Consider the following 55,917-nt stretch of genomic DNA (forward strand, 5'->3'; position numbering starts at 1 on the left):
AACAGCAACTAGGGAAAACCATCGAAGTATACGTGGATGATATGGTGGTGAAGAGTAAGACAGTACCTTCACACATGACAGATCTGGGCGACACCTTCCAGATGCTAAAGAAGTATAAGTTGCGCCTTAACGCCTCCAAGTGTTCTTTTGGCGTGGGATCCGGAAAGTTCTTGGGATATATGATTACTCATAGGGGCATAGAGGTAAACCCAGTGCAGGTTAAGGCTATTCAGAATTTGCAGCCGCCTAGTAACCCAAAAGAGATTCAGAAATTGACTGGAATGATTGCTGCGTTGAATAGATTTATTTCTCGGTCAGCTGACCGGTGTCATCCTTTCTTTCAGTTGTTGCACAAGTGGAAAGGGTTTCAATGGACCGAGGCCTGCGAGTTAGCTTTCCAACAGCTTAAGCAATATCTTTCTCGGCCACCTATTTTATCTCGCCCTGAGGTGGACGAGGTATTATTCGCTTATCTGGCCGTGGCTATTCACGCGGTGAGCTTAGTCCTTATAAGGAACGAAAGCGGAGTACAGAGACCGATCTACTACGTTAGTAAATCCTTGAATGAGGCCGAGGTGCGCTATCTGCCCTTGGAAAAAGCACTTCTGGCTGTAGTCCACGCCACGCGCAAACTTCCTCATTATTTCCAATCTCATACTGTGGTTGTTTTGACCCAGTTGCCTCTTAAGGCTGTGTTGCGTAGTGCTGATTATTCTGGCAGGGTGGCAAAATGGGGAACCATTTTGGGAGCCTTTGATGTTAAATACAAGCCTCGCACATCGGTAAAGGGACAGGTCCTCGCTGATTTGGTGGCAGAGTTTACTGAACCATTGTTAGAAGAAACTTCAAAAGAAGCACACATGAAAAATCAGTCGGTGTGATCACAGACGTATCGCCCTTGGTTTGGAGAGTTTATGTGGATGGGGCTGCTAATCAAAGAGGGTCTGGTGTTGGACTTGTTCTAATGTCCCCTGAAGGAATTGTTTTCGAAAAATCTTTGAGATTGGTCTTCTCGGCTACTAATAATGAGGCCGAGTATGAAGCAGTCTTGGTAGGCATGCAAATGGTACATAAGATGGGTGGCAAGGAAATCCACGTGTTCTCGGACTCTCAGTTAGTGGTCGGCCAGGTCATGGGAACCATGGAGGCTAGAGACCCCAGAATGCAGGAATATTTGGCCCAGGTCAAACGCCAGCAGGCTGAATTTGACTCCTTTGCCTTAGCTCACGTTTCTAGGAGTGGAAACACTCATGCAGATTCCTTGGCTACGTTGGCAACATCCTCGGCTCAAGGTTTACCAAGGGTTATCCTCGTTCAGGATTTGGTAGAACCTTCTCTTGTAACTGCTAACGCACCTCGCATCCATCTAATAAGGCCTGGTCCTAGTTGGATGGATTCGATCATATCTTTTCTTAAAAATGACATTCTTCCCGAAGCCAAGGTTGAAGCAGAAAAGGTACGTCGAAAGGCGCCGCGTTTCTGGTTGTCCGAGGACCAGAAGCTATACAAACGATCCTTTTCAGGACCGTACTTGTTGTGTGTACACCCTGAGTCAACAGAAGCATTACTGGAGGAATTGCATGAGGGAATTTGTGGGAGCCACACTGGGGGAAGGTCCTTAGCCCATAGAGCCCTGACTCAGGGTTATTGGTGGCCCAATATGCAGAGGGAGGCTCAAGACTATGCCAGAAAGTGTGATCAATGTCAGAGGTTCGCCCCTAATATCCACCAACCTGGAGGGGTTCTTAACCCTCTCTCCAGCCCTTGGCCTTTCGCACAATGGGGCTTGGACATTGTAGGGCCATTTCCGAGAGCTGCTGGCAACAAAAGATGGCTGCTCGTGGGAACAGACTACTTCACTAAATGGGTTGAAGCTGAGCCCTTAGCCAATATACGAGATGTTGATTCCAAGAAATTTATATGGAAAAATATTGTCACTAGATTCGGAATACCACACACACTCATCTCTGATAATGGTGTCCAGTTCGATAGTAGGGCTTTTAGGAAGTATTGTGGTGACATGGGTATCATAAACAGATATTCCACCCCAGTTTACCCTCAAGGAAATGGACAAGCCGAGGCAGTTAACAAGGTCATAGTTAACGGGCTCAAGAAGAGGTTGGACGATGCGAAAGGCAGATGGGTAGAAGAGCTCCCTCATGTCCTGTGGACATATCGGACCACACTGCGCAGGTCCACTGGAGAAACGCCATTCTCTATGACGTATGGTGCCGAGGCGGTGATACCATTGGAATCTGGTTTTCCTACTCTAAAGACAAGTTCTTTTAGCCCAGAGAATAACAAGGGACTTCTAGAGAAAGATCTTGATTTACTTGAGGAACGACGTGAGGCAGCTATGGTCCAAATGGCTTATTATCAGCAGAAGCTAAAACGAGGATATGATGCCCATGTGAAGCTAAGACCACTTGCACCTGGTGATCTTGTATTAAGGAAAGTTGTAGGCACTTCTAAGAACCCAGCTTGGGGTAAGCTGGGACCTAACTGGGAAGGCCCCTATCGCATTGTTTCAGTAGCAGGCATAGGGTCATATAGGCTAGCTGATCTAGACGAACGAATTGTACCACGTCCATGGAATGTAAATAATCTTAGAAGGTATTATTATTAATGAAATGAGCTTTTGTCAGTTTGTATTTCAAAGTTATGAGTAGCTCTGACGCTCGCAGTTATCATTTTTTAAGAATCAAACAGAAACTTGGTTAAGTGCAATCCTCGGACCACAAACCTTGTGGAAATTGATGTCTTGTCATTTGTTAAACAGAACCTTAGTTATGTCGGGTCTTCGGACCTCCTACTTTGGGAAAATTAACATTTGAAGTTACAATTTTAAGAATCAAACAGAAACTTGGTTAAGTGCAGTCCTCGGACCACAAACCTTGTGGAAATTGATGTCTTGTCATTTGTTAAACAGAACCTTAGTTATGCCGGGTCTTCGGACCTCCTACTTTGGGAAAATTAACATTTGAAGTTACAATTTTAAGAATCAAACAGAAACTTGGTTAAGTGCAGTCCTCGGACCACAAACCTTGTGAAAATTGATGTCTTGTCATTTGTTAAACAGAACCTTAGTTATGTCGGGTCTTCGGACCTCCTACTTTGGGAAAATTAACATTTGAAGTTACAATTTTAAGAATCAAACAGAAACTTGGTTAAGTGCAGTCCTCGGACCACAAATCTTGTGGAAATTGACGTCTTGTCATTTGTTAAACAGAACCTCAGTTATGTTGGGTCTTCGGACCTCCTGCTTTGGGAAATTTTACATTTGAAGTTATAACCTTTAAGAATCAAACGGAGAATTGGTTAAGTCTTATCTTCTGACCACAACTTTTATCAAAGTCATTCCCGTATTATGTCTGGATGTTAATGCGTTACTGTTTATTAACTCGGATCTTACATCTTACTAGAAACAGAGCTATGCATTACAAGGGTTTAATCGTTATATGAGGCCCTCTCTTCTTCTTAATCGAGGCATTGTTCAAATATATTAACCATGTCACCTTTTATTGAATCTTTAATAATATACGCATGATTATGTGGAAGTTATGATTGTGCAATCCTTGGAGTTAGATTTGTGTACTCTGAGAAACTTTTGCTATGACTTAATGGGAAGCTTTTGTAATAAGTACAAAAAGAATAAAGTAAAAATAGATATAACCCAAGTGAAAAGCAAACGAAATTGTTCTTCATTAATCTGTTAAATGTACATTACATATATAATTCAAAAATGGAAAAAGAGAAGCCCTAAGCTAAAGTCCTAAGCTTTTGGAGGAGGATCTTGCTGAGAGGTACTGGTGCCCTCGGTCTTTCTCAACTCCAGCTCAAAGGGAGTCAAGACTTGCTTTCCCTTATCTGCTGTCTTTGTTGAAAGGACGTTGGGTTCCGCTGTCTGGCTCAAGTCCTTCTCTGCATCCCCTCCTCCTTCCTTCTCTTTGTGGGAACCAGAAGGTTCTGTAGGATCAGGAATCTGCTGTGGGACCACCGGAGGAAGAGCAGGAAGAGTTGTCTCGGGGGTAGGAGTTGCAGCAGGAGCCTCTTCAATCTCCTGTATTTCCAGAGGAAGCCAAACGTTCTCGGACTTCCTCAGATCCGAAGATGGAGGAACTCCTGCTACGTTTAAAGCTTCCCCCCATACTTTTTGACAGTATTCCCGGCATAAAGCCGCGAATTCCTCTGTCAGCTGCTCCTCTGTGGTTGCTACCCCTTCATCGAAACTTGCCTGCTTGGCAGCTTGAAGAGAGAGTTGGAAGGAGCTGGCTTCTTCCTTCATCAGCGCCAGTTGCTTTTTCAGATCCGAGCACTCCCTTTGAGCTTGGGAGAGCTCTTCATCTCTTTCACGAAGGAGCTTGCGCTGTCCTTCTATCTGGGTCTTCATGGTCTTCAAGTTTGACTCGACCCCATTTTTCTCTCTCCTCAGATCAGCCACCTCCGAGGTCAACTTCTCATTCTCAGCAAGGGCTGTGCCTAAGGACTTCTCAGTTTCCATCCTGATTTCGAGCTCAGTTCTGGCTATTTTCCGAGTGTCTTCAATAAACTTCTCAGCTACGAAGACCTCCTGAATAGCCTGTAATAAAGTATGATGGAGTTAGGAACAGTAAAAAACAAACTTACTTATAAATATTGTTAAAAGGAGAAACACTTACCAGCGCTAAGTCTCTTTTTAGGGAGAGGAATAGTTGTGGCTGGCCCATTTTTTCCAAGGTCTCCATGTCCTTGGGCAGCAGGAGAGGGCGTTCCAGGACCTCGGCCAGGTGGTGGGCATGGCCTTGTTGAACCGCCCTTATACTGGACTGGCAGGAGATGGGTGCGCCGTCCAGTCTTAGATCGGGGGACCAGGTGGTCGGTGCTCGGCGCACTTCAGCCTCGTCCCTGAATTCCCCGATTTCAACCGAGCGGGCCCTACCCTTGCCCTTGTCCACCTTCTGCTGCTGGGCCGGGGGGAGTTGTTGTCGTGATTTCTTGGGGTCTTTAAAACCTATTAAGTATTACAATTAAAATAAAAATTTATTAATTGGTTAAAAATTGCTAAAAAAAAGACAAATAATAGTCATTTAATGATAAAAAAAATATAATCAAATAAACCAATCAAGTCTTCCAAGCAATTATGAAGTAACGAAAATTGAGAAGTGGGTTGGGAAGACAAAGTAAAGGATTAGAAAGAGGAGTTTAACAGATTGCTTGGAAAACCGTGAATCACTGTATCAGATTGCTTGAAAATTGTGATTTTAGTGGGGAATGAGTTAGCTTTTTTTAACATTGCTAAGTGTATGGTTTTCAACCATACATGTGGACAGTACCCTTCTTAGAATTGAAGCAAAGACTTAAACGCACACCAGAAAAAGAAGAAGAAGGAAATCAAACAAAGAAAGATGAAGGAGATAAACTAAGGAAATATGGAATGCAAAAAGAGAAGAGAGGAAGGACTGAAACTGAGAAAAGAGTCAAAGACTCATCTGTGGGCTCAAGGTGGGTTGCATATTAGTTCAGTTGTAGATTTACTGGTGGTGTAATTTTTTGAGTATGAAGAAGAAGAATGCACAGAAACATAGCCATCTCTGCCATCAACGCCAAGGTAAGCAAGAGGGAATGGTTTTTTTTTTTCTTTTCTTTTAAATGAGGAATGAGCAAAATTTTGAATTTTTTAAGGTATAAATGCATTTTTAGTCCCTACATTTTAACGTTTTTTTATTTTAGTTCCTACATTTTAATTTTACCAATTTTAGTCCCTAATTCAATTAACGCGTTCTATTTTGGTCTTTTCCGTCAGTCAACCGACGAAAATAGCTGAGGTGGCAGCCGGAGGAATTAAAATATTATGTCACATCACCTGTGACACGTCAACATATAAATTTCAAAAATTAATTTATTATTTTTAACTAAACAATAAAATTAAAAACTAAATTAAAAACTAAAATTCAATTAAAACAGAATTTAAAAAATCATCTTAAACTCAAACTCAATTCTCTCACCTCAAACTCAAATACAAGTAAAGAAAAAGAAGCTAAAAACGGAAGAAATCAAACCCAAAAAATACCCAAACCTAGAAAATCAAACCCATAACAAATACCCAAACCTAGAAAATCAAACCCAAAAATCAAATACCCAAACCCAAAAAATGAAACCAGAAAAAAAAAAAAATCAAATCCAGATTAAGTGAAGTTCTTGGTGAGGCTTAGATCTTCAACGGCACAACTCTCGCTGTCATCGGAGGCAGCTCAGTCGCCACCCTCGCAGCCGTACTCTCCCTCATAGACCCCGAGAGACGGAGACGACAAGGAGGCGATGAGGGAGTACTTCAACAACTCTGGGTTCTAGAGGTGGAAGAAGATTTACGGTGAGACCGACGATGTGAACAGGGTTCCAAAAGACATTAGGCTTGGCCATTCCAAAACAGTCAAGAATGCCATTACTATGTTGACTGATGACGACTCGCTTCATGGGGTTACTGTTTGTGACGCTGGTTGTGGAACTGGGTCTCTGTCTATTCCGCTTGCTAAGGAGGGAGCCATTGTCACTTCGTCCTTTCTCGCCGAATAGCAAGTCGCTGCTCGCTTGGGGGTTTGGGGATATTTTTCAACCTGTTCTAAGAGCAAGTCATGGATTATTTTTGGGTTTGCTAGTTTGTTATTGTGTTCTTTGTTTGTTGGATCTGAGAGCAAGGTAAAAATTTTCTTGAGATGTGTTTTTCTGGGTTGAGATTTTTTTTATTTTTTGTTTGGGTTGGTTGTGTTGTATTTTTAGATTGATTTGGTACTTTGGGGTTTTGGGATTTGATGATTTTGCTAGGTTTGAGAAAAATGTGCCTTTGAGATTTATGATTTTTTTTTTGAGTTGAAATTTTTTGGGTTTTTTGTGTGTTTGTTTCCAAAGAAAATTTTTGGGTTTTTTGTGTGTTTGTTTCCAAAGAAAATTTTTGGGTTTTAAAATTTTTGGGTTGGTGTTCTTGTTCAAGAAATTTCTGGGTTTGATGATCTCTGAGGTGTTGAATTTGGGTTTTTTCTTCTTGTTATCATTTATGTTCTAGTAATCTGGGTTTAAGTTCTTGGGTTGCTGGGTTTGTGTTCTTGTGATGGGATTGAGTTCTTATTGAGTTCTTGGTTGCTGGGTTTGATTTGGGAAGAATATGAAGAAAAAGTTATAAAATGAAGAACAATTTGAAGAACATGAAGAACAATCTTAATTTATGTGAATTTTAGTTTTTAATTCAGTTTTATTTTTATTATTTAGTTAAAATTAATAAATTAATTTTTGAAATTTAAATGCTGATGTGTCACAGGTGATGTAGCATTTTTATAATATTTTAATTCCTCCGGCTGCCACCTCAGCTATTTTCGTCGGTTGACTGACGGAAAGGACCAAAATGGAACGCATTAATTGAATTAGGGACTAAAAGTGGTAAAATTAAAATGTAGGGACTAAAATGAAAAAACGTCAAAATGTAAGGACTAAAAGTGCATTTACGCATTTTTTTTTTATAGATAATTGTAAAAAACTATGTGTTTATCATAAGTTGATGAATATCCAGTTAATTTAAGTTATTGATATTTAAAATCTATTACTAATCATTAATAGAATTTTAACTTTAAAAAGAAAATAAAACTAACCGGATGAGGAGGGGGGGGGGGGCAAAAGAATATCTACTTGAATTTCTTTCTTAAAATATTGTGATAACTTGTATAGAAGTCCATATATTTCAACTTTTTTCAAAAAATATTTGGGGGGCCAGGGCCCTTTCAGCCCCGATGTGGCTGTGCCATTGGATATACAACTATTATTACATAGTGTTTACAAATTCATGCAACACAATTACAATTAAAAAAAAATAAAATAGTTATTTATTAAGTGATTGAAGTCTACCAATCACATTAATTGTCACATCAATTTGTATATTTTACACAATAAATTTTTTAAGTATCTTTAGCATGTTCCATAAATATATGATTATAAGTGGTTAAAAAATGATTGTGTACTATTTTTCATACCTCCAAAAAAATATCTAAAATATTAGATTAATAGAAACTTAACCCAATTGAAAACCATAAGTATTTTTGAAAAAAAAAAATTTTTGAAACTTCAATTTTTGTAAACTAGCTAATATGTTACATGGTAGATTACTAGATTGTTAATGTTAGCAACCTAGTCTCTCACATAATCATGTACCAAACAATCTCCAAGGACGCCATTATAAACTTTTTAAGCTTCACTATATTGTATGTGAATGTCTTTTTGCCATATCTTGTTGTGTCCCCATATATATAATGATCATTCACGTTATTCCAATAGAATAATACTTATTATCTAGAGCGTAAATCTAATATAACAGCCAAGAATATTGTAGTTCAATTTTTTGGCACTTGATAGTGTTTCCAATAATGACATTCACAATTCAAATCCCCCTTCCCCAATTAAAACATAGAAAATGTGTATTAATAGAGATATTTTGAATCAAAAGATCTCATCACATAATACCAGCAACTTTTGCCAAAGCAACTCCCTATTGATACACATCCTCTTTGTTTTTTCTTTTAAAATCTCTTCAATTCATGCAGTAGCAGCTCAAGGCCTAGCCTAACCTAAGGCCCCTGTTAATTTTTCTTAAAAAAAAAAAACAATGTTCAACTCTTTTTTTTTTTTTGAGAGATAAAACAATGTTCAACTCACATTATAAAAAAGCACTACTCCATTATAAAAAGACCCAAAATTATAAAGTAATACTATGTTATGTATATACAACTTTTATCACATAAAGTTTACAAACTGGTGTGTCACTAATAAAAAAGATTAAATTTTATTTATTAAGCAGTTAAAGTTGTATGCTTTACACAATAAATTTTTAAGTATCTTTACAATGTTCCATAAATACATGACTATAAATGGTTAAAAAAGGATTGTGCACTATTTTTCTTACCTCTAAAAAGATCTCTAAATTATTTGGAAAGAAATATTTTGAAACTTTAGGTTATGTTTGGTAACAATTTTGTTTTCTATTTTCAAAAACTTGTTTTTGGGAATATAAAGAAAAAACAATTTTCTTGTAAACCAATATTTTACATGGTAGATTGTTAAAGTTAGAAACCTAGTCTCCCACATGGCCATATACCAAATAATCTCTATCTCTAATATAACATCAATATAAAAACTTATAAAGATAATATATATATATATATATATATATATATATATATATATATATATTTAATTAGAAATGAAGCTAAAAATCCAATAAACAAATTAGAGAAGGAGAAGTTGGGGAGGTTGTTTTAGTGATCAAGGAATAAGCCACTCTCAACTTACTAAGCTTCGCTATATTGTATCATGTACCAAGTAATTCCCCTCTTTCTACGTTGTAAGAAAGGTGGTCAAGATGAGTGACTTTTAGGTGAACAAATTAAGGTTGTTTGACGGTTGTGAAAAGCATAAATGGTGATGTGGAAGGCATTTTATGCTTAAGTAGGTGAAAAGAGGATGACAAATGCTACCATTGGAGAAGCCACTATAAATATTGTATCACTATCATGTACCAAGGTTTGGATTAGCAGTATATGCCAGTAATTCCCCTCTTTCCGCATTGTAGAAACATGAGCGACTCTCGTAATAATTTCCTACACTCATGACTTGTGTTTAATGGTGAATTTAAAAGTTTAATGTGAACAAGGTTTGGTGTCTCATGTCAAAGGCTATATTTCTAGTCTAAGTATTCTTTTTTGTTGAATCCACAGGACTAGCTCGGCAAACTGTGATCAATTCAATTATTCACTTTGTAAGAAACTCTTAGTTTTTCTTGAGTGTGTTTTAAGCTCCATTCTAGACCAAAGATTCAAGACCAAGAAAAACAGAAATTTATGTGATATCGAAACCACTTGACAGTGACTCAATCGATAGAGAATCACTAATCTCAACCAATTGATGCAAAAGTCTTGACTTATCAAAATTTGTAAATAACAGAATCCAAGTATTCAGCCTAGGTATTAGTCGTTTTCAAGCCAAGGTATAAAAGCAACCCTAGGGCACATATTTGAAGACTTTGTAGAGCTGTGCGGCGTACACAATCATAGGAGATATTCAGGTACTCTCTAAGGCATCAACTGGAGATCCAAATTCATGATTTTGAAGATCTGTTGGAGTTAATTTTCAAATGGGTACTTGGAAGTCATGAGTGAGTGTTCACGTTCAACAAAGTTCACTTGTAGAAAAGTCGGTTAATCCAGAACTACATGTGGTCACGTTAGTAAATAACACAATATAGTAATAAAGTTAACTCTATTGTATATATTTCAAATTTACACAGAGGTGCTATTTTCCTTATGGTTGTTAGTTAAGGCCCTGACAGTGGTTTTTACTTTGGAATGTTATTCCATTTTTTTCCCTAGGTAACCAAATTGTGTATTCATGTATTTATTTATTTTTGCAATGCTGTGTATGATAATATCTATCAAGTCTAGAACATAATTAGAACAATTAACTATTCGGCTAAAAATACTAGGATGGAATACAGAGGTGCTAAAGCGGGAAGACAATGACAAATGCAATAACGGAATTGGGTGTTTGTCCTTACTCCTACAAACACTTTTGTTGCAACCTCACAAAAAAAAAAAGAAAAAAAAAAAAAAGAATTGAACGTTCTTCTATCTTGGGACAATGAGACTTCAGTTAGTCCACTACAAGTCTACAACAAAGGCATCTGCCCTGACCTATACATTAAAAGATCATCTCCATTTGAAAACAGTGCTACATCATCCCAACCAAGTTTTACATAGAGATATGAGTCTTCAGACTAAACTACAGCATCATATTGGTGTTAATCTTACCCAACATCTTCTTTTAAAAAATAAAACCAATCACAAACCCAGCTACTAGCAAAACTTTTAAGCAGAAACCATGAATGATGGAATGTGGTACACTCCAGTTATAACAGATAACTCTCTTCTCTATGATTTCCTTTGAACATTATTCTAAACTTGGCATCCTTTCCCATTCTCTTCACTTTGATTTCCTCTGTTTTGACCTCTCCATGAATTCTTGAGTTTCTCTGAGACCATCTGTGATAGACATTATCACACCAAACCACTCTGCACAAGAAACTTCTAAGGCTCTTTCCTTTGATACTCAGATACCCACATGAATACCTATTGGACCAAAGCACCTGTCTATCATATATCATGATAACATACACACATCTGCCTACGTATCCTATGTACTTTCTGAGAAGTGTACTCAGTTGAATTTCATCAGAAAATGTCACAAAACCAAACCCCCTATGACACATTTTTCTTTCAACCTGAAGCAAAATGCATCGTGATATTAGTTATGCCAATAACGTATGGGCAAAACCCAAAAAGGATCTAATAATTACTAATATGTATTATAACACAGAAAATGCAATTACAGCACAAAATGAGCTTACATGATGTGCAAATAAAAAAACCATGCAATCAATTACAATTTGTTCCAAGAAAAGCCTTCTAAGCAATTACTAATTTTCAATTCTCATCCCAGGAAGGATGAGTTTGGCAGAACATCTCATCTGTTTCCAATTGGTGTTAAGTGTTCATCATGTGTTCATTTTACCTCTTGTTGTCATATCTCAAACATCTTAATTTCAGCCATTACTAGTGTTGCACAATATTGAATTTTTTGCTATATAGATAAGGCGGTAAAAGTATCGCTCTGCAAGCAAGCCCATTTTAAAACCATGAACAAACCCAAGCTGGTTCAACAATACATTTATCACATGCTTCTTAGCCATGGCTATGAAGCATTTAAAAAATTGTTATCAAGAAAAAAGATGCAGTAATATTTTCATCAGCTAACCATCCACACATTCTCAATCAAACTAGATAAAAATTAGCTACTTTTACCTGGGCAATATACACATCCAAAACATAGCCAAACTGACTGAAATACAACTGCACATTATCAATAGTAGCTTCAATCGGAATACATCTTGTGAAAAGCCTCTTTCACCACTTAGCAGCTAAACTTGTCAAAGGCTTAACAGCACAGTCATCAGCAAAAGCAGAACCAACCACCGTTTCTGCAGTCATCGGCATGTCCTCTTTATGTCCAGAAGATAATAGTCAATTAACAGGCATCAGACCAGTTACATGAGCATGATCTGCAGGAGAGGCAGAGTCAACAATAATATGCACATCCCCCAACCCCAAAATTAAAAAAAAAAAATTGAAAGGTTGAGAGCCAATATACTAGCATAACATTGTAAATATTTTCTAATGTACAACAAGCAAAGCCATAATGACTGTAAGCAGAACTATTTGATGTCCTGCAAATGGAGAACCAAACCAAACCAAAAAATAAGGAATAATTTGGGCTTATTTAAATCTTGAGGATACATTTTCCTGTGCAGGTTGACATGCAGAGAATAGTATGAATCATGCACGAGATCTTTCAACAAAATTTCAAATTGGTACATTGTCCCATAAAAGTGTGTGAACACTAGCATTGGGCCCAATATTACAAAGATCATATACACAAGCAGTATGCTTCTCCCAGTTGTTACTTCCTATAACCACTTAAAATGATGTGAAGGGCTGGCAATCACATATTCTAATTTAAATTTATTTTCTATCATTGTCAATCTAATTCAGCTATAATCTACAAACAACAATGGTCTTGAACCTCTTAATCTTTCTATTACGATGTTTATCCAAAAGAATAGAAAATATATACATTTTTGGCAATGTTAATCTATCAATTATTGAAGAGTGAAGACACATTTTGCAGTAAAATTTCCCTTTTTTTATAAAATTCTTGAACCAGCTTGTTCTACATCAACTTCACATCTTCAATAATCAACTTGTTGGGCTATGTGGAGCCTGTTTTGTGTTCAATCCAGTTTGTGATCCAATCTGAATTGGATGCATTACGGTTTTAAGTGAGATTTTCTGTGAGCCTTAATTCATGGAGCAGAGGCCTAGACCAACAAGATCATTATTGGCTTGTTTTGGACCCATTGTTTGGGGTATATATTTTTCGCTTCTAAATTATGGGAACCTACATCATTTTACTGTGGTACCTCTGTATTTTTCGCCTTGACATAATGAAAATCACAGCAACTTTGTGAATGTAGATATATTGCCAAACCACATACATCTTTTTGTGATGTGGTTGTTCTTTTTTTCTCTATTTTCACATCTCACAGGTTATGGGAATTAGGTTAAATTTCAACACAACATCTGCATCCTACCAATAATTAATTGGTAAGGTAGGGTGCCTGAGTCAATTTGACTAGCAAAAAGACCACATATGATCAAAAATTATCTTTTGACGTCCTTAACAAAAGTGCACAGATCTAAAATCAATTCAAACAAAAAATCACAGATCATGTAGGAAAGTTTTCAACTATGGAAAATTTGATTGACAGGAAAATTAAAAAATATATATATATATATATATATTTTTTTTTTTTTTAAGTGAGGAAATGCTAATATGAGTGAAAGGATGGCAAAGTCATTGCTCACCAAATCATAAAGAGAATAAGAAATAAATGAGATACTTTATTTAAATTTAAGACAGAAGGAAGAGCACAGCAGTACTTAAGGCAATTGTGCAAGTAAAGGAGAGGTTGTTTTCCCATATCTTTTAGAATGTTATCAGTGGGGTTGTCTTAGTCTCTCAAAGGTAAAATTCCTCATTAGAGGTTCTTGTTCTACTGGTTCATGCCTCATAAATCATAATTATAGTTTTGCATTTTTCTTTCACAATTATCAATCATCAATTGACAAATGAGACCCCAATTAACAGATAAAGAGGCCACACAATCCTTTATTGCATGCTAAAACACTACGTATCACTTTCCTGTTAAAAGAATAAGCCCAAATTTCTGCTCTATCAAGGTTGGTCAATTTCTAGGAATTGAATCTTTGGTTCTAGGAATTGATGCTTTTGTATTATCTGGTAGTCTAGCCCTATTTTGATTTTGTTTATATATTTCAAGGGGTCACGAGTCATACTTCATAGTATAATCATGGTTCTATTGATAAATTGCCAAACACCCTTCCAATATGAACTTGAAGAGCCCCTTCTTAAAATCTAGAATCACAATGAGAAATTGCATAGATAAGCACTAACAAGCAACAACCCTACCCACTTCTCACGACCTACATATCTACATACCTACAACCTCAGCCAAGCAAAAGAGCACATCACTTCATTATTGTGCAATGTACCAGCCATATAACCTACAAATATTGTCTCTAGCTTAAATAAAAGCTAAAATTGACTATCAAATTACAAAACCAACATGATAGATAGTAGCTTACTTGCTGAACCAAAGCCACCGTAGGGGCGAGGATGACGCATATGCCCTTCTATGGCTTCCTTATCAAGTGACCCAGCTTATGTATAAGCAGTACAACAATGTGGTCGTCCCACAACCTGTCCCCAAATAAACAACAATATCCTCCTCCAAAGTTTTCCAGCATAGCTCCAATTCGTACCTTCAGAAAACATGTATACAAAACAACATAAACCACAATAAGGTCCTATTTTCTTGGAAAAATACATCTTATTTAAAGGAAAGAAATTGCCAACAAAGCCAAACACAACTGGCTTGCTAGAGCTGCGCTTATGTGCTCTGAAAAGTTTCTAAGAAAATTATAGGATTAGAAAAGAAAATATATATATATACACGCACACACACCTGTGTGTGTGTGTGTGTGTGTGTGTGAGTGAGTGTTTTGAAAGGAAACCAAAAAATTAAGAACTCAAGAAATAAGTCGAGAACCGCTATTTCAGCCATGTGATTCAAAAGCTTTTTACCCTTTTCACCTTAATTAACCTCAAGTTTCCTTGTAGCCAAACAAAAATAGCCCCAAACACAGTACCAGTCCATCATCATCAGCATCAACCCCACAGACACTCAAAGACAGTGCAGTGGTCGTTGTAGTAAGCACCAAACCCTGTGCTCTGGCGGTAGTACGAACATCTGTGCCATCCGACATTGTGTAGCCTCTTTATCTGCTATTGTTCCCTAAATGACAAATAAGATGATGAGAAGTTTCTAATTCCAAATTGTCCAGAATCGTATCTAGATGCTTGTACACTAGAAAAGAAAACAAATTTAACTAAATAAACAAATAAAATAAAAGTTTGTTTAGAGCACAACAATAAAGTCTATTCTGATCAGCAATAACACAAATAATGATATTTAATTAATAGAAGATAATCCATCAACTACAATATTATAAAGAAAGATAATGTTGGGTTAGCGAAAGCTCTGACATTATATTATTAAACAAATTACTGAACAAAGAGCTTTTATTAAGAACTTGACTCTTTCATTTGAATTACAACACTTTACAAGCACTAATGTTTTTACAAGACACACCAACTCTGTAGACACCTATTTACTTCACTTCACACTTGACTTCTCTTCACCTCACACAAGACACACCAACTCACACACTCTACTTCACCTTACACTCTACTTCACTTCACTTCACACCTTACCACATCTATTTATACTAGGTGTATGTTGGTCAAGGAACCAACTTGAAGCTTCTAGATCTTCCTTTTTATTGGCATTAAATTAATGTCATTCTCCAACCATCTAGACTACTTTATAAACATGTGGCTGAATTTCACTTCTACATAGAAGTTTCTAGAAGGACATCTCATATAGAAATCCGGAATGCAAGAGAATGTTCTAGAGAATGAGAGAGAGGTTGAGATAAACTCTAGATATTTCTAGAGAAAGAGATTGTGTGAGAAGTTCTATAAATTTCTAGAGAATTTCAGAGAGAAACAAATTGAGTGGAACTCTAGAAATTTCTAGATACAAGAGAGTTAGTGTTAATTTTTAACAGATAATCCACACACAAACTTCATTTCTAAAATAAAATTGTTTTATGAAAAAAAAATCATGTGTCATTTTTTTTCAAAAGGGTCCAAATATTCTACTTTCCATTTGATTACACAACAACACTGAAGTGGGGATGCATCTATTCAATTATATTCTCCTATGGAAAATATTGTAGCAAATACTATAGATAGAACAACAAAAGTGCTGACTTTACCCTTTGGCAAAATTGAACAAAAATTGTGTACACACAATCATCTGCAGATTCATCAAAGAGAAAAAGGTGCCTTGCAAAAAAAAAAAATCAAAGAGAAAAAAAAGTTTCTCAACTGTGTAGATTCATCAAAGTTGCCATTTTCACTGGGATTCCTCTTTCCTCACTCATAATCAAAGTCACCTTGTCCTTGTATGCATGAATTCCCAACCTAGTTTTCAATTAGATTAGGGTGCTCTGTCCACTTTGGGTGTGGTGGTATCTTTCTCTGAATTGCCTAAATCATCATCCTCATAATAAGGAGCGATAATGCAGCTGCTAGACCCAGGCTTAGTTTGTTTGAGATCTTCAATGTCTTGCTCAGATATCAAATGGGCTCCACATTTCGTAATCTCCAAGCCTGGACCTTCGGTTTCAAATGTAACCTCAATTTGGGTGAATTCATTAGCATCCACATGATTCAATTCTTCTTTCCAATTGCTTCCAAAGTCTGTATTGGGAAAATGTTCAAGCCAAAGATGATACGATTCGATCTTACCAAATTCCTCAGATAAAATAAGCCCCATTGCGGGACATCGATATTCGTTGGCTTTAACGGAACAATAAAGCTTATGCGTATATGTCATATATCCATAATTTCGAATATGAAGTTGGTGAAGTGGATGATGCTGGCGGAATATATAAACAGCACACACTGCGATTCCCATAAATTTGCTACTTAATAATAAATGTGAAGGCACTTGCAGATTCATTGAAGCCCCCACATTTTGGTGCCTAAACCAATTCGGAATTTCATTTCCAGGAATTGTGAGATATGTGAACCATTTCGGGTTACAGTAACTCTGAAACAAACAAATCATGATGTTTAGAACTTCACTCACATGCAAGAGAGAGAGAGAGAGGGAGGGAGAGAGAGAGAGACAGACAGACCTTAATGATATAATGTCTTAGAATTGTTAACAACTGGTCACCTTTGCCTTGATTATATATCAATTTGACGCAATTGAGAAAATATATTACATTCGGCCAAAAATCGTAATCTGGACTAAATGATAATGTTTCTAGTGAGGTACACCCTCTTGCATCGATCATATACATATTTAATGGAAGCTTGGGCAACATTCGAAGTTAAGTGCAACCACCCAAATAAAGGACTCCCAAATTAGATAGTTGAATGATACTTTTAGGAAGGCAAACAAAATTGTTTCCTATTAGATTTAATCTTTTTAAAGATGACAAGGTCCCAAGAACATCAGGAATCATTCGAATATTGCAATAACTTAAATCCAGTTGCGTCAAAGACCATAGGCCTTGTAAACAACACTCTAACATGCCCATGGGATCAGGACTTCTTTTTCGTTGCACTAAATGAAAACTCAGGAGCTTATTGAATGATTTAGATGATAGGCCCACACATCCACGAAGAGATAGTATTTTGAGATTTTTTAAGTGAACAACAGATAAAGGAAGCCTTGTTATAGCAGTTCCACTCAGGTCCAGCTCCTCTAGGCCTTCGATATTACCCAAATTCTTTGGTAGTGTATCAAGTTTTGAGCAACCAAATAAAGTGAGAATTTTTAGAGACATCAAACAACAACAGCCATTTGAAAGACTTGAAAGGTTTTTGCATTCTCTTAGATCCAATTTTATAAGGCCAGTTAAATGCTCCATTGATAATGGTAGATCTTTTATAGCTGTCTCACTCAAACAAAGTTTTGACAAACGTGACATATTTCCTACAATTTCTGGAAACTTCTTCAATCTTGAACAACCACCAAGATCGAAAATTTCAAGTTCTCCCAAGCTGATCTTGTGAGGAAGGATTTCAAGACATTTGCAACCATTCAGATCCAATCGAATAAGCCGTTCAAGATCTCCAAGAGATGTGTGAATCTTATATAGTCTAGTACAATGTCGAAGAATCAATTGCTTAAGCTTTGGGGCTCCACTAAGGTCCGGGATCTCAATCAAGTATTGAGAGTCACTTAGATCCATAAGTTTTAACGCATCTAAAATCTATTATAAACCAAAAAAAAATATTAGATAAAGTCTAGTATTAATGAAAAGGAAGAAAAACAAATTTTCTTGAGTGAAAATCTTACCATAATTCCTTTCCACAATTGTATAATGCGACTGCAATGCATTCTGAGTTCAACAAGTTTGTTTGGATGAAAATTAGTTGGCATGGATTTAAAAGGATATCCATACCATTCTATAATGCGTAACTCATCAGAAAGATAACTAAGATCTTTTGGAAGTTGCACATTACCTCTAATGAGGACTTTTGGTAGTTTCATAGTACCATTTCTGTAGCCTTTTGGAAGTTTCATATTACCAATTATAAGCAATCTCAAAATTTTCATCTTTGAGAAAACTTCAGCACTCAAGTGTTCCACTTCTTGAATAGGCATGTTTAGCATTATGCCTTCAACTACCTCCGTTCCCTAATAAGAAAAAACAACGAAATTAGAATAATTTGTAAATTGTTAGAAAATTTTATAACAATATATGTACTTTTTTAAGTTCAGGTTTGTACTAGTCAACTTACAGAATTATTCTTCAATACATGAATGACATCATCATAAATCCACAACCTACTACGTCCACCAGGTTCTTTAGGAGATACACGACGAACGATTTCTTGACCCATATCTTGTAGCAAATCATGCATCCACAAAGTTCCATGGTCATCAATGGTTATGAGAGATTTGTCCATAAGAACACCAATATCGTAGTCTAGAGAATAACAAAAACTTTCCAATATATCTCTTATGCAATCTTTGTTCTCTCCTTTGAAAAAACATGCAATATCTAGAAACAATCCTTTCTCCGAATTTGTAAGCCCATCAAAACTTATTTGAAGTATATCCAAAATGTTTCTATTAGGTTCTTTTTTTAGTTTATATAGGGCACTTTCCCATTCTTTCAATTTTTTAGCAAACAATGAAGAACCCAAAACTTTAAGAGCTAAAGGAAGGCCTTTAGCATAATTCACAAAGTCCTTAGACAAATTCACATAATTTTCTTCAGGATGAGATTTATGAAAAGCTTTCCAACTAAAAAGCTGCAAAGCATCATCATTATTCAATTCCTTGGCATTATATATGTAATCCACACCACATCTTTTCAATAAATGGCTATGTCTGCTTGTTACAATGATTCTACTTCCAGGACCAAACCAATCATGCTTCCCTACCAATGCTTCTAATTGCTCATCTCCATCCACATCATCAAGAATAATAAAAACATTTTTATTACAAAGTGTATTCCTTATAACATTGATTCCCTCACAAACATCCCATATATTTATTTCACTTTCCATGAGGATCTTAGAAAGAAGTTGCTTTTGTAAAGAAACTAGACCTCGATTTTTAGTTTCTTCTCTAATATTAGCAATAAAGCTTCTAGCTTCAAAGTTACCAGAAATTCTTCTATAAATTTCATGTGCAAGGGTTGTTTTGCCCATTCCACCCATCCCACATATCCCAACAAAGCGAACACCACCCAACCCTTCACCTATGTATGAATCCAACATTTCCTCAACACAGGAGTCCATTCCAACAAGGTCCTCAGAAACACATGGGAGTTTGTGATACAACTCACTAAATATCCTTCCAATGATTTTTTGTATAATTATTGATTCGTGCCTGCAAAGAAAATAGTAAAACAGTAATTTTTATGACGCAAAGCTAGCTACATTTAGAGACAAAACATTCATCATAAACATAATCTTAGCTTCGTTAAGCCACATTGAGAGTGCCTAATTATAATTAGAAATTCATTACTAGATGTACTATGAGGACAATTTTAGAGCTATTAGGGGCCAAATTTGTTGCAAGGTCTGTGTAAAGTTTATACTTACACTTCGAGAATCTAGTCCTACTAGGATTAGAATAGGGTTAGTCTAGGTTATTCTATAAATAGTTAAATACTCTCTTATCATGTGGCCAAATAAAAAAATAAAAAAAAGTTGAGTAATACTAATGAACGTATGAGAAATCTACCCCCAAAAAAAAAAGTATATACAAGATTAGAACCGACTTATTATAGACTTTGGAAATAACTACTGATTAAGTAGATGTCTAAACACATCTGTCCTGTAATGAGTCTTGTCATGCTTTTGAGATATATAAGTATTAGACATATTGAACTAAAAGGAGGCAAGAATTTGAATTGAGGCATTAAAGGTTCAACTATAAATACCAAACAAATCACTTTAAAGAATGCGGATTAATTGCTAAGTTTGTGTCTTAATTTGTATATATTGAGTAAATTATTAATATACATGTACTACCATGCTTCAAACTACCCAAAGGTTCTTCAACCAGGGTCCAATTTGATATTATATATAATGTCCTAAGTTCATAATATACATGCAGGAGATAAACAGAAATTTTCTCTGGTTTGATTGACTTGAAAAAGTTTTTTTTTTTTTTAATTCTTGTTAGTCCATGGGAAAGTCAGCAAAATTTTAGCGTAGAAAATTAAGATATTGATAATAGTATGATTCGGCAAATCAAAAAGATAATAGTATGAACAAAATTACTCAAGTCAAATGTTACCTATCATGCAAATGCCATCCAGATATATCACCCACATCTTTCAAAGCAGCTTTCCACGCTTGCACATCTTTTGTGTTAATCCTGGTATCTTTCTCAAGTTTAGCAAAGGCTTCAACAAGAATACCATTTTGGTTCCTTACATCAGAGGGATTCACATGATAAAAGACAGGCAAAACTGTCACTCCGATCTCCTTCTTGCATTTAAGAATTCTTGCTAGTTCAATTAAGCACCACCTTGAAGAAGCATAGTTTGTTGAGAGAACAATGATAGCATACTTGGACTCTTCTATTGCTTTTAAGAGCTCTTGAGAAATATACTCTCCTCGCTCAAGTTTTTCATCATCCCGGAAAGTGATAATACCCTTTTGTTTCAAAGCAGTATAAAGATGATCTGTGAAATTCTTTCGGGTGTCAACACCGCAAAAACTAAGGAATACATGGTATTTCCATCGAGGGCAAGAAGAAAAAGAAGAAGCTGAAGAGGGAGAGGAGGAAGTTGCTTGAGTGGTCATGGAAGCAATTGGTAACTTACTAGCTTGTTAAGCGATGCGTAGCAGAGAGTGTTGTAGACTTAGAGAATGGGAGCAACAATAAGAGATTTTTAGTTTCTCTAGCAAGGATGAGTGAACTTCCAGGTGATTTGCTATGAACTTTTTTTTTTTGGTTGAAGACCAGCAATGAAGTTTCCAACTTGCTTTTGTTTTGTCTATAAAGTTGGCCATTTTCACACCATAAAGTTCGTAGGGCCATGCGGACATATGGTAAGGCAAAGTCAAAATATGCAAAACAACACGGCAGGCATGTTACATTTCATCGAAGCACTCAAGCATCAATTAATTGTTTAAAAAATTTTCCACATCTAATGTTTTAACACCTACGGTTGAGATTTTTACATCGTCCTAAACCATCATCTTTTCTTAAACAACTATTGTTTTATTTTATCAGTATTATTTTAATCTTTCAAAAATAATAGAATATATAGAATAATAGAAGTAGTAATGTAAATTTTTCTCAAATTTGTTGCAATTTTACATCGTCCTACACATACTAGATGTATTATGGTGACAATTTTAGAGCTATTAGGCGCCAAATTGGTTGCAAGGTCTGTGTAAACTTGTAAAGTATATATTTGCATGTCTAGAATCTAGTCCTACTAGGATTAGAATAGGGTTAGTCTAGGTTATTCTATATCTAGTTAAATACTCTCTTATCAGGAAGCCAAAAAAAGAAGAAGAAGAAGTAATAATAAATAAATTCTGAAAAAGAAAAAAGAAATAAAAGTTAACTATTTGTGTACTTCCTGAGAAACTTTTTTTGCAGTCCCACATCGAAAGATTATGCTCTACTTTCCTTTTTTTCCTCCTTTTTCTTTGTCACTTTCTTCTTCTATTTTCTTTGAGTATCAAACCCAACTTTTGCTACTTTTTTTTTTCATGTGGGCTCCATCTATGTAGACCATATGCATAGGAAAATACCGAGAAGCTATCCAAAGACCAAAAAAAAAAAGAAAAGGAAACTAAAACACCGGGAATAAAAAAAAATAAAAAAATAAAAAACAAGGAAAACAAGAGTGTTCAGTGATAATAATTTTTTTTTAATATTAAAAGTACAACCATTTTAAAAAAAATGTATAAACGTATGTTGTAGTAAATGTGATTGGTACTAGTTCAACAAGATAATAAATAAGTATTCGATTTTTTTTTCTTTTTTTGTGATTTGTAATTTGTAAGATTAAGCTCTACTCTTTTTCCCCCCTTTTTCTTTGTCACTTTCTTCTTCCGTTTTCTTTGACTATCAAAGCCAACTTTTGCTACTTTTTTTCACGTGAGCTCCATCTGTGTAGACCATATGCATAGGAAAATACCTGGAAGCTATCCAAAAACCTCACCAAAAAAAAAAAAAGGAAAACAACAGGAAGTGGAGGGCCACTTGCACACTCAATTTTGTACGAGGAACCTCATCCTCATCTTTTATTTTTTTACAAGGGAAATGTTAACAACCAATTCAGATGATTTATTGTGGGATCTATCTAATAAAAAATTGGTATAAATTAATGAAATGACTAAAAATAGTAATGAAGTGATAAGTGAAATTCAAAAGTTGCCTGACAAAAAATGGACTTTGCTGACATAAAATTATTTTTTACAATGCCTGTTAACGCTACCATTTTTATAAAGTTTGATATTCTTTTGAGTCGGTTTGTAAGGACTTCGTTTCTTTAATATATGTGTTTGTTTTGCCCAAATTTTTTTTTTTTGAACACTCAATTTTACAAAGAAGTGATAAGTTCTTGTAAAAAGTTGTATATAGAAAGTCTCTACCGATACATTTCTAGTCAACCACTTAATCATTTTATAAAATGGAGTATACAATTGAATGTATTTTTGGATTTATTTGAGTGAATTACCTGTGAATAGTGATCCCTTTATTATTGTGCCCATTCAAAATACAAATTATTTTAGGATATTGTAAAAAAAAACAAAAAAAAAAGGATTACTTGAGAATTTCAATCATCCACATTGTTGCTATAATTTCTTCAATACAAGATTTTACAATTGAATACAAGTGATTTGCTTAGCCTTTACAATGAAGGCTTTCTCGTTGTAAAATTACACGCGACCAGTTCTCAAGACGATGGTGATGGCAATTGAGAGTAGATGCAGTTATGTTGCAGTGCCAATATGTGAGTTGGTCTTAATATGATAAGTAGCTTGTAGAAAAGATAACATATTGAATTATATTCTGAAGAATTTAATTATACTCATTGAAGTGGTATTCCTTTATATTTCCAATAATTTTTCCCTTAATTTAATTAATTCAAGGAGAATATCATGAGAACAAAAATGTCAGATATATATGTTGTAGTCTTCTATGCCCTTACCATGTCCAGGTCCTACATTTTAAAGATTTGCCTTGTTACTTCTTGATACTGTATCATTTTTTTTTTTTTGAGAAATTGATACTGTATCATATTAGTATCCAATGTCCATGACACAATGGTAAGAATGCATAGGTTGAGTCAGTAAAATTAGTGTCTTCTGTTATGGTCAAGGACTCGTGTTATATGAAAATTATTGACTGCTTCTGAAACACGATGACGTGATGCCTATTCTTCTCACATTAATGGTCAACCTCATTATAGAAACAGCAATGGCAATGAATTAACAATCATTATAGAACAAATAAGAAAGAGTTAAAAATTTTGCTGCCAAAAGCAATTATGTTTTGCTTGTACTGAATTTTTTGATATGTACCTCTACTGAAATTTAGAACTTTAGTTTTTCTACATCTAAATAAATTCTTAAAACCATCACCAAACAGAACATTTTAGAGGCGTTTGGATTCAGCTGCGTTTTGTTTCCTACGTTTTTTTTTTCCAGCTGGCGCGCTTGGCACTGTTCATTGTCCATGAACAATGATTTTAGACTTATGAACAGTGCCAAGCACGTGAATAGTAACTTTTTTATTTTTATTTTTATTGTTTTCAGCAAAATAAGTTGTATTCAAACGGACCCTTTATCTCTTTGTTTTGCCATTTTAGCCAATGAGAAAATTTGTTTTTAAAATGCTAACGAGGCATTACTCCTATATAACAAGCACAACTACTGCCATTTGCATAAACAAATTATGGCAGGTGGAACATGCAGGTCTACCATCACCTTAACAGAGAATTCAATTTTCAATACAAGTAGGAAGTAGCACATTAAATAAGACACCTTTGGAGTCACTAAGTCCACAGCAACTATAGAACCTTTAAGTTCATGTGTTTCAGACTTTATCTGGTCTATTGAATCTGTAAACAAACCAGGCAATACCATGAGGTTAAATGGAAGACCAATTTGTCTGCAGACACAAGACAGAATACAACAAAGGATGAAGTTCCACAATTTTCAATCTTCCAAACTACACCTTAAACACTGTACTTAGTTCAAAATCTCTTAATTAAATTAACACTATATGTGTTCTACAAATTCACCTGAACAAAACCTGAATACAAAAACTTTATAAAACTCTAGCTGCACTTCCTGCATTTCTCTATACATTTCAACTCCAATTCCAATTCGTTGTTTTGTCATTGGATCCTGAAATGCAAGCAACTTTAAAGGTCAACATTTCGATGTAAAAAAACATGAGAATGCAGTTCAATGTAGAGCAATATACAAGCAAGAAACTCAAAGAAGTTATCTAATTATATTACAACAGCTTATTATTATAATTTAGTGTAAGTAATTGTTAAACCTGAAAGAAAAATGTCAAAAACACAACAACAAAAAAAAAACACTCGTCTCTGTTACAGTTAACATGATATTGTATAGCTTCAGTATGTCAGCATCTAAAATCGGAGCTTAGTTCATAAAGTAACTGCAACAATCATCAACTATCCGTCAAATTTTAATTATTTTACAATCCTACAGTGTTAATTAGTGATGCAAGCAGCTGAAAAAGCATTTGGATTTGCTAGGTATTGCTAATTGCAACAACAAGAGGTGGTGAATGCGATCAGGACATAATTTGATACCTGCAAATATCATCATCTGTGACACTTGGAGGTATTCTAGCAACAAAAGCTCAAGAACAACACTTGGAAGTACCATTTCTTCCTTTGGAAAACAGTGAGTTAATGTTCTGTGGACAAGTAAATAAGAGACAGCTCTTTCTCATGAAAATATAATAAATTTCAATTTCAAAAGATTATCCCATGAAACTACAAAATCATCTTGGGAATATAATGGCAAGGCAAAAGCCAACTACATACCCCATGGAGTGAATAAGTATTAGTATATTAACTATATCATCATCCAAGCCAAACAGCTAGAGCTGTTTAATACAATATAAAATCAAAAAATGTAAACAAAATATCTCTTTACCATAAAATCCATTAAAAGATATGGGTAAAAGCTGTCAGGTAAAAATGGAGTTTTTCTTGATAATTTTATTAGTATTTTTAGTAATAAACAACCAACGAATTATGTTGTAATAACCCATTCTACCATGACATAAGGAAACATATCAATGTAGATGATCATCACTTAGGACAAGATTTCAGCATAGAAACATACTGAGCTTATACAATATTTTCAATCTATTGTAAAAAGCAGGTGGGCTTTCTGGCCAAGAGCAGTGCACTCACTGCCGAGATTTTATCTGGACTTCATATGTCTTGTTACTATTTTTGTTTGTTTATGCTGTTTTCTTCTCCCTTTAAGTTATACTTTCCTTTGTTTCTTATTGTATCCAAAACGGAGGTCCACTCAAGGCTAGCTTTTCTTTAGCATTGTATCTTTTATACTCTCTTTTGAATAAATTCTCTGTCATAGACTTATATATTGCAACATTAAAATATAAGTAGAGAAAGTTCTCTAGTAAGAGGTAACTTGTTGGTCTTTATAACAAATTGGTCATTATTGGTACCTATTAGCCAGCATCAAGAGAATAGAGAGAGAGAATGGACAGAGAATTTTATAAGTTAACATGGGTTATTATGGTTGTTCCAGCAAAATTACTATATTTTGAAAGAAACTCAAGCTTCTCACAATATATCAGCAAAGTGGGAGTGAAGACAAATAGGCAATACCTCATCCACGTAGATATTACTCTTAAAACTCAATTACAAAAACCAAGGAACATGATTTTCAACTATTTGAAGTATAACCAATTAATTTTCAATTTCAAAGCAGCTATAGCTTTTGTCTACCAGCTGCCTAATAGTTTTTTTTCCCCTCTTTTTTCTTTCTGCAGCTAATAAACATAAGTTACATATTAAAAAAAAAAATTAAAAAAAAAAAAAGCAAACTTGCGAACAAAACAACAGATCAATCAAGTTTAAACACATATGTATTGATTTAGAGTAATGCAAAGATAATTTAGTACAAAACCAAGGTCATAGGTTCTTTACTCTTCCGCAAATCAAATGGTTGGCTATTTCAGACTGTAATTGTGCTATGAGCAGATGATTATGGGCAAGCTTTGTTGCATATGGTATACAGGTGAAATGTATTTTGGCTTTTAACATCAATTTGTATTAAATACATATTTTCATCTAATAACACATAAGTACCATCAAGAATTGGCTACCAAATAAATCTTAATTAAATTATATAAATCTTCTTAATATTATATGTTATAATAGTGTTACTCATAAAAATCTCTCTCAGTTGGAGACATTTCTAGATTTCTGCTTCCAGCACCTTATGTTAGTTGGATCAATACTGGGTATGGCCAATACACATAAAAAAAATTAGTAAAGAGATTTATATGCATAAGAAACCGCATACTCATATCCCAATCCCCAACATACAAGCAACCAACAAGTAAGAGCAACCTAATTTTACTGCATAATTATTTCATTTAAAAACAAAACACAAAAAGGGGCACAACTCTAGTATATTAAAAAAGTAATTTTACAAAGGATGAGCCAAGAAAAGAATTTTGCTGCATTCAAAACAAAAATAAATTCATAGAGACCCAAAAAGTGGGGGGCAGATGGGAGAAGCTTTTAAGGATATTGATGCTTACTTCCATCTTATGGAATTAATGAAGGACAATTGACATGCGACAAACAATTTTAAAATATACACCAACTCATTGGAATTGATAGACAAAGAATTCTCTCTACATGTGCATGTCAATTTTAATAGAACTCAAAGAGATATGCAATATTTTTTTGGATCCAAAAGGACGAAACGTAAACAAATGCAATTAATCACATTTTGCTGACTGAGGCAAGACAGATAAAAGATCCATCATCTCACATGTCCAATCATCCAAATATAAACAGTCTATATGCTGTCTTTTTTTTTCTTTATAAAATTTAATCACAAGACAATGGGAACTTAAAGTTGTAAAACTAAAGATTTGGAACGCAATATAGGAGGTACCACCTCAAGACGGTAATCAATTTGAAGAAAAGAATTCTTTTAAGCTAGGAACAAAACTTGCCTCTGAGTAGCAACTGGAACCTCAAGTATCCTTTTATTATGGGTATGTTCAGCTACAAGAATTTTTTGACAGCATGAATATCAGATAATTTAATTGGAAATAATGCTCAACCTACCCTGACTAAATTTAATTGTCAAGCAGCTCAATACCTAAGGATCTTCTGAAGTGCTAAATGGGACAAAGCCAAATCCATGAGAACATCTTGTTTGGCAGTTTTGCTACCATAGCAGAAACCAATTAGTCACCAAGCTGCAGGAACCCACCATGTAATATACAGAAAATCTGGAAAATCTTATTCATGAAAGAAACTAGAAACTAAAGGTCAGACAATAATTGTTCATCAAACCAATGCCTGTAAAATATTAGTTTCCAGCTTGGTGAAGTAGGTAGGAACTTAGGTAATCATCAACCTATAATTCTCATTTGTATGGAATAATTTTACCAAAACTAAGTAAATTTAAGTTCTTGCAGGCCAGGAGGGTAAAATATTATAAAAATTAAGTCTCCTAGAAAGAAATGAGAGGATTAACTAGCAAAAAAAAATAATTTGCATGAACAGAGGACGACCATTGAACATAGAAACCAAAAATTACAATATCCGTAAGCAAAAAATTTATAATAGAAAAAATCAGGTACAGGAATTGTTCACAGTAACCTTCATCACCAATATTACATTTTCCAATTCACCAAACTTACTCCTATACTGCCTAAATCCTTCCCAGAACCTGTAAAAAACCACATCAAGAAAAGGATATATTATTAACAAGAAGAGCATGTCTTACAGTTTGAAGATACACATACTACCAATTTTTGGACTTTCATAACATCTAGGCTCATAAATAACGAAGGAGAATGGCACATAAATAGAAATTCGAGTATATGCCAATGAATAGTGTGTGTGTGTGTATATGCATCTACCAAGATCTATGAAAAGAGGCAAGATGGTGACATAAAAAAAATTCAGAGAAGAAAGTTTATTAGCCTTTGGATTTGCCAAAGCTACCATTTTTCACTAGTATTTCTCATAATCAAAGTCATCTTGTGTATTTAAAACCCCAATCAAATTTCCCAAACTTGGCATGAATCTTTCAATAATAGTAGGAAGCTATACCGTCTTTGGGTAAGGTAGGTTATTAGAGCTACCTTCTTCACAAGCATGTTTAGATTTCTGCGTAATAAGTAAGAATATTCCATTATTTGTTCTCCAAGTGAAGCCTAGGAGTCCTATTTTTTTTTATAGGTAATCAAAGAAATAATACTAATTAAAAAAAAAAAATAGTACAGGATGTTCATGATGATGAACAGTAAGAGACAAAGAAAGAAAAACTAAGGGAAGGATAATCTAAGGGAAAACATAAACTCTGAAAGAGACAAAGAATCAGTAAAACCCCAACAACGAGACCACTCAAAAAGGCTACGCTGGTATAAAACCTTTAACTCATCCAATGTCTTCTCCATGTTCTCAAAGGAGCGACGATTCCGTTCCAACCAAACAATCCACATTAAACACCCTGGAATCAAATTCCAATTATTCGAGTTATGCTTCCCAAGCCACTGATACCAACAAGATAACAACCCCGTCACTGATCTTGGCATAACCCAGTGAATACCAAAAGCCTAAAGCATAAGAGTCCATAAGGTATGTGAAACAGTACAATGAAGAAGAAGGTGGTCTACCGACTCCCCATCACAACAACACATACAACACCGATTTGCCAAAGGGCGACGACCCCTAATCATGAGATTATCCAATGTGAGGATCTAATCGTGAACAGCTGTCCACAAGAAGAAAGCTACTCACTTAGGAACCTTTGGTTTCCAAACACCCTTCCAAGGAAACAAAAAATTCGAGGAACCCCGAATTGCTTGGTAATAAGAGCAGGTGTCAAACTTACCTTTGCCTTTGAGCCGCCAACAAAGAATATCCCTCCTATCCCCCCGAGGAATATGAGGTTAAATAAAATGAAGAAGAGAAAAAGAAGCAGCTAGCTCCCAATCTTCAAAAGCTCTAAAGAACCTTAAATTCCACACTCTAGTAGTACCTCATTTCGGAAGCCGCAAAACCTCAAAAATGCAAGCATCCTTAGCAACTGAACACACATAGAGCTCAGGGTAGAGATCTTTTAAGGTATAATCCCCAATCCATCTATCATGCCAGAAGCGGATGCAGGTGCCTTCACCCACTACAAAAGATAGGTGCTTAGAAAAACTCTCCCACCCTTTATGAATGCTTCTCCAAAGGCCACAACCATGGGTCCTCCTGCACACTTTAGTACACCACCCCCCTTGACCCTCATCATATTTTGTGGAGATAACTCTCTGCCAGAGATGGGTAACTTCTTGCCCAAAACGCCACAACCATTTCTCTAAAAGAAATTGATTAAACGACGCCACACACCTTATCCCAAGCCACCAAAGGATATTTGAAACTCCCCTCAGAAGACCCCCAAAGAAAATTCCTCTGAATCCTTTCCATTCTAGCAGCCACAGCTTTAGGAATAGTGAAGAGAGATAAAAAGTACGTAGGAAGACTCGATAGAGTACTTTTTAGTAAAGTGAGCCTACCACCCTCAGATAAGTAGAGATGTTTCCACCCTGATAGTCTCTTCTCCATCTTCTCCAAAATAGGATTCCAAATCGAAACAGACTTAAAAGAAGTTCCCAAAGGCATCCCCAGGTATTTCATAGGCAAACTCCCCACTCTACACTGAAGAATACTAGCCAATGCAATTATATTATTCACCTCCCCAACAGGAACAATCTCACTTTTCCCAACATTGACCTTCAAACCCATAAAAGCTTGAAAACAAGACATCATCAACCTTATGGATAGCAACTGATCCCTAGAGGCATCACAAAATAAGATAGTGTCGTCCGCAAACAACAAATGGGAAATCTGAACACCAATAGAATTCACTGCTCCCACATGAAACCCCCGAATAAGATTATTCTCCTCTGTCTTCTTCAAAATTCTGCTTAAAACCTCCATAATCAAGAGAAACAAAAGCGGGGATAAAGGGTCTCCTTGTCTCAACCCACGGGAGCTTTCAAAAAAACCTTCAGGGGAACCATTTACCAGGACAGAAAAACAGACAAAAGTAACACAAGCCTTAATCCACCCCCTCCATTTCAACCCAAACCCCATCCGGTCCAACAGATAAAACAAGGCCTCCCAGCTTACATGATCATATGCTTTTTCAATATCAAGCTTGCAAACCACACCCGGTAACCGACTCTTCAACCTACCATCCAAACACTCATTTGCAATGAGCACTGAATCCAAAATCTGCCTACCACCAACAAACGAATTTTGAGTCTCAGAGATGAGTTTATCCAAAACCACCCTTAACTTGTTAGCCAATACCTTGGACAATAACTTGTACACACTGCCCACCAGACTGATAGGGCGGAAATCTTTAATGTTAACAGCATTACTCTTCTTAGGAATTAAAGTGAGAAACAAAGCATTCAAAGACCGTTCAAACACAGAGTGCCGATGAAAGTAATCAAAGAAATCCATGACATCCTTTTCCACCACACTCCAACAATTGTGAAAGAAAGCCATGGTGAACCCGTCAGGACCAGGGGCTTTATCACCCTCCATCTCCCTTAAGACGTGTAATACTTCCTCCTTTGTGAACTCCTCCTCTAGGGTCAACCTCTCCTCCTCTTTAATGCAAGCAAATTCTAATCCATCCATAGTAGAGCGACCCAATTCAGATTCCTCATACAACCCCTGATAGAAGCGAACTAACTGAGAGCGCACATCTGACTTATCCTCATAAAGAACACCATCCACCTCAATCCTCTTAATATGATTAGCATTTCTATGAGAGTTTGCTAATCTATGAAAGAAGCGAGTATTCTTATCTCCCTCCTTCACATACAAAGCTCGAGATTTTTGTCTTCAGGAAATTTCCTCAAGAGAAGCCAACTGTTCTATGTCAGCTTTGAGTTGAATACGATGAATCTGATCCTCATTCGAGAGACCCCGCAGCTCCTCTCTCTCATCTAGACCCCTCAATTTAGTCAGCAAATTTTTCTTTCTGAGTGCCAAGTCACCAAACTCCTCCCTGTTCCACTTTTTTAAATCTACTTTCAAAGCCTTCAATTTTTGAGCCAAAATAAAACCTGGTAAACCCACAAAACTATACCCATTCCACCATTGCTGAACTCTATCAACAAAACCCTCAACTTTCAACCACATGTTTTCAAATTTAAAGACACTACGACCATGTCTAACAGCGCCAGCTTCCAACAAAATAGGGCAATGGTTAGAAACAACACGAGGAAGCACCCTTTGAGAAACATTCTCGAAATGATCCACCCAGTCTAGGGAAACCAAGGCCCTGTCAATTCTAGACATAGAGGGAAGGCCAAAATCTCTGAACCAAGTGAAGGAAGCACCCTCTAAAGGTAAGTCCACTAAAGAATTCCTCTATAAAGTCCGAAAATGCAAACATAGCAGGGCTAAACGACTTACAGCCAAGCCTTTCACTTGGGAACCTAATGATATTGAAATCACCTACTAAGCACCATGCCATGGGCCATCTAACACGCAACTGTGACAACTCCTCCCACAAGGTAACCCGCTGACCATCCTCATTGGGACCATACACACCTGTACAAGCCCAAACAAAGTCATCCACCACTCCTCTCAATAAGACACTAATAGAAAACTGTCCAGCAATTACATCCAATTTCTCAAAAACCCTCTTATCCCAAATCAGCAAGATCCCTCCAGATGTCTACACAGCATCCAAAACAGCCCAATCAATGAAAGGACTTCCCCACAAACTCCGAACAAAAGCAGCATTAGTAGAAGATACTTTTGATTCTTGAAAACATACAATATCACACTTCCATTCTTTTAGGAGATTCTTACAAACCTCTCTCTTCCGGGGATTGTTAAGCCCCCTTACGTTCCAAGAGAGTAGTCGTAGAGTCATTTACAACTACCAACAACCCCTGCAGCAGTCAAAGAAACTCTGCTCTTACTCCTAGAAGAGACACCATCGTAATTAACATTAGAGATAAGCCCCTTAAGTTCCCTGAGCCCTCGTGACCCTGAATTTGCAGGTTGCTTAGGCACCCCCTCATCAACCACCTTAAGACACTCCTGCTCCAAAAGGCGAAACAAAGCCAAACATTGAGCCTCATGTTTCACAATAGGGAAACCCACCATGTTACAGAAATTTTTCATCAACTGGGACACCCAATTCGAAGGTGTCCCTGACTCTATAACTTGAGTTCCTTCTGCAGAGTCCTGAACCAGCACCAACTCTCTGATTTCATTGGGTTCCCATGAAGACAGAGGGTCACACTTCAACACCCCAATATCTTTCTCTCCACTACCACAGCTATGGTCAGACATTTCACTGGTCTCCCACTGAAGGCGATGAAGCCCAGAAACTTCCTCATGATCTTCCCCTTCCACAAACACATCATCAACCCCATTACCCAGCTCTGAGAGAGGAGAAAACCGATTTTGAGTCACCCAAGGATACTGACCAAGGATCAGCGATACACCTTTCAGAATCGGCGCCTCAAGCACCACTGTCGGCGAGCTAACCGCCGGGTCACTGGTGAACCCGGAGTCTCGGATGCCTATACCATGAGATTCCTCAGCATCGGAGACTGTGTCCATAGGAGAAACAGCCTTACCGGAGTCGAGAAGGACCGCAACGGAGCTGCACCTTAACGCCGATGCATTTTCGGTCACTAGAGCTCCCAACTCTCTCGACGGGTTGGGAGCGAGAAGCTCCGAAGAATGATCGGGGCTAGATATCGGCGATAAACCAACCGACAAACCCTCAGGCAGCACCGATAAAACCGATGACTTCATCGGTGGCTTAGAGCTCTCACCCACCACCCTCGCACTCTGATTGTGGAGCAAACTCGCACCCACTCCACAATGAAAAGAAAGCACATCCTGGGCCTTACCACTCGGGTCAGCTAAATGAGCTTTGTCATGCCCAGATAACAATACTGGCCCACTAACAATAGACTTGTGAGAATGGGCTTTGTCATGCCCATATAACAACACCGGCCCACTGTTAATGGACTTATGAGTAGAAAATTGGTTCAACCAAGTTACCATACGTTTGCCTCCAATAGATTTAGACACCCTCAGCGCCAAATTTGCAGGAGTCAACTCAAACTTAAAATCACGCGTGGGTCTTCCATTAATAGAAGAGACAGCAACGCCAGTATCATCCTTCAGCACGTTATGTCCCGAAACAGCTCTAGAAATTTCAAAATTCCTTAACTTCCGCTGCTTCCTGATCTTGGAAGATTTCTTCCCAAATTGTACACCACCTTCTGTCGGACCAGCACCAGCACTAGCACCAGCACCAACATCTTCATCAGAAGTCCTCCCTTTCACCCAAACAGTGTTTGAACCTGAAAGAAAACTATCTAATTCTTTTGAAAACAAACACCATCCAGACTGGTTTGAACTCGCAGGTACCATAATCCAACCACGACGAGCTCCACCATAATACACAGCTATCTCCACAAAAATACCAGCCTTATTCGATCTTCCCCGGAATTCGAAAAACTTGTTATTTTCTCTATAACGTTTATACAGATAATCCTTTCCAAGAATCCAATCACGGATATCAGCAAAACATGAGAGAATCCATTCCAATCCTTTACGACCCAAACATACGGAACTTTTAAAATTTCAACGACTTTCGTGAATAGCATAAGAATCAGCCTGACCGTCGTCAAATGAGAAAGAAAAAGTTTTGGAATCTATGCGAAATGAACCATTACTGCCCCCTCTGCCCTGGGGAGTAAGTTTAGGAGGGGGAGGCAAACAGTTAGGGAAAGGTGTGGGTGAAACAGTAGTGATTGATCTAGGCCATACCTGTGGTTGTAAAGGCAAGACAGATGGGGGTGGGGTGCTCAAAGAAGAAGGATGTGGTGGACAAAAAGAGTGAAATGGAAAAAAAACCAATAGATGATGGGAACGGTGATGGAAAAAAACCAGGGAAAGGAGGAGGTGTCTGGTTGAAGGGCAATGGTAGAGAGGGGCACAGAGGAGGGAAAGGTGTTGGCTGTGTGGTGGGGAGGGAGGGGGGAGGGGGAAAGGTGCCAGTCATGGTGTCCTCACTATTTCTATATATATATATATTCAAAATGAAAGCACATCAACACTGGAGTCCTATGCAATAGGGCGGTTGTGTTTCGTGCTACATTTGTCATGTCTATTCTGGATGCTGGTGTGGCAAGAGTCAAGATATAATTAGGACAAGCTAGGATTTGTGATAAGAATTTTGTTCTTCTTTGAATTTGTTTGTATCATGTCTAGTTATTCTGCTGTTGATACAAGTATCTTGTGTGTGGCTTTGTTTTCATCCAAACGAAGGATAACTAGATACAATATCATATAGGCATGCAACTTTGGAAAACTGATTGACAAGAAACTTAAATAGAGGAAATACATAGATTTGGTATAAATTTCTGCTAACTGTTAAAGTATTCATCCTCAAAAATTTGGAAAAAAAGAAAAAGAAAAAAGAGAGGCAATGCTAATATGAGTTGAAGTTACCCATGGGAAAGTCAAATCACAAAGAAAAGAGGAAATAAATGAGCTATTTTAAATAAATCTTTGATAGAGGACTAGAGGGCGGATGACACACCAGTAATTTAGAAATAAAGAGCTCAGAACTAATGGGATCGATGGTAATCTCTTTCAGGTGAAATATCTCATCACAACTTCTAGTTCTACTGGGTCTTGCTTCACCATTACAATTTTGCTTATTTCTTTCTCTATTGTCAAACATCAATTGACAAATGAGACCCAATTATTTGATAAAAAGGCCATGTAGTGATAAAGCCCACACTTCTGCACTGTCAAGCTTGGGCAACAGCTAGCAATTGAAGCTTCAATGCAACTGTAGTGATTCAACCAATCTGGAAGTGATCCACATATTATGTAGGAAAGCCATGTCAATTCACCTGGATGGAACAACATGACATTTGTTTCTAAATGACAAATAAGACGAGGAGAAGTTTCTAATTCCAAATTTTCAAGGATGGTAGTTGGATGCTCATAGACTGAAAAAGAGTGCATATAGAAAGGTCGTAGCCAGCGCACAAAGCTTCCATTTTTTGTAGAGTCTGGAAGAAGTCATAGTAGGCAGCCTTAACACAACTAATGATATTCAATTGATAGCAAATAATCCATCTACTGCAAATTTTAAAGAAACAAATCAATATTATTGCTTTATTTTACTAACTCAACAGAGCTAACCTGTCATACAGACACACATATCAAGAGTTGACAACATTTCATTTCTAGGATCAAATTTTCAATGAAAATAGAAAATAATGGAATTAGTTGAGTCTCTTATTTTGGGACCCAGAAAAACAAGAAGGCCTGCATCAAAAGGAGCCAAATTTAACTTTTACAAGCCCAATTTCAGGGAAAACTCAACACAAACTCCAAATACCTAAAAGCATAATTGCCACAGATTTCTAACCAAGAAAACAGCACAAAATCAGCAAAATTCGTCACTACCTCAGAGATCTTCAACAATATAATAGAAAAAATAATTGGTCAGGTTTCAAACTTCGGAAAATTTCAAAGTCCAAGTGTATATGTTGTACTACAAGACCAATCATGTAAGGGCTACAATCCCACACACATATCTGGGAGCAAAATCCTTTCCAAGTCTTTCAACATATAAGGTAAATTTCATTGCTAGAATAACAACCAAATTACCTTTAGACATATGAGACCAAGTTGCATAGGTTCAATTATTAATTAATTGACTCTTTACTTCACATACACACATAGAAATATAAGATAGGTTCAAGTTATACCTAGTGTAACTCTAAAAGAGTTTAATATTTTTTAAAACAAAGATTTTCATGAAATCTAATGGTGAAAAAAACACTACTAGTCGTGTCATTAAACGAGCTCCCTGCCAACAATATCTTTTATTTCCAAAATTTAATACATTCTCTCTCTAATACTAAAAGTTATCACCTTCTCTCTCTAAGCTCTCCTCCTCCTCCCTCTCCACTACTATTGTTGAGTGCCGACAACTTGGCTGTGCTGGCCATAAAATAAGTTGGCTCTAGCATAAAGTAAACCTATGGCCTTCAATTTCGATGCCAACAGGGCAGGGAAGATCAAAAAGTATAGGAAAGCTAAGTGTCTATAAGTGTATGAGATAGTTAGGGTATATAAATGGGTTTTCAAGGCATTGGGTTTGGATTGGTTAACTATCCATACATTTGGATGTCATTATTGTATCAAAAACGGGCGTTTGACTGTTAAAGGTGCAAATGATGAGAATGTAAAGAGAATAACACAATATTTACATGGACAACCCTTCTACATGAACAAAAAGAGTGAAAAACCACAGGTGATGTAGTGAATCCTCTACCTCTAGCAACTAGTATTACCGATATTGGAAAAGGATGAACAATGAACAGTATCTCACAATGGTGAATTATGTTCTTTATGAAGGTTAATCCCCCTCTCCTCTATAAGCTAAGAAAGGAGGTGGACTCCTTACAAATGTTGAATCCTTATTGGCTATGAATACAGTACACAAACACTTACTAAAGTAGTGGAAAAGTGAAAATAAACCTTAACATCCCCAAAATGACAAAAGGTAAGCACAATCAGCCATCAAGCAATAGTTCCTCACAAACTTCTTAATGTTGCCCAGAATTTCAATGAGCACGTCTAGAAGCCACTTGAGCATATGTCATTCCCCACTTATCCTTTAGTCCATGACTACAAGAAGAAAAGGGAATTGTATCCTTTGCATAAGCTCAGAAATCTAGCATTCTTCCCCAAAACAGGGAAGAAAAATACACCGAATCTGATTTGAAGTGTTCACAACCTCTACTAGCCACTAAGATTAATTATATTATACATATATGCGTTTGTATGCATGTAGCCACAAGTGATGTACTAAAACGAATTACCAGATACAGTTGGAAAAGGGCTGCTCTTCAGACCATTTCTATAATGGTCTATATTATCAACTAGATACTAGAATATGTGAACAGCATCCAGAAATAATAAACATATGAAATTCCCTAAGTTGTGTCTATACTTTCAATTTTGCTTTTGTTAGAGAATCCATGTTGTGAATGTCAACCAAATAATACCCTCAAAAATTTTGAATTTTCATGTAGCAAAAGTAAAAGCCACCATATTATTAGATGAAAAAATTGTATTGCCTTTGACACTAGAAAGCAAGAGAAAAAAAAAATTAAGAGTTCAAAAGGATTAATTACCGGAGCTGTTAGAGGCAAATCAGTCTTGTTGATGCTAAGCATGCAGGAAGACATTTGGATTAAAAAAGAACCCCCCCCCCTAGTCCTTTTCTTTGTCATTCCAATCATAAGTAAATCCTTTCAACAATCTGCATCTACCATGAGCACTTAAGAAAGTGAATCATTTTCGGCCAAAGCTCTTTGAACTTAGCTAATGCATACATTATAAAGGGGAAATTACTAAAGTGGCAGATGTATATCAACACCCAAATTCTGTCAGCAACCCAGCTGGATATGGATATTTTGGATGGGACCATCTCAAAGCACTGCACTGGTTACCAAGCTGTATCTATACACACCTTAAAGGTGGTGGTATGCAATTGCAATGTTAGCTTGCTTGTCTCTTCCATTACCCATTATAATATTAGATCCTACCTTGATATCTCAACACCCCAGTTGTGAAAAATCCAGCAAAGAGAAAGGAAATCTATGCACGCTGGCTTCACCAGTAGTCACCACATGAGCAGATCCCATTCTTGAAGTGGTGAAATCGCTTCACATCCCTCACAACAATCTCTCTGTTCACAATTTTCGTAATGAACTTGGTTGCTTCATGGCAATCCCCACACACCCTAAGGTTCTTTATGATCAGTAATCTGGTTCCAGGCCCTGTGTTTAAGAGACCAAAAGCAATAGCAAGCCTCTCACTGTGATTACATAACATTTTTTCTTTGACTTCCTCATCAAGGGAATGCAACACAAATTCAGTCTTTGGGACATATCCAATAGCCCTCATTTCATGATCCAACTTATCCAAAAGTTGCATCATATTCTCATATTGATGATGGCTCTTATCTTCCATAAGAAAAGCATGAAGTTTTCCTTTCACTTCCACTACACTATACCCTGGCACTTTCTTCATCCCTATCTTTTTCATGATTTTTCTAACACTAGCTACATCATCCCACTTCCTCAACTTTGCATAGTAGTTTGAGACCAAAGAATAAATTCCCAAGTCATCCGGATTTAACTCAAGAACCTTCTTTGCAGCCATCTCCCCAATCAACAACTTGCCATTGTTGCAGCAACCTGCCAGGAGAGCAACCCAAACAGCAAGCCCCGATTCAGCATTCATGGAATCTATTAGCTCGCAAGCCTCTTCAACTTGACCTGCACGAGCCAAAAGATCAACCATACAAACATAATGCTTTTCCGTTGGATGGACCTTATATTCACTAACCATACGATTAAACCAGTATTGACCTTCTTCCACAAGACCTGAGTGACTGAAGGCTGAGAGAAGGGAAGAAAAAGTAGCATGATCTGGTTTTAGATTTGTTATTGTCATCTCTAGGAAGAGTGACAGAGCTTCTTTTCCATGCCCATGAATTCCATACCTGGCTATCATTGCATTCCAAGAGATTGAGTCTTTGGAGTTTATCTGATCAAAGAGAGTGCGTGCCCAAGAAAGTGCTCCACATTTTGAATACATGTCAATCAATGCAGTACCTAAAACTCTATCAAAATCAAGCCTTCTCACAATATATCCGTGTATAGATTACCCAATTTCAAAAACCCAACTTGGGTACATGCTAGAAGTGCACTTACAAGAGACACTAAATTTGATCTGTATCCACAACCCTGCATCTCTACCAATAAATCAAGTGCATTCCCTGCAAAACCATTTTGAGCAAAGCCAGATATCAGTGCACCCCAAGATATGACATTCTTACAAGGCATATTCTTGAAAACATGACAAGCAAGCTTCAAATGTCCATTCTTAGCACACATATTCACGAGGCTAGTTTGAACTACAACATCCATAGGAAGATCTTTCCTAATCAAATACCCATGAACAGAAAGACCCAATTTTAAGTCCCCAAGATTTGCACAAGCCTGTGTCAACCCCACCATCACAACCCCATCTCCTTCCATTCCTTCCTTTTGCATTCGCCTATACATATCAACCGCTTCAATTGGCCGCCCACTCTGCGCAAACCCCAACAAACAAGATCCCTTCTCGGCATCCTGTCAAAGACCACGATCGCTTCATCCATCTTCCCACACTTTGCATACAAATTCAAAACAGAAGATCCAACAAACACATCAAACTCAAACCCACAATCCATCACTCTACACCAAATTTCTTCCCCTGTTTTCAAATCCAACAACCTCGTGCACGCCTTCAGGGCCACCGTGAAAGTTGAGCTATCGGGTCTAACACCTTCCAAAATCATTTGACGATATAAATTCAGAACTTCACCTGGGTGCTCTTTACGCGAATACGCAATGATCATGGCATTCCATGCATCTACGCCTCTTTGAGGCAATATATCAAACACTTCTCGGGCAGATTTAATGTCGCCTATATTTACATAGGAGGCGATGAGTCCACCATTGGAACTTCCATGCATGAAGAGGCCGGTCAAGAGCATGAGAGCATGAGAGCATGGGATTTAGATATTGATGCTTTGTCTTTACAGGCTAAGAGGAGAGGTCTAAGACGGTTTGGGCATGGAATGAAATGCATGTATGCATACGGAGCTGATTTTTTTAACTCTACATTGTTACTGTAGAGTTTTAGATTATAGAAATTATGGCACGTGTTATAATTAAAGATCCAAACTCATTATTGTTAGTATAATTTTGTAATTACATTCTATTTCCTCAAAGTCCCTTGGTCGGTTTTAGGAAATGACACTTCACTGTTTGAAAAGAAAATTAACACTATTGAAGTATGGAGGAATAACATTTCAACCCAAAGTTGAAAAGAAAAAACACTTTCATGAATTCATCCCTTGAGGTTTGAATAAATTGACACTCTTCATGGTTAACACTTTCATAAGAGTCTCTTGACTAAAGTTTAGATATGGTTAGTAAAAATTAATTGATAAAAATGAAAAAGCAATAACTAATAAGTTAAATTTGGTTAGTTAAAAATGTAAAATTTATCGAGAACTAAAATACTTGCAAAAACAAATCTCTCCATAATTCGTTGTAAAATGAAAAAAAAAAAATTAATAAGTAAAATTCACACTTAATATTTTAACATACACTTTAATTATAATTTTAAAAATAAAATTTTAATTACGAAAATAAAATAATTTTGGAAACATGCATTGCCCTTAAGCAAATGACAAGTTAGTACACAATATTTTTAATATCAATTTAATAAAATTTAGTTAATTAGATGTCAACGGGGGAAAAAGCTTTTTCTCTTCAAGTTTGGGTAGAGTGTCATTTCCTAAAATTTCAAGGAAGTGAAGTGATGTGTAATTACCCCGAATTTTTTTTTTAAACAAAATATTAATGGTAACCAAACTAATCAATTTTTTTAATATAAATAGTGATAGAATTTGAATTTATGATGTCACTTCTCAATCATTTTTTTAAAGGATAAATTTCATTAACATATTCTGAGATCTGATCTAATACCAACTATATCCAAAACTTTTCAAAACTAACCAATTTGGTCTAGATAAGCTATTTCTAAATGAACACATCTCTATTTGGAAACAACTTATCTAGTTTTTTACTGAAAACTTTTTGTTGGAAGTGTGCTAAATTATAATTATACCTTTAAAAAGTGAGAAAAATAATAAAAATTGAGGTTTTGAAAAGTTGTACATAAAAACTAAAAGCTGAACTTATAAACTGATGTCAATATAGCATTTAGTTTTTTTTTTTTTTTTTGTGGAGGTGCTATTTGAACTCAGGTTCCTTATTAAAGGATATTTAATAGTAATAAACTTTACTAATTAAAATAACTGGTACTTATCAAACTAATTTACCTACTAAAGAATTGGAATTAACAAAAGGTAATGAAACTAGGTTTCTATTTTCCTTCCAATAATTTGTATTCCTATTACAATGTAATGAACATTACAATGTACCAAACGTGCCCTTAGTGACATTTAATATACATTAGATTGTTTTAAGTTGATTGCATCAAATATTTCATTGCTTCTTGCCAAACCCGACCAGACCTAACATCACCTAATCTAATTGCTAAGGAGGTCAACTACGAGTCTCAACCCTTAAAAACCTGACACCACCGAGTTAGTTGTAGGTCTCCTCCTTCAAAACCCGAGCAACTGAACCTAACCAAAAATTCATAAATTCTAGCAATTTCACAAGCTTTCTAGCGACTTTTCCAACGACATACGTAGGTTTTGATGATCATCACAACTAGACACTGTGGAGATACACCACATTTGGCATAAATTCATTAGATCCAACGATTTTTCTGTACAATTTGGCAAATAACTCTTTGGATCTGACAAGATTTCAACCAGAACTGGTATTGCTCCTCCTTTTTCTGGCAATTTTCAACTTCACCCAAAATTGACCACCACCTAAGTCTTATCCAAACCTACAAACCCAAAACCCTTATGCGTTGGCTGTGGGTTTGGTAGTTCCCCATCCAATCTGATCAAGTCAATTGTGGGTTGGTCACAAACTTGACCAAACCAACTCCTGGACAGCCATAGCTACAAGTAGGTACAAAATCTCAAATAGTTTAATTTACAATGAGAACCAATAAACTGAACTTACATTTGACATCTAGAGTAGTTTACATTTCCCTTCTAGGATATATATATATATATATATATATATATATATATATATATATATATATATATATATGTAAAGCAGAGAGAAAATCCAATTAGGTTGTAAATTGGATTCCAATTGTTGTTTAATTTTGCGCCACATCTTCTATTTAAGTTTTTTTAATTTTTGCTTTAGGTGAGTTAATGAGGTGCAAAAGATGAAGAGTCTAATATAAATAAATCATCAAAAATTCAATAAACAAAAAAAGAAATAGAAAACTCATGTGTATATCCAAAAGAAATTTAAAAAAAAAAAAATATATATATATATATATAGAGAGAGAGAGAGAGAGAGAGAGAGAGAGAGAGTATAATTTGAATCCATATATGTGTGTAATTATAATTTTTTTTAATGTACAATGCATATGCACAGACCATGCACTAGTTTTAGTAATTGCAAAAACCACTACTAGTAAAAACTATACTTGCAAAAACAACGACAACTATGAGTATTTGGCCATCAACCTACTGCAACTCTTCTAATTTGTCCAAATTTAAGACTCGCTATGACCATATATATGATACTAAGCATAGAAACTTATGATATTAGTGAAAAATATACTTGATATTTACAAAATAAGACTCTATTGATGCAACCTAGTTAAACAGGATGTTTTCTATGAGAAGAGGAGGAGAAAAAAAGCTTACAAAAATTTAAATTATGACTTTTCCACACAATCATTTTGAACATTTCAACGCACATATCACATCAAGGTCAGAAACATATTTAAATCCTCTTAAACATTTAAAGTTATCTGCTTCAAAAAAAAAACATTTGAATATTTAGAACCATAACATGATTGGTTAATAGTCTCTAGAAACCCACAAGGAATGATAATAAAAATAAAATAAAATAAAAGATAAAAATACAACACTAATTCACCGTGAAAACCCTGATTAATCAATAGTAGTGATAGACTTTTGAATTTTCTATCTTTTAGTTTTTTTTTTGAGAAATTTTGAATTTTCTATCTAATTACCAATATAATAGTCTTTTTTTTAGGAATATAATTTTATATCTAATTATCAATATAATAATCTTTCAATCGTATCTTGTAGGGATAATTTCATGTGGTCAAGTACATAATAGTAAATGCGGACAAACTCCTTGAATTCAATTGAAGCTCATTCTATGACCAATCGTAGTAAATGCGGACAAAGCTCTAATTTACATCGCATGAAATTACCGATTTTGCCCCCTAACTCAAATAATGGAAAAAATATTTTGTATCAAATAATATCATGTCATCCGTATCAAAATTTAATAAGTGAGAGACATGTGTACAAAAATAACTATCTACTAATACATGTTTTTCATTTATTAGTAAAATAGTTATTTTTTACTGACATGTCTTATACTTTTTAGATTTTGATATTGTTGACATAGTATCATTTGATAGTAAATACCTTCTCCAAATAATGGCTTTTTTGGAATAAAAATACTAACTAATTGAGATTAGAATTGCCTTTTTATTTGTTCTTTTCATACTTGACAAGTAAAACTAACACTTTACCCTTTGAATCTTTTCTTCAAATTAAATTATCCAATGGGCATTCACGTCAAGAGCTTTATGGTTTAACTAGCACCTCGTGGTATTTTTAATAAAATTGTCCATGGTTTTTTTTATTTTTTTTTTTTAAAAAAAACTCCTCTCCCAACTATCAAATTATCAACAATAAAAGAAAAAAAAAAGTATCTACAACCATAAAGCAAAAGATTCATCATTTATCCAAAAAAATATATATATAGTCTTCATTCTATATATTTGTATCTCATCATCAATGACCATTAGGTCAAAGATACTTTTGATTTTTTCAAACAAAACGAGTTAGGTTCAAATCATTTATTTTCTACTTAAAATGTGTGCATATATATAAATGTTAAGGATAATGGATTATGATATTTACAATAAATTTTATACCAATAACATTATAAATTACTTCCTAAAAAAATTATAAATTTACTTTTTTTTAAATTAATATAGACCAGCAATACTGAAGCATTAAGTGCAAGTTGATGTTTTTTTGTACATGTTGGACTCCATTAGAAAGCTAATGATGTGCACTTATCTTTTCTTTTTTATCATTTTAGAACAATCTTTATGGAAGCAACCCTATACCATTCATGATCCTGATTCTCCACAATAACAACAACAATAACAAAAAGATCAGAAAAAAAAGGCCATGATCCATCGCAAAAATGGGTTATACTTTTTTATTCTCTTTGAGTTGTCTTTTCGGCTACGAGACAACTTGAGCCACTATAGAAAAGCGAGGCGGCTAACTTGTTTCCTGTATACAACTATAAATAGCATCATCACATTATAAGTACTCTCATTTGTAATTATTAGAAATTATAAATTAATATTACCATTAATATTATTAATTTCACACCAAGTGTATAGTGTATAATAAATCATTTTTACTTTTTTTTTTTGTTTGGTGTTTAAGGAAAATGTTTTTTTTTTTTTTTGAGAAATAAGGAAAATGTTAAAAGTGCTTCAATTTTTACTCTATCAAACTTACAAATTAATGTGACAATATATATGATTAATGAATTTTTTGGTAATTGGTGACACATCAATTTGTAAAATCCAATCATGTAATAAAAATTGCAATCTTCATTGAATTATTTTGCATTTAAAAGTTGACACATTAATTTATATAACTAGGTTAGTAAAACTTTGTTTACTAAAGTTTTTACTCTGCTATATCCAACGTAAATTCTACAAAGGATTTATTACCCAAAAAAAGAAAAAAAGAAAAAAAAAAGTATGAATGAACATGATAATTAATGTTCTTAGTGCAATGTCAATAATATAATAATAATTTTTTTGAACTAATTTTTGTTTGTTTAAAAGTCAACACATCAATTCGTAAGGTTTAAATTTATAACATTAAAGTAGGATTATTGTAGGTCCCAGTTATTGCAATGATTTTTTAGTGAAATTTGTAGTGTGTCTTTATGTTAAAACTTTTTTCTCTCTCTCTTGTGTGTGTGTGTTTGTTTCTAAAATAAAAAGGCTTTATTTGTCGTCATAAGAAATTTGAAGTTCAATTCTTGCTTATATCATAAACCAATTGGTGTTTTGATCTAATGATAAAAAACAATCATAGGGAATGCCACTAATTTAAAATACTATCATATCTATAATAATAATAATAATAAAAATTAACTATTTGGCTTAAAATACTAGGATGGAATACAAAGGTGCTAAAGCGGGAAGACAATGACAAATGTAATTACGGATTGGGTGTTTGTCCTTACTCCTACAGACACTTTTGTTGCATCCTCACAAAAAATGGAATTGAGCGTTCTTCTATCTTTTTTGGATAATTCATAATTTTTTACTGTTACAAACAGAAACAATAAGAACACTTAAACATCATTTAGTCCACTACAACAAAGGCATCTGCCCTGACCTATACACTAAGAGATCATCTCCATTTGAAAATAGTGTTACATCACCCCAACCCAGTACTACACAGAGATACAAGTCTTCAGACTAAACTAAAGCATTAGATTGCTGTTAATCTTACCCAACATCTTCTTTTAAAAAATAAAAAATAAAACCAATCACAAACCCAGCTACTATCAAAACTTTTAAGCAGAAGCCATGAATGATGGAATGTGGTACACTCCAGTTATAACAGATAACTCTCTTCACTATGATTTCCTCTGAACACCATTCTAAACTTGACATCCTTTCCCACTTTCTTCCCTTTGATTTCCTCTGTTTTGACCTCTCCATGAATTCTTGAGTTTATCTGAATATGTGATAGACATTAGCACACCAAACCACTCTGCACAAGAAACTTGTGAGGCTCTTTCCTTTGACACTCGGCTACCCACGAGTGCCTATTGGACCCAAGCACTTGTCTATCATATATCATGATAGCATTTACTGACACACGTCTGCCCAAGTATCCTATGTATTTTCTGTGAAGTGTACTCAGCTGAAATTTCATAAGCAATGTCACAAAACCGAACCCCCTATGACACTTTTTTTTTTCATCCTGAAAGCAAAATGCATGTGATATTAGTTATGCCAATAACATATGGGCAAAAGCCAAGAGGATCTAATAAATACTAACATATAACACAGAATATGCAATTACAGTACAAAATGAGTTTGCATGATGTGCAAGTAACATGAAAACCATGCAATCAATTACAATTAGTACCAAGAAAAGCCTCTTAGCAAATACTAATTTTCAATTCTCGTCCCAGGGTGAATTTGGTAGAACATCTCATCTGTTTCCAATTGGTATTACCTCTAAGTGTTCATCATGTGTTCATTTTCCCTCTTGTAGTCATATCTCAAACATTATAACTTCAGCCATTACTAGTGTTGCACAATATTGAATTTTTGCTATAAGGTGGTAAAAGTATCGCTCTACAAGCAAGCCCATTTCAAAACCTTGAACAAACCCAAGCTGGTTCAACAATAAATTTATCACATGCTTCATAGCCATGGTTGAAGTGACTGAAATAATATTTTCATCCGCTAACCATCCACGCATTCTCAATTAAACTAGATAAAAATCAGCAACTTTTACCTTGGCAAGATACACATCCAAATCATAGCCAAACTAACTGAAATACAACTGCACATTATCAACAGTAGCTTCAATTGGAATACATCCTATGAAAAGCCTCTTTCCCCACATAGCAGCTGAACTTGTCAAAGGCTTAACAGCACAGTCATCAGCAGAAGCTGAACCAACCACCATTTCTGCACAGTCATCAGCAAGTCCTCTTTACGTCCGGAAGATAAAGTCAATTCACGGGCATCTGACCAGTTACATGAGCATGATCTGCAGGAGAGGCAGAGTCAACAGTAATATGCACATCGCCACCCCCAAAATAAATAATAAATAAAAAAACTGACAGCTTGAGAGCCAATATACTAGCATAAAATTGCAAATATTTTCTAATGTACAACAAGGGAATTCATAATGACTGTAAGCAGAACTATTTGATGTCCTGCAAAAGGAGAACCAAACCAAAAATTAAGGAATAATATGGGCTAATTTAGATCTTGAGGATACATTTTCAGTGCAGTTTAAGATGCAGAGAACAGTATAAATCGTGCACATGAGGTCTATCAATAAAATTCCAGATTGGGACATTGTCCCATAAGTGTCTGTGAACACTAGCATTGGGCACAATATCACACAGATCATATACACAAGCAGTATGCTTCTCTCAGTTGTTACTTCCTATGACCACTTAAAATGACGTGAAGGGCAGGCAATCACATAATTTAATTTAAATTTATTTTCTGTTAGTGCCAATCTAAATCAACTATAATCTACAAACAACAATGGTCTCGAACCTCTTAAGCTGTCTATTACAATGTTTATCCAAAGGAATAGAAAACATATACATTTTAGCAATGTTAATCTATCAATTATTGAAGAGAGAATACCCATTTTGTGGTAAAATTTCCCCTTTTTTTTTTTATAAAATTCTTGAATTTCACACCTTCAATAATCAACTTGCTGGGCTATATGGAGCCTGTTTTGTGTTCAATTAGTTTGTGATCCAATCTGACTTGGATGCATTACAGTTTTAAATGAGATTTTTTGTGAGCCTTAGTTCATGGAGCTGAGGCCTGGGCCAGCAAGATCATTTGTGGCTTGTTTTGTGCCCATTGTTTGGGTATATAGTGGAGAGGTTGTTTTCCCATATCTTTAAGAATGATATCAATGGGGTTGTCTCAGTCTCTCAAGGTAAAATTCCTTATTAGAGCTTCTTGTTCTACTGGGTCATGCCTCATAAATCATAATTATAATTTTTCATTTTTCTTTCACAATTATCAATCATCAATTGATGAATGAGACCTCAATTAACAGATAAAAAGGCCACACAATCCTTTAGTGCTTGCTAAAACACTACATATCACCTTGCTGTTAAAAGAATAAGCCCAAATTCCTGCACTATCGAGCTTGGTCAATTTCTAGAAATTGAATCCTGGATTCTAGGAATTGATGCTTTTGTATTATCTGGTAGTCTAGCCCTATTTTGATTTTGTTTATATATTTCAAAGGGTCATGAGTTCATACTATAATCATGGTTCTATTGATAAAATGCCAAACTCCCTTCCAAGGTGAAATTGAAGGACCTAGATTCAAAAAGCCCCTTCTTAAAATCTATAATCACAACGAGAAATTGCATAGATAAGCACTAAAAAGCAACAACCCTACCCACTTCTCACAACCTACATCCTACATTCTCAGCCAAGCCAAAGAGCACTTCACTTCATTATTGTGCAATCTACCTGTCATATAACCTACAAATATTGTCTCAAACTTAAATACAGGCCAAAACTGATTATCTAATTACAAAACCAACATGATAGATAGTAGCTTACCTGCTGAACCAGAGCCACCATATGGGCAAGGATGATGCATATGCTCTTTTGGGGCTTCCTTATCAAGTGACCCAGCTCATGTATAAGGAGTACAGCAATGTGGTCATCTCACAACCTGTCCCCAAATAAACAACATTCTCCTCCAACGCTTTCTGGCATAGCTCCAACTGGTACCTTCAGAAAACATATATATAAAACAACATAAACCACACTAAGGTCCTATTTTCTTGGAAAAATACATTTTATTTGAAGGAAAGAAATTGCCAGCAAAGCCAAACACAACGAGCTTGCCAGAGCTGTGCATATGATCTGAAAAGTTTCTAAGAAAATATATATATATATATATATATATATATATATATATGTATGTGTGTGTGTGTGTGTGTGTGTTTTGAAGGAAAACCCAAAAATTGAGAACTCAAGAGAAATAAGTCAGGAACCGCTATTTCAGCCCATATGATTCAAAAGCTTTTTACCCTTTTCATACTAATTAACCTCAACTTTCCTTGTAGCCAAACAGAAATAGCTCCAAACCCAGTTCCACTCCATCATCATCAGCATCAACCCCACAGACACTTAAAGACAGCGTTGTGGTCGTTGTAGTAAGCACCAAACCCTGTGCTCTGGCAGTAGTACGATCATCTCTGCCATCCGACATTGCGCAGCCTCTTTATCTGCTATTGGTTTCTAAATGACAAATAAGATGATAAGAAGTTTCTAATTCCAAATTGTCCAGAATTGTATCTAGACGCTTGTACAATAGAAAAGAAAACAAATTTAACTAAATAAACAAATAAAATAACAGTTTGTTTAGAGCACAACAATAACACAAATAATGATATTTAGCTGATAAAAGATAACCCATCAACAACAATATTGTAAGGAAAGATAATCCACACACAAACACACTAGGAGTTCTAGACAAAACTTCATTTCTAAAATCAAATTGTTTAAATGAAAAAAATATATATAATTAAGTTTCTTATATTGGGATCCAAAAAAAAAAAAAAACAGAAGCCAAATTCAACTATTACAGGCCCAATTCTAGGGCAAACTCAACACAAAAGCCGAAAACCAAATGGCAAATTTCCAAAGCTTCATACAACTGGAATAAAAATAAAAAAATCATTGACTCCATTTTCAGATTTCAAAAGGGTTAATGTGGTGAAGAAAAACAAAATCACGTGCCTATTTTTTTTATAAGCCCAAACAGAAGGAAACCTCTCTAGGAAGGAAAAATGGTCCAAATATTCATTTGATTACACAACAACACTGAAGTGGGGATGCATCTATTCAATTGTATTCTCCTATGGAAAATATTGTAGCAAATACTATAGATAGAACAACAAAAGTGCTGATTTTACCCTTTGGCATAATTGAACAAAATGATGAACACACAATCAATTGCAAACTAGTCCCATAAGAAAGAGAAAAAGGTGACTTACAAAAAAAATCAAAGAGAAAACAAAAAGCTGCTCAACTGTGCAAATTCATCAAAGTTGCCACTTTCACTGGGATTCCTCATTCCTCACTCACAATCGAAGTCACCTTGTCCTTGTATGCATAAATTCCCAATCCAGTTTTCAATTAGATTAGGGTGCTCTGTCCACTTTGGGTGTGGTGGTTCATCATCACAGCTTTCCTTAATTTTGGTATCTTTCTCTGAATCACCTAAATCATCATCCTCATAATAAGGAGTGATAATGCAGCTGCTTTGATTAAGATCTTCAATGTCTTGCTCGAATATCAAATGAACTCCGCATTTCGTAACCTCCAAGCCTGGAGTTTCGGGTTCAAATGTAACCTCAATTTGGGTGAATTCATTAGCATCCAATTCTTCTTTCCAACGGCTTTCGAAGAGTGTAATGGGAATATATTCGAGCCAAAGATGATACGATTCAATCTTACCAAATTCCTCTGTTAAAGGAAGCCACACTTCGGGAGGTCCATATCCATTGGCTTTAATGGAACAATAAAGCTCATGTGTATCTATCATATGGAGAAGTGGATGATGCTGGTGGAATATATAAACAGCGCACACTGCGATTCCCATAAATTTGCAACAGAATAATAAATGTGAAGGCACTTGTAGATTCACTGAAGCCCCCACATTTTGGTGCTTAAACCAATTCGGAATTTCACTTCCAGGAATTGTGAGATATGAATCACTGTTAGGGTTACAACATCTCTGAAACAAACAAATCATGATGTTTAGAACTTCACTCACATGCAAGAGAGAAAGAGAGAGAGGGAGAGAGAGACAGACCTTAATGATATAATATCTTAGAATTGTTGACAACAAGTCACCTATGCCTTGATTATAAATCAATTTGACGCAATTGAGAAGATATATAATCGGCCGAAAATCATATTCCGGACTTAATGATAATGTTTCCAGTGAGGTACACCCTGTTGCATCTATAAAATACATATTTAATGGAAGCTTGGGCAACATTTGAAGTTGATTGCATCTGCCCAAATAAAGGCCTCTCAAATTAGATAATTGAATGATACTTTCAGGAAGGCAAACAAAATTGTTTCCTGTTAGATTTAATACTTCTAAAGATGACAAGGGCCCAAGAACATCAGGAATCGTTTGAATATTGCAATAACTTAAATCCAGTTTTGTCAAAGACCATAAGCCTTGTAAACACTCTAATATGCCCATGGGATCAGGACTTCTTTTTCGTTGCATTAAAGGAAAACTCAGGAGCTTATTGAATGATTTAGATGATAGCCCCACACATCCACGAAGAGATAGTATTTTGAGATTTTTTAAGTGAACAACAGATAAAGGAAGCCCTGTTATAGCAGTTCCACTCACGTCTAACTCCTCTAGGACTTCGATATTACCCAAATTCTCTGGTAATTCATCAAGTTTTGAGCAGCCAGATAAAGTGAGAATTTTTAGAGACGTCAAACAACAACATGCATTCAAAAGACTTGAAAGACTTTTACAGTCTCTTAGATCCAATTCAATAAGGCCATTTAAATGTTCCACTAATAATGGTAGATCTTTTATAGCTGTCTCACTCAAACAAAGTTTCGACAAACAAGACATATTTCCTACAATTTCTGGAAACTTCTTCAATCTTGAACAACCACCAAGATCGAAAATTTCAAGTGCTTCCAAGCTAATCTTGTGAGGAAGGCTTTCAAGACATTTGCAACCATTCAAATCCAATCGAATAAGCTGTTTGAGATCTCCAAGAGATGTGTGAATCTTATATAGTCTTGTACAATGTCGAAGAATCAATTGCTTAAGCTTTGGAGCTCCACTAAGGTCTGGAATCTCAATCAAGTATTGAGAGTCACTGAGATCCATAAGTTTTAATGCATCTAAAATCTGTTATAAACCAAAAAATATTAGATAAAGTGTAGTATTAATGAAAAGGAAGAAAGTACACATTTTCTTAAGTGAAAATCTTACCATAATTCCTTTCCACAATTGTATGATGCGGCTACAATGCATTCTGATTTCAACAAGTTTGTTCGGTTGAAAACTAGTTGGCATGGATTTAAAAGGATATCCATGCCATTCTATAATGCGTAACTCATTAGAAAGATAACTAAGATCTTTTGGAAGATGCACATTACCTCTAATGAGGACTTTTGGTAGTTTCATGGTACCATTTATGAACCCTTTTGGAAGTTTCATATTACCAATTATAAGCAATCTCAAAATTTTCATCTTTGAGAAAACTTCAGCACTCAAGTGTTCCACTTCTTGAATAGGCATGTTTAGCATTATGCCTTCAACTACCTCTGTTCCCTAATAAGAAAAAACAATGAAATTAGATAAATTGGTAAATTGTTAGAAAATTTTATCAAAATATATATACTACTCTAAGTTCAGTTTTGTACTAGTCAACTTACAGTATTATTCTTCAATACATGAATGACATCATCATAAATCCACAACCTACTACGTCCACCAGGCTCCCTAGGAGATTCATGACGAACAATTTCTTGACCCATATCTTGTAGCAAATCATGCATCCACAAAGTTCCATGGTCATCAATGGTTATGAGAGATTTGTCCATAAGAACACCAATATCGTAGTCTAGAGAATAACAAAAACTTTCCAATATATCTCTTATGCAGTCTTTGTTCTCTCCTTTGAAAAAACATGCAATATCTAGAAACAATCCTTTCTGTAAATATGTAAGCCCATCAAAACTTATTTGAAGTATATCCAAAATGTTTCTATTAGGTTCTTCTTTTAGTTTATATAGGGCACTTTTCCACTCATTCAATCTCTTAGCAAACAATGAAGAACCTAAAACTTTCAAAGCTAAAGGAAGGCCTTTAGCATAATTCACAAAGTCCTTAGACAAATTCACATAATTTGCTTCAGGATGAGGTTTATGAAAAGCTCTCCAACTAAAAAGCTGCAAAGCATCATCATTATTCAATTCCTTGGTTGTATATATGTAATCCACACCATATCTTATCAATAAATGGCTATCTCTACTTGTTACAATGATTCTGCTTCCAGGACCAAACCAATCATGCTTCCCTGCCAATGCTTCTAATTGCTCATCTCTATCCACATCATCAAGAATAATAAAAACATTTTTATTACATAGTGTATTCCTTATAACATTGATTCCCATATAAACATCCCATATGTTTATTTCACTTTCCATGAGGATCTTAGAAAGAAGTTGTTTTTGTAAAGAAACTAGACCTTGATTTTTAGTTTCTTCTCTAATATTAGCAATAAAGCTTCTAGCTTCAAAGTTACTAGAAATTCTTCTATAAATTTCAAGTGCAAGGGTTGTTTTGCCTATTCCACCCATCCCACATATCCCAACAAAGCGAACATCACCCAACCCTTCACCTATGTATGAATCCAACATTTCCTCAACACAGGAGTCCATTCCAACAAGGTCCTCAGAAACATATGGGAGTTTGTGATACAACTCACTAAATATTCTTTCAATGATTTTTTGTATAATTATTGATTCATGCCTGCAAAGAAAATAGCAAAACAATAATTTTTATGATGCAAAGCTAGCCACATTATTTAGAGACAAAACATTCATCATAAACATAATCTTAGCTTCGTTAAGCCACATTGAGAGTGCCTAATTATATTTAGAAATTCACTACTAGATGTATTATGGGGACAATTTTATAGCTATTAGGGGCCAAATTTGTTGCAAGGTCTGTGTACAGTAAATACTTGCATGTCTAGAATCTAGTCCTACTAGGATTAGAATAGGGTTAGTCTAGGTTATTCTATAAATAGTTAAATACTCTCTTATCATGTGGTCAAATAAAAAAAAAGTAAGTAATATAAATAAATTTTGAAAAAGAAAAAAGAAATAAAAGTTAACTATAAATAGCACTATTTCAAAGAAATTCATACTTATCCTTTAAATCCCATCCAGCAAGATCAGCAACTTTTGTCAGAGCAGCTTTCCATGTTTGTACATATCCTATGTTATCCTTGAAGCTCTCTTCATGTTTAGAAATGGCTTCTCCAAAAGTCCCCTTATGATCCCGCACATCACTAGGATTTACATAGTGAAAAACAGGTAGAACTACCAATCCCGTCATTTCCATGCACTCAACGATCTTTGTTAGTTCAATCAAGCACCACCTCGAAGAAGCGTAGTCACTTGATAGAATAACGACTGCAAACCTCGCCTCTTCTATTACTTTCAAAAGTTCTGGGGCTATGAATGTTCCCTGCTTGAGTTTTTCATCGTCCTTAAAAACATATATGCCTTTTTGTTTCAAACCAATATATAGATGGTCTGTAAATGTTTTGCGGGTATCCTCACCTCTAAAACTAAGAAATACATCAAATTTACATCTCTTAGAAGAAGAAGAAGAAGATGATGATGATAATGGAAGAAGAGCCATAAAGGAAATGGATGAGCTTGAACAGGGAGGTTATCATTCATTTTCTATCACTCATCAGTTTATTTTTTGTCAAAGTCAGTGGGGCCGTGGGCAAGTGGCCCCCCACTTGTTGGGATGAGTGTCTTTTTAATATACTTTTTTTCTTCCCTAGGCCTTTTTATGTGATATTTTTATCTTCGTTTTTTATCAAAAAATAAAAGGAAAACACTTGGAAAAGAGAAGGGCCACTTGCACAAGGAATCCAATGGAAATTGAACTTACTCAATTTCACAATTTATTAAATGGTCTCCTGTGAGCCGTGGAATAAAAAATTGAAAAAGTGACAAATTGATGTAAAAAATGTCAACAAGTTTTTGTGATACATAGTCCGTCATTTAAGCATGTTGTAACATTGAGTATAAAAGTAAATTTTGGTTTCTTTATAAGTCATTTTGGCTAAATAATGCTTTTTTAAAATTTAAAAAAAAATTTATTTTACCAAATAGTTTCTTATGAAACTTCTCTAAGAAAAATAGCCTTGTTTATAACTTGACTTTCTAAAAGTTGATTTCGACACAAGTTTTAAAAGGACCTATTTGGCAAAATAACCATTTTTTAATATAAAAAAGACTTTATTCTGCAATTTTAGCTCCTCTATATCTTGTTGTGGCCATTCAGGATACATTTTATTCCAAGATGCTATAAAATAAAGGAAAAGTTTGTTTCTAACCAATGTCTATAATTCTCACTAAAAAAATTTAACATGGTTATATATTTTTAAATTCTTACCGTTAGATTGCATGTTTTTTAAGTTCTTAACATTCATGTCAATCATATATTTTTTATTATTTTATCCATAATCTTATTTTTAATGCATAATTTTAATTACAAAAACTTGAAATTTAAGCATTTGATTAATGACATAACTATTGATCTTTAAATTTTTGAAAATTTTGTAACTTGAAGGATATAAGAAGAAAATGTAATCAAATTAGTCAAAATTGATGTCCAATAAAAAGTTAATTAGTGGAGTTGTATTCACAGACTACAAACTAGTTTGCAATCAAACTTTGTCCTAAAATAAAAAAGAAATGTTTAGCAAGACAAAACTATAAATATGAAATGATATATGTACTTCTCTATTAATCAAGTGGTCATCCACGTTATAGCTATAATTTCTTCAACACAAGAATCCACAATTGTATACAAGTGAGTGATCTGCTTAGCCTTTACAATGAAGTCTCCCGCCTCTCATGTGACCACTTCTAAACACTATCGTAA

At 35.3% G+C, this 55,917-nt stretch overlaps 1 protein-coding gene, 1 long non-coding RNA gene and 2 pseudogenes across 5 annotated transcripts; all 4 read right to left on the reverse strand.

Annotated features, from left to right (window-relative positions):
• Nucleotides 1-10,557: 10,557 nt before the first annotated feature.
• LOC142619077 (uncharacterized) lies at nucleotides 10,558-15,071 on the reverse strand. Of its 4 annotated transcripts, none has more exons than XR_012841420.1 (4): nucleotides 14,794-15,071; nucleotides 14,295-14,471; nucleotides 11,874-12,130; nucleotides 10,558-11,293 (listed from the first exon to the last, which is right to left on the reverse strand). It is a non-coding gene; the product is annotated as an uncharacterized LOC142619077 (long non-coding RNA). The 4 variants fall into 4 exon arrangements; XR_012841419.1 differs by having other exon boundaries at nucleotides 14,803-15,070; XR_012841421.1 differs by lacking the exon at nucleotides 14,794-15,071 and adding an exon at nucleotides 14,566-14,763.
• A 1,073-nt stretch (nucleotides 15,072-16,144) lies between these two features.
• LOC142619067 (TMV resistance protein N-like) lies at nucleotides 16,145-21,258 on the reverse strand (annotated as a pseudogene).
• Nucleotides 21,259-28,093: 6,835 nt separating this feature from the next.
• Nucleotides 28,094-40,322, reverse strand: LOC142619072 (putative pentatricopeptide repeat-containing protein At3g25060, mitochondrial; annotated as a pseudogene).
• A 5,417-nt stretch (nucleotides 40,323-45,739) lies between these two features.
• LOC142619071 (TMV resistance protein N-like) lies at nucleotides 45,740-54,657 on the reverse strand. Its single transcript, XM_075792147.1, has 7 exons — nucleotides 54,158-54,657; nucleotides 52,659-53,757; nucleotides 52,213-52,554; nucleotides 51,842-52,128; nucleotides 51,049-51,724; nucleotides 50,315-50,970; nucleotides 45,740-46,127 (listed from the first exon to the last, which is right to left on the reverse strand). Exons 1-7 carry the CDS (start codon nucleotides 54,655-54,657, stop codon nucleotides 46,097-46,099), a joined length of 3,591 nt encoding a protein of 1,196 aa, XP_075648262.1. The 3' UTR covers nucleotides 45,740-46,096.
• Nucleotides 54,658-55,917: the final 1,260 nt, after the last annotated feature.

This window comes from Castanea sativa, chromosome 12 (assembly GCF_040712315.1).
Source record: "Castanea sativa cultivar Marrone di Chiusa Pesio chromosome 12, ASM4071231v1".
In the NCBI taxonomy this organism is placed as follows: domain Eukaryota; kingdom Viridiplantae; phylum Streptophyta; class Magnoliopsida; order Fagales; family Fagaceae; genus Castanea; species Castanea sativa.

What these genes read in the sequence shown, in the direction of transcription:
- LOC142619071 (XM_075792147.1), bottom strand. Translation starts at nt 54,657, where the DNA reads ATGGCTCTTCTTCCATTATCATCATCATCTTCTTCTTCTTCTTCTAAG. An exon ending in AATTGTGGAAAGGAATTATG is followed by an intron (nt 52,129 to 52,212) that starts GTAAGATTTTCA and finishes GGTTTATAACAG; the next exon opens with ATTTTAGATGCATTAAAACT. An exon ending in CCAGAAATTGTAGGAAATAT is followed by an intron (nt 51,725 to 51,841) that starts GTCTTGTTTGTC and finishes AAGTCTTTCAAG; the next exon opens with TCTTTTGAATGCATGTTGTT.